This window comes from Trichosurus vulpecula, chromosome 5 (assembly GCF_011100635.1).
Source record: "Trichosurus vulpecula isolate mTriVul1 chromosome 5, mTriVul1.pri, whole genome shotgun sequence".
NCBI classification, from domain to species: domain Eukaryota; kingdom Metazoa; phylum Chordata; class Mammalia; order Diprotodontia; family Phalangeridae; genus Trichosurus; species Trichosurus vulpecula.
The window spans coordinates 297,799,357-297,870,615 of record NC_050577.1 but is presented as its reverse complement, the minus strand read 5'-3'; the positions used below and the strand labels follow the sequence as shown (position 1 = coordinate 297,870,615).

General features: G+C 47.6%; 1 protein-coding gene across 2 annotated transcripts; it reads right to left on the bottom strand.

Annotated features, from left to right (window-relative positions):
• Window positions 1-15,374: 15,374 nt before the first annotated feature.
• SYNGR1 (synaptogyrin 1) lies at window positions 15,375-46,433 on the bottom strand. 2 transcript variants are annotated; one of them, XM_036758994.1, is made up of 4 exons: window positions 46,063-46,433; window positions 26,321-26,558; window positions 25,185-25,330; window positions 15,375-20,128 (listed from the first exon to the last, which is right to left on the bottom strand). In XM_036758994.1, exons 1-4 carry the CDS (start codon window positions 46,159-46,161, stop codon window positions 19,913-19,915), a joined length of 699 nt encoding a protein of 232 aa, XP_036614889.1. In that variant the 5' UTR covers window positions 46,162-46,433; the 3' UTR covers window positions 15,375-19,912. The 2 variants fall into 2 exon arrangements, with proteins under 2 accessions (XP_036614889.1, XP_036614890.1); XM_036758995.1 differs by having other exon boundaries at window positions 20,040-22,894; window positions 46,063-46,318.
• Between the last annotated feature and the right edge of the window lie 24,826 nt (window positions 46,434-71,259).

Genomic DNA, 71,259 nt, shown 5'->3' with positions numbered 1-71,259 from the left:
CTCACCTGATAATAGCGTCCAGACTTTTGGACCCTGACGCCTCCTCCCTGGTCCTGGGATCATTTCTTTATGTGTCATAGCCCTCTTCCCGGATAAAGCAATGATTAGGCGCTTACTGTGTGCCAGGCACTTTCAGGTGTGCAGACTGCTTTACCGATGTCCCTTGTGGTCCCGTGACCCGGGTAGGTGGTGTTATTTTAATGGGGACATAGAGGCAGGTGGCATTTCAGTGGTGTGTCCAGGGTCTCACAGCTAGTAAGGGAAGGGGGACCAGCATTTATTGAGCACCTACTACATGCTGGACACTGTGCTAAGCTGTAGCCATAATGGCTTTTGTTTTCTTTGAATGGCTCAGCTTGCCTCATTGGGCCTCTGGACGCTGTGGCTTGCTCTTCCGGGGCAGGAGGCCCGGGGAGCATGCCGGGAAGCAGACAGCTTCCTGTGTGAGGAGTCATGGGGCTGGCTGAGGGGAGGTGTTGGCGGCTATGCTAGGGGGAGGGGCCAACTCAGGAACCAATCGGCCCTGGTCATTTGGGCGGAGCTTGATGATGTCAAAAACCCTATAAGAGGGGAGAGGACAGCTTGAAGATTCTCTCTTTCCTTTTCCGGTTGGAGCCAGCGACAGTTACGACAGTTAGGTCAGTTACAGCGACCGTTACATCGTCAATTTCAGTTGCAGCTTCAGTTTCAGAAACAGACACAGCTGAGGCAGGAGCTGCCAGCAGCAGAGCTGATCTACGGGAGGAAGCTGAACAAAGACTTCAGTCCAGTGGGTAATCTTATTACCATCAAGGGGGAAACATGATTTTGCTTTACGCAATCATGTTTCTCTGTAGCCTCCTGGTTACTCTTTCAAGGCGTACCTATTGGGCCTGGAAGATTATGACCAACATATCAAAATGGGGCTTCTGGTTCATGGGTTGGTTACTGTGGAGCCTAAATAAATGTTTTGATTCTTCTGCCTTCTACTTTGAGAGTTTCTTCTATCCGGCGATTCCGAACCTTTCAGACATGTTTATGATCTTCTTTGAGATTATAAACTCTGCCCTCCTGATACATTTGGCGTCACGAACAGGATCGCTAGGTATAAGATCTCTATTTAGAAGCAGAACAATTTCAGAGGAAGAGATAAATATCCCAGGATGGGAGGATCCATTTTATTCCTCCCTAGCAAAAGAATTGGCTAAAAAAGCTGGACCCTGTGAAAACTGGGAACCAAGGCTACGGAAAGGAGATCCTAGGGATTTAGAAAAGTGTTTACGAGAAGTTGGGATTCAGTCAGGGGCATCACTATCTAGGCAAAGCTGGATAGTGTTATCAGCCTACCGTCTAGTATACGAAAGATTGAGATTAAGTGAAAGACATAGGGGCACTCCTACCCCACAGGAAGAAGAGGAATCTCAGATAGCAGGAGACCAAACTGACTCAAATGAGAACTTTTCTATTAATGTGGCTAAGAGCAACAGGAGACCAAAAAAGCCCAGAGTGCATTTCAACCCAGCCCAGAAAGAGCCGGCTGAGGCACAAAACACTACTGGGGTTCAGGATGTGCCTCACATAGAGAATAGGAGATGGTTAAATGATCAGACAAGGGCTCGACCCATACAAAGGAGGAAGACAGAAACCCGAGGTGAAGATTCAGTTACAAGGGAAATTCAGGAAGATTTCTCACCGCAAGAGGTCACAGATATTTTGAGTAGATTCAGCCAAAGAATAGGAGAACCATTGATATCTTGGATGGTAAGACTCAGTGATCAAGGGGCCGGTGGAATATCAGTAGATGGGACAGACTGCATGAGATTCATAGGTATCAGCCATGATCCTCTAGTTCAACAAGCTTTTAGGGAACATCATCAGCAAGGAGATGGTGATAGCAGGACTACTCTGTTGGCATTAGCCGCTGTGGGATGCAATAAGAGATATGATACTGATTCTATGTGGCCCACTGAGCACAGACCCTGGTATTCACTTAGAGATTGTATCATGAGACTAAAGGAGGAGGTAATGAAGACTGCCATTATGATAGGAACTGCAGACAAATATTACAATGATCCAATGGGACTGTCTCATAGGAATTTAATAATTAGGACAGCTCCCCCTGCTTATAACAACTAATTTTGAATTTATTGCTTGGAGAAGTAGGGAGCCGTCTTACAACAGTGATAAATAAGATTTTACAGTTATATGACTTAGGTGACTGGGGAAGGGATAGATCTCCTCGAGAGAGAAGGGTGAATAACCAGCAAACTTGGCGCCAAAGGAGAGTAACAAGGAAAGAAATGTTTACTACTTTATTGAGAGCAGGGGTAGGTTTTGAAATGATAGATGGAATTCCAACCAATGAATTATACAGAATGTATAGAGGACTTGATAACACGAGAGATAGGGAAATCAGAACTGCTCCTGCAAATGCTACAGATGTTGAACCTTCAAACCCAAGTGAATCATATGAAAGGGAATACTAGGGAACAGGCCGAGCCCCAGTCCAAATTAAGGAAATACACAGGCTGGATTGTAGACCTCACATTAACTTGACCATATATTGGAAAAATGGGTCAAGTACGGTAACTGAGGCATTAATAGATACTGGGGCCGAGGCCACCCTTATTTATGGAAATCCAGACAAGTTCAGCCATGGAACTCCTATTACCATCACAGGACTAGGAGGGACTGAAATATCAGCCAGACAAGTTAAATTGATGATGAAAATTGGACAGTTGCCCAAGAAAGAATATAGTGTGGTTATTGTGCCTATTCCTGAATACATCATTGGAATAGACATTTTGAAGGGTATGACCTTAAATTTACCTGAAGGGAAATACCAATTTGCTGTGAGGAAAATAGGCATTAATGCAGTCTTAGTGGGGAAAATCAAGATGGATCCAATCACTTTGCCCGAACCTTCTGAAGTAATTACTTTGAGGCAATATCGTGTGCCAGGTGGGCAAGATGAAATTGCCAACACTATAAGAGAATGTGTTGAGGCAGGAGTGTTAGTCCCTACAACTACTCAATGGAACAACCCTGTCTGGCCAGTCCGAAAGTCAGATGGAACATGGAGGATGACAGTAGATTATAGACAGCTGAACAAAGTGACTCCTCCCTTGTATGCTGCTGTCCCAGACACAGTTACTTTAATAGAGAGAATACAAAAACGTGAAGGGACTTGGTATGCAGTTATTGATTTGGCCAATGCCTTCTTTACAATCCCAATAGACCCCAAGCAATGGAATCAGTTTGCTTTTACTTGGCAAGGCCGACAGTATACATTTACACGCCTGCCGCAAGGATATATTCATAGCCCAACTATTTGCCACAGGATTGTAGCTGAACATTTGGATGAATTAAAGTTACCTGGTGTACAGCTTACACATTACATAGATGACATCATGATACAGGGAAAGAATATAAAGGAGGTGGAGGAGAGTTTAGCATTATTAATTGACCATATGAAAAGCAAAGGATGGGAAATCAACCCCGCAAAGGTTCAAGGGCCAGCTCAAACTGTAAAATTCTTGGGGATACAGTGGAATAGAGGACTGCGAGAAATTCTCCCACAAGCTCGACAAAAAATCCAGGATTTTCCCACCCCTACCAATAAGAAAGAGGCCCAAAAGTTCATAGGGCTGTTTGGTTATTGGAGACACCACATCCCACATTTGGGACAGATTTTAAAACCCTTGTATAAAGTCACCAGAAAGAAATATGAATTTGACTGGGGACTTGAACAAAGTAGAGCTTTTGAGGAAGCAAAGGCTGCTATTCAATTAGCTTTAGACTTATGGCCTATGCAAAATGGGCCAGTGGAGTTACAAGTGACTGTACAAGATGACTACGCAAATTGGAGTCTGTGGCAAAAACAACAAAGCCGAAGTGTACCTTTAGGCTTTTGGTCAAGGAAACTGCCCTCATCTGGAGTGCAATATACACCTTTTGAGAAGCAGCTGTTAGCTGCATATTGGGCTTTAGTAGAAACTGAGCAACTAACTCTGGGTCATGAAGTGGTATTAAGGCCTGGAATTCCAATTATGACTTGGGTAATGAGTACCCCAGCTTCTCACAGAATTGGACATGCACAAGAGGCAAGCATAATCAAATGGAAGTGGTATATTCAGAATAGGTCCAGAGCAGGCAAAAATGGAGTTTCTGCTCTACATGAATCTGTGGCGAACATTGATACTGAGAGCAATGAAAAGCCCCTTGAATCTAAGCAACAGATGGTACCATCCTTAGTGAAATGGAATAATGGATATGACGGACTAAATGAAGAACAGAAGAAACATGCTTGGTTTACTGATGGGACAGCAAAATATTTAGGACAGAAGAGACATTGGAAAGCAGTAGCCTATAACCCCTGTACAAGGAGAACTCTGGAAAGTTCTGGGATAGGTGGAAGTAGCCAATATGCTGAACTGATGGCAGTGCATCAGGCCATCAGAGCAGAGAAAGGAGGACAGTGTCATATATTTACTGACTCGTGGGCGGTAGCTAATGGATTAGCTACGTGGATGCCTATATGGAGGAATCAGAATTGGGAGATTCATGGCAAACAAGTTTGGGGTAAAGAGTTATGGGAAAATATATGGGACATGTCTTTGGTTACAGATCTGTCAGTTTTTCATGTTGATGCTCATGCAACCCTGACCACACCAGAACGTGAGTACAATGCACATGCGGATCGACTAGCAAAGATTGCTACTGAATGTATTGTCCCTACTCCGACTCCAACTGATGACCCAGCCTTAGCAAGATGGGTCCACCAGACTGCTGGCCATTTAGGGGTCCAGGCCACCCATCGATGGGCACAGGATCGAGGTATCAGTATTTCTCATGCGTTGTTAAAACAAATAACAGAGGAGTGTTGTATATGCCAATTAGAAAAAGAACGAACTCTTCCTAGGATAGTTACTGGAGAAATAGCAAGGGGAAAAGTTCCAGCCCAAATTTGGCAGATAGATTATATTGGCCCACTACCCCAGGATAAAGGATGTAAATATGTATGTACGTGTGTTGACACCTATTCCGGTGTACTAGTGGCTTGTCCTTATAAAGACGCAACTCAGAAAAACACCTGTAAAACTCTAGATATTGTAAGTTTATATTATGGAACCCCAATGCAGATTCAAAGTGACAATGGGTCACATTTCAAGGGCAAAGAAGTGAAAAGATATTGTGTGTTGAATAATATAGAATGGATATATCATATTCCATATTACCCACAAGCATCTGGGCTAATTGAAAGAATGAATGGATTGTTGAAAGAACAGCTGAGAAAATTAAGCTCAAATAATTCATATCGACATTGGAAGGATAATTTGTCTATTGCCTTACGTAATTTGAATAATAGGCCCTTAGGGGGGAGTACACCTCTAGCCAGAATGATGACCCCAAATCTGCAGATCAGAGAACAGCAAACATGTGAGATCCAAAACATTGAATTTTGGACTGTGAGGGAAGATGTCCCACTACCAAGTCCAGGAACACCTGGTTCAGCAGGATATGATTTACATTGTATAGAGAATTTTAGGTTAAATAGGAAAGAGATAAGAAAAACCCCTACTGGAGTATGTATGAGAATCCCCAAGAATCATCTTGGACAGATATTACCTAAACCAGGATTAGCGGCTCAAGGAATACATGTATTGGCTGGAGTGATAGATTCTAATTATCAAAAAGAAATTGTTGTGACACTCCAGAATATGGGTAAAAAACCTGTACAATTTTGTAGAAATGATAGGATGGTTCAAGTCATTATTATCCCCTGTGAAAAATACCCTTTGTGAAAACTGACCCTCCTCCCAAAATAACTACTAGAGGGGCAAAAGGGTCTTGCTCCATTGATAGAATAAAGTCAGGAGCTAAGGTATGGGTAAAACGGAAGCCAGATGATATTCCAAAGGCTGCAGAAGTTATAGCCCATGGGAAGGACAACACTGTAACAGTTGTTTATTCAGGGGAAAATAATTACCAAATCGTACCCCTGAACCATATATTTTACCGTGAATAGGTTATAATAATAGATTCACAGACTATTCTTTTTGTCCTTTGTTTTGGCTAACCTTGTTGCTAGTTTTGTTTCCTTCAGGCTTAAGCACCCTGCACTTTCCGGTGACTGCCTAAGCATGTAGCATTCTTGGAATTCCTGCCAGCTTGTTAAAGAAATGACCTCTGGAATGGGACTTTTTGGGGGCAGGGCCATCTCTACATCCAATTTCAGCATGAAGAAGCTATGGAAAATGAGACCTTCACCCCTCACCCCAAGATTTTGAGCCCCAATCGTTCAAGGGGGGTGGAAATGATGATAGTGTTCTGTTTACTTATTTTGTGTTATCCTTGCTGTGTTGTTTTATTGTTATGATATTATTGATCCTATGTAATGGATACAAGGATTTAGGGGTGGACATTTGAATTGTTGATAATTATTTTGGGGATGATTGATTGAAGAGATTATTTTGCTGGGATCTAGGGGTGGATCGCATTTGAATCGTTAACCAATGTTTGGAAATGTTACTGAATAATATGTTTTGCTTTATAATGAATGATATGTTTTAGTTTCCTTTGTAATTGGATCACAATGTATGTTCTAGGATACATGGCTGATTAGATTATGTATCCTATAACAAGGGGTGGAGTGTAGCCATAATGGCTTTTGTTTTCTTTGAATGGCTCAGCTTGCCTCATTGGGCCTCTGGACGCTGTGGCTTGCTCTTCCGGGGCAGGAGGCCCGGGGAGCATGCCGGGAAGCAGACAGCTTCCTGTGTGAGGAGTCATGGGGCTGGCTGAGGGGAGGTGTTGGCGGCTATGCTAGGGGGAGGGGCCAACTCAGGAACCAATCGGCCCTGGTCATTTGGGCGGAGCTTGATGATGTCAAAAACCCTATAAGAGGGGAGAGGACAGCTTGAAGATTCTCTCTTTCCTTTTCCGGTTGGAGCCAGCGACAGTTACGACAGTTACGTCAGTTACAGCGACCGTTACATCGTCAATTTCAGTTGCAGCTTCAGTTTCAGAAACAGACACAGCTGAGGCAGGAGCTGCCAGCAGCAGAGCTGATCTACGGGAGGAAGCTGAACAAAGACTTCAGTCCAGTGGGTAATCTTATTACCATCAAGGGGGAAACATGATTTTGCTTTACGCAATCATGTTTCTCTGTAGCCTCCTGGTTACTCTTTCAAGGCGTACCTATTGGGCCTGGAAGATTATGACCAACATATCAAAATGGGGCTTCTGGTTCATGGGTTGGTTACTGTGGAGCCTAAATAAATGTTTTGATTCTTCTGCCTTCTACTTTGAGAGTTTCTTCTATCCGGCGATTCCGAACCTTTCAGACATGTTTATGATCTTCTTTGAGATTATAAACTCTGCCCTCCTGATACATAAGCGCAGCATCTCCTTTGGTCCTCACACCAACCTGGTGAGGCAGGGGTGATTTTACAGGATCGCGGCTAGTAAGTGCCTGGGGCAGGATTAGAACCCAGGGCTCTGCTTGTAAAACCATGTCCAGGTCAGAATCGGAGCAGGCTAAAGCAATCTGTAGTAGGATTGGGCCCTCGAGCTGTACTGCGGGGGGCTGGGGTACCCAGCCCCCAGCCCCCCCCCCAAAACTATTAAACCAACCAACCCATTTTGCAGATGGGAACACTGAGCCCCAAAGTAGGGCAATGACTTGCACAAAGTAAGCTGGAGCTAACCTGTGGCGGAGCTAGGGTTTCCGAGTCCGGCTCTGGTGTTCTGTCTCTGTTACATTGTTGTAGTCCTCTCCGTGGTTGCCGGCCAGCGCTTGGCTTCCATCGCTAGCTTGTCCCACATTGGCTCAGTGCCTGGCTCTGGACCCAGCAGATGTCTGGGAAATGGTCCGACTTCCTCCATCTGGGCTGGAAGGTTGTTTTCCTTGTGAGTCAAAGTCTAAGTTGGGGTGAGCTTCCCAAGACCCTCCAGGGCCAGGAGTCCTGGTTCTCCCTGGGGAGGGAGCGGCTAGAGGGAGTGAACAGCTAGTTCACTTAACAGGAGCTCAGAGGAACCCGCCTGCTTCTGCTCTCTCTCTTATAATAAGAACGGTTTCTAAGGAGTTTGCATCCAGGAAACGGTGTAGAAGCCTAGCATTGCCTTGGGAGATCGCCACCCTCTGAACAGCATCCCCTCTTTCGGTGGCCGAACCTCCACCGTCCCAGACCTTCCTTGTCCGCCTGGTCTTCCCGCTGCCCGGTGGTTCTGTTTCCTCCTGGGCTACTCCTTGCTCCCATCCTGGGCTCTGTCTTCAGGACCAACTCCTTGGGCCTTGCAAGGTAGCTGCTAGCTTGGTACAACAGAGAGAGTGAGAGAGCGCACATGATTGTGGGAATGTGGAATCCTTCCCTGGGGGTCGGGGAAGCTGCAATTAAGGAGAAATTCGGAATTTATCACGGTCAGTTCAACAGTCATATTTCAGCCATACGTACCACCTTGCCACAGTGAAAGTTGTCTACATCAGAAAGTTAAAAGGGAGAGTTTAAAAAACAAGCAGCGGCCTGGGGACACAAGAGGATCCCTCCCTGGCAAATTTTAGTAGGAGAAAAATGGTCAAATTGTTTAAACATTCTCCAGCAAGAAATTCCCTTTTGCAGCAGGAAATAATCAAGAGAGGAAAAAATGGAGCCACAAGCCCGTTTGGACCATAAAACGTGCTGGGACATATTAGAGACAATGAGGGAAAGGTTTTTAGAGATCCTGAGTCTGATAAACAGCTGAAATTCTGTGACTGATGGAAAGAGAAATATTATGAAATGGTGAGATATATTAAATTGTTTAAAGACCTTTCAACTGGCAGTTGATGCTTTAAGAAATCATGATGCAAATCTAACAAGGGGAGGTATTTTTAGGTTTCTTTTTTAGTAGTTTGGAAAAACTTTGAGCAGTATGCTTTTAAAGGAAATTAGAAATGAACTGATTAAATGTAGGAATAAAGATTTAGTATCCCTCATTTCATATTTAAACAATGATAATCGTTTATAACAGATAGAAAAGGACTGCTTTTTGGCTTTGGCAAACAAGAATGAAATATCCTTTTTTTGCACTTAGTAGTATTTTTTTTTCCAATTATATGTAAAGATAGTCTTCAACATTCATTTTTGTAAGATTTTGACTTCCTAATTTTTTTCCCTCCCTCTCTTCCCTACCCCGTGCCTAAGACAGCGAGCAATCTGATATAGGTGTATACAATCATGTCAAACATATTTCCACATTGGTCATGTTGTGGAAGAATAAGAACAAAAGGAAAAAGCAGAAGTGAAAATAGTCTGCTTCGCTCTGTATTCAGACTCCATCAGTTCTTTCTCTGGATGTGGATGGCTTTTTCTATCATGAGTCTTTTGGAATTAGATCATTGCATTGCTGAGAAGAGCTAAGTCAATCATAGTCGATCATTGCACAGTGTGACTGTTACTGTGTACACTGTTCTCCTGGTTCTGCTCCCTTCACTCAGCATCAGTCCATATAAGTCTTTCCAGGTTTTTTTCAAATCCACCTGCTCATCATTTCTTATAGCACAATCGCATTCCACTACATTCATATACCACAATTTGTTCAGCCATTCCAAGAGTGAAATACCTTGATTGGCAAAATCATTAATGAAAAGACTTTTTAAAGGAAGAAATGCAAAAGAGATGAATGGTGTAGGATACCCCAATGTGAAATCAGAAACCAATCTAAAATCATGCAAAAGCAATATTGATTTCAATGGCAAAACCAAAATTGAGCCAATCAGACAAAATATCTTCATTATTAAAGGAAATGAGCTTGTCTGGATAAAGCAATGTGTATGCTAATACCCAACTTGAAGGTGCTTTTGGATACACGTTTAAACATTTGGCCAATGTCAACACCAAATGAAAGAATTTTTTGTCTTTTTTTCCTGAGGAGTATTTGTCACAAAGCAAAGATCAAGGCTACCAGATAAGGCACTGAATGCTTTGTGTGTTTTAAAACTTCATCTTAAGAATGATAGCTTTTGAATATTAAATATTTCTGACATTTAATTTTAAAATTTATTTGTCATTTTGCATAATGTTCTCTTTTAAAATGTTTTCTATTATCAGATATCTATAATCTCATCATAATGTTGGTTCATAATAATAATGTCATGCATTTATTATTTTCTTTTACAGAAAACCTCCAAAACTTTTAGTGTAGCTATCACTGAAAATGATTCACTGTTTATTATTACAGTCATTCATTATTACTTAAGAACAAGCAAATAAAGTTACAAAAAATATAGAATAACTTACGGTTTGGGAGGTTCCCTAGAATTCCTGGGAAGTCTGATTTCTCATTCCTGCATCTGTATGTTAGGAATTTGTAAACACTAATCTGGAGTCAGAGCCTAGGTTCAAATCTCAAATCTGCTGTTTACCTAGTTGTGTAATTATGGGCAAGTCCCCTTCCCTCTCGACCTCAGTTTCTTCATCAGTAAAAGGTTGGAGGTGGACTAGATGGCTTCTGAGATCTGTATCCTTTGAATTAATCTGACAGAATACTCTCTCCCAATGGAAAAGGCTTGGGGCCTTCCCTCAACTACCAGATCACATGTGCTCACAGTTTCTTTTGTACTAATACAAGATAATGAATGTTCTTATCTTCTGGAGATAATGGCTTTGGGTCTAACCCCAAGGAGAAGCCTCAAGCCAGGAGGGTGGGAGTGGTGCAGTTGAGCTAGGCTGGGAGAAGTTCTGAGCCAGAAGGGGCCCTCCTATCATATTGTGCAGGGGTCTCCCCACTCTTGGGGGGCATAGGACTGCCCCCTGTCCACAAGATCTTCCGGGCTCTATAGACCAAACCACCTAGATGGTTGGGAGCCATTGTCCAATCTAATCAGCATAGCCCAGGGACAGGCCCCTGGGCATCTGTGATGGTCCACAGTCTGCTCATGTTTGGGACACATGGGACATGCGGGACATGCTTTCCATTAAGAAAAGAGCATCTCCCCAGAGCCTGCTGCTTTCCCTTCCTACTCAGAGCTGCCCCATAGGACTCTCCTCCAGGTTACTCACTATATTCCAGTTTGCGTTATTATCATAATAATTGTTCCTTAGGAGACAGCCTTGCATAGTGGCAGTCCCCAGTCAGTCTTCTCTTGAAGCCAGTTTGTATATAATACATTGGATCTCATCTCCATGTTGTAAACCCTGTGGAATGGAAACTCCTCGAGGGCATGGGGTTGACTTCCAATTTCTGTCAGATAATAGGAGTTTAATAAATGTTATATTGGATTTAATTGAACCTCTGTTTCTGTTCATTCACCCTTGGTTTCAGGTATCACCTTCATGCAGGTGACTGCATATGAAATGGGTTCCAAACACAGCACTACCACTTGTTAGCTGGGTGACTTTGGGAAAGTCACTTAATCCCTTTAGGTCTCAAGTCTTCTTCAGAGTGGAATGAGAGGATTAGGGGCAATGATTCCCGACCCCCCTTCAGATTTGACAGTACTATAAATCCTAAGATTCCCACACTTCTACATGCAGCCCAGCCTCTCTTGAGAGCCCTAAGCCCACATTTCCACAGGATATTTCAGCTTGAATGTCTTCCCTGCACCTCATCTGTGTCCTAAACTGAATTCAGAATCTTATCCTCTCCTCTGAGACTGTCTGACTTGTCTCTGTTGCTGGCCCTACCATCTTCCCAGCCCCCAGGAATGAGCCTTGTCATTTTAAATTCCTCTTCCTGGATATGTGTTTGGGGTTAGGTCTGACCCAGGCCAATCCAGAGGTTCAGGGTCAGAGTTGGAATAAGACACCATAGACTCCAATATTTAATAAGAAAATCCATTTAATAGCATGGAAAGGATATGCAGCAAAGATGCCAGGCTGTTCCCATCAGGCACTGCTCCTGGTCAGGATAATACGTTCACTTGTGCAACAGTAGGAAATCCATCAAGTCTGAAGAGTACTGACTAACCCTGGGCTGGATTTTTAAGCCCTAGGTCGGCAGATTGAACCTTAGTCCCCTAGAGTAAGTCTTAAAGATGGATTTATTGCCTTTTTAGGGAAAAGCTAGCCTTTGTGGCAGGGTCTCATCCAAATTAAGTGTCGTTCCTATTGCCGCATCCAAACCCCATTGGTTTATTTCTGCCATATCGCTTTTGTTCTTTCCTGTCTCTCCATTCCCCCCTCTACTATTCTAATGCAAGCCTTTATCACTTCTCTTTTGGGGCTATTTTAATAGCCTGCTAACTGCTCTTCCTGTCACTTGTCTGATCCATCATCCACAGAGCTACCAAAATAGTTTTCCTAATGCATGGGCCTGATCACTCCACTATCCCAATATCTTCAATGGCTCCCCATTGGTTACTGAATAAAAGTAAAAAGCCCTTAGCTTGCTATTCAAAGCCTCTATCATCTGGCCTCAACCTGCCTTTCCAGCTTTGTCTATTACTATTTTTCTTGACCTCTTCTCCAGTCTGTCTAAACTGAACAACTTGCTTTCTTTCTCCCCATTCTCATCCTCCCCTCTCCTGGCTTTGTGACCGGCTTCATGCTGCTGCCCCTTCCCTGCCCCCCATCCCAGAATGGACTCTGTGACTCCCTGCCAAGAGGTGATGCATAGGACTCGTAGTATGTCAGGGCTGAAAAGGAGACATCCACCTGGGATGCCTCTGTTTGGGCCCAGGAACTCAGACTGCAGAGATTACCCTTGCCCTTAGACCAGCTGATCTGAGGAATATGCAAAATCCATACTCTTTCTTCCTTTGACATCTTTGTCTGATAGCTTTAGAGTTTCTGTCCTTCCATCCCCTCCCTCTCAGTTTGGGTATGTACCCTGTGCTTCCAAAGATCAGTCACCACTCTTTCCCCACCCAATTGAGCCCCTCTCTTCTGTTCCTTCCCTATTCCCATCAGGCTTCAGTGAGGCCACTCACTTTCCCAGGAATGGGCCTGATGCCCCATAGGGTTTCCCCATCTGTCAGCAGATCTGTTCCTCCACCTGGCTGTCAGAGTCAATATTCCCCTCTAAAGAGTTGCAAAAAGTTGTGTTTTACTCCTGGCCTCCATGTTCACCTTGACGGGGTTGGGGATGGAGGGTATGTGTACGCGTGAGCTCATTTATAAGGACAATTGGCAGAAGCCAAGTCTCGGTACACAAACTGAGTCCCTCCTCTCATTTTTCTGATCCCCTAATACATTTTTCAAATTTCCCATTTTGGCTGGATTTCTCCAATGTTGTAATTCTTATTATATTTATCTTTGTATGTCAACATTCATTCAAAAAACACTTAAAAGCCTACTGGGCTGAGTGCTAGAAGAGATGAGGTATAGCTAAGACATGGTCCCCTAGCCTCCTAGAACCTAGAATCAAGAAGGGGAAAAACAAATACAGATACCTACACAAATTGTGTGTGAACTGCGCCAGAGAGTTCCAAAACAAGTGTTGTGTGAGGCCAGAGGGGAAAAACATGTCTTTTTTTTTTTTTTTTTTGGCAAGGCAGTCAGGTTTAAGTGACTTACCCAGGGCCACACAGCTAGTAAGTGTCAAGTATCTGAGACCACATTTGAACTCAGCTCTTTCTGACTCTGTGCTTTATCCACTATACCACCTAGCCATCCCCAAAAGACATTTATCAAGAAATACGTGGGAGATGAGGAAACACTTCCTGGAGAAGGTGGCATTTGAGGTGGGCTTTAAAGGATGGGTAGGAATTGGGCAGCTGAAGAAGGTGCAGTGGAATTAGAGCTGGGCCTGGAGTCAGGAAGACCTGAGTTCAAGTCTGGCCTCCAATACAACAAATTAGCTGTGAGACCCTGGGCAAGTCACTTTATCTCTGTCTACCTTGGTTTCCTCAACTGCAAAAATGGAGATAATGATACCTTTCAAGGTTATTGTTCTGATGGAATGAGATATCTGTAAAGTGCCACATGCGTGGAACATATTAGGCACTTAATAAATCCTTGTTTCCTTTCTTCCTTCTTTCTCAGATGGCAAGGACTGTCTTACTCACATTTGTATCATCAGCATTTGGCAGGGAGTTCTGGACACAGGCACTGGGTGGGCACAAAAAGAAAGACCTTTGCATAGGACAGGGCTGGGGAACCGGCAGCCTCGAGGCTACGTTTGGCCTTCTAGGTACTCAGGTATGGCCTTTTGACTGAGTCCAGGTTTTACAGAACAAATTCTTTTATGGAGGGGATTTGTTCTGTGAAGTCTGGATTTGGTCAGAGGGCTGCACTTGAGGACCTAGAGGGCCACATGTGGCCTCCAGGCTGCAGGTTTCCCATCCCTGGTATAGGACCTTTCTCTTGACATGAGTGGCTTAATTTCAGAAAAAGCAAGTCCAGTTCTTGGAACAGGAGCTCTCTCCCACCCCAAGCCTGGTCCGTGCTCCTGAGGCCAGCTGAAGGTAAGAACAAGCCCCTGGTCTCTCCTAAGGCCAATAGATTGCCCTGTTTCTCTTACGAGAGAAACAAATTACTCTGTTCTGCACTCAAATCCAGTTGCATAATTTCAAAAGCGACAAACTTATTTTCCCAGAGGAACCCAGAGGTACCAAAAATAACCCTGTTGTGTGCTGAGTTCAGGGAGATTGTTCCTTTGGAATTTTGAATTCTGTAACTTGTTCCTGAACAAAGCTTTCTCCTCTTCTCCTGTCCCCTATATTGTGAGCCAGAAGCTGCCTCTACTGCACCAGTCTTTGCCCTGCCCCCAAGGAGATATTGTAAAGGTCCCTTGTTGGTATTAAGAGTCTGTAAGCCAGGCCCATCTGGATAATTCCCACGAGGATGGGAGAACACCAAGAACCCAAATGTTATGTTCTCCAGCAAGCCTTTCCGGATATCCCCAGGCCTTCCAGAGCATTTTATTTTTGCCCCCTTCCAATGCAGTGTCATATAGTATTATTGAGCGCTTCTATCTCACCTCCCTGTTTACTGCAAGCTTGAAAACTCATCTAAGCCAAGCATCTTCCCACAGAACATAGGCATGTGTACACATGAGTGAATGAGGTAAGGTCTCAAAGAATCTTTTTGCTCTCCTCTAGCCTTTAGAGCTAGAAGGATCAGACCGAGATAGAAGGGTGCTTTGAAATCAGCTCACCAATCTCCTTTTACAGATGAAGAAAGAGCCCACTGGCACACAGGGAGAATCTGAACCCAGATCTCTCCAACTCCGAATCAAGTGTTCTTTCCTTTTTAGGATATAGAAGCCCTGGCATACAGGGGAACAAGGGCAGTCAGATGCTGGGTCCCTTCTAAAGTAGGTTTCTAGACACAAATTTCATTGCTGGCAAATGTGCCTTGGCCTGGGAAAATAGGACGGAGAAGTTATGGATATCTCCCACCCATCACTGCCCCCTCCCCCATAGCACCCTCCCCTCAGGCCCGGAAAGTCGAGAACACAGTGGCTCGTGGCCAGCCCTTGGGTTTGGAACACCACTTTATTGATACATCACCAGTAGTCACCACCTTCACTTGGACCAGCACAAATATAAAGGACAGAGCCAACATGGGTTCTGAGAGTCTCTCTCAGGCAACCAGATGGGGTAGCCAAGGGCTGGTGGGCAGGGGAGGGGTCTGGATACACTGGGGAGAGCCAGATGAACACCCTAATATGGGGTCCACCTGGAGCTGACCATCCTTTACCACTCTCTCACATTCACTCACACACACATACACATAGATTTGTATAGCCTTATATTTTACATCTTATATATATATAAAATATATATTTATACTATACACAGGCAGTAATGCTGCAGGGAGGGGGAGAGAGAAGTAGGGGACACCCAGTTAGGACTATAGACACCCCAAGGATGCAGTCAGAGGGAGCAGCATTGGGAGGCAGAGGGACAGGTGCCTATCCTCCCACGACTTAAAGTGGGGAGCATTGCCCCGAGTGGCCCTTGAGGCTGCCCTCTGTTTTCCGTGAAGGATTCATGGACCCAGATTTAGCCAGGACCAGGACAAGGGCAGAAAGGCAAGGTCTAAGGAAGGGAAAGGACTAGGGGCCCTTGGTGAGTTGAGGGTCTGGGGGGCAGCAAGGACCTAGAGATACTGTGAAAGTCGAGAAATAGAGGGGGGGACAGGCTAGGAGGTCAAAACCTTGGGCTCACATTGAAGAAAACAGATGCTTGATACAAAGACATCACAGTCCTATCAAACAGAGCTGGGACCTGCTAGAGATACCCCAGGAAACCTACAGGTCTGGAGGCCCTCAGGGATATCCTGGGAGCTAAGTGAGGGAAAAATCCAGAGTTAGAACAGAGAAGAGCCGTCAGTCAGTGGGGGCAATACACATAGGGTTAGTTATGATTGAATAGGGAGATCCTGACTGGAGTTGGGAGTGGCTGGGAGGATGAGGACTTGAAATCCAGCTAGGAGAGAAAATGATCACCCAGAAGCATCCCCTTCTTCCACCATGCTCCTCCCCCCACAAGCCCCCACCAGGTTGAGGGCAAATTTTAACTTAAAGACACCTTCCCTTTAGAGCTAGGAGGGGTACCCAGAGGTCATCTGGCCTAGCACCTTGCCTTCAGATAGGTAGGCAAGGTGGCACTCCTATTTAAAGGGCTTTGTCCCGGGTCTCCTGGACAGTAAGCAGTGTCAGGAGGATGAGAGCCCAGAATTCCACCCCTAAGTACAAGTTTCCAGTGTCCTCACTTGAGTGATGATGGGACAGGTGGTGTGAGGGGTGCTGGGGTAGGAGTACCCCCTTGAATCTCATTTCAAGATCACCATCATTTTGAGTGTTTGTCACACCTATTACCTCATTTGGACATCACAACATTCCATGAGGTAAGGCAGACAGAGACCAAAACCCTCATTTTGTGGATGGAAGAAACTGGACCTCAGAGAAGGGAACTGGCTTGTCTAGTGAAGCAGAACAAAGCCTGTTCTCCAACCTCCTCCCTGTCTCCATCAAAGCCTTTATAGCCAGCCACTGCTGGAAAGCTTTTAGTGACAGAAGGCTCACTACCTTTCTAAAACAGACCATTCTACTATTAAACAGCTCTGTCCCTTTTATGGAGCCCAAATGTGCTTCCCTGTAATTTCCACTCATTGCTGCTAGTTAGGTCATAAACCCACAAAATGTCAACATGAGAGAAACCTTAAAGGGCCCCAGTCACAAGATCATCGATTTGGAGGCTATGCAGTCCAGCCTTGTCATTGTATGGGTGAGGATGTGAAGGCTGAGATGGGGAAAGGGGTATCTCCAAGGTCACATGGTTAGCCAGTGTGGGATCTGAACCCAAGTCCTCTGACTCCAAATCCTGGTCTCTTTTCACTACCGTCTCTTCCTTATAATGCCCTTCAGACACTTGAAAAGCTTCATTTTGTCCTGTTCTCTTCTCTTCAGTTCCTTCACCTGATCCAAATAGGACACAATCTGCAGCCCTTTTCCCTCCTGGCCACCCTCCTGTCCAGCCTATTTCATGACCTCTCCAGCCTTGAGAGGTGGAGGGAGGCTACAGCTGGACTCTGCTTAGAAGGGCTTCCCCACCCATATATAGTGTTCCTTCCTGAGCAGCCTGGTTGCTAGAGGAAGTCCATCCTCCAGTGAAGCCTGTTGCTTCCCTGAGACAAGGGCCTATTTTTGGACATTGGGGCCAGAATGGTCTGGAAAGAACCAGCTAGCCCAGGCTTCCCTCCCCCTTCTTCTCTTTGTCATTTGCTGTGTGACATTGGGCACATTGTCCTGACTTCTCTGGGCCCCAGGTGCCTCACCTGGGATGAGAAGCAATGGGATAGTGTAAACAACACTAGATTTTGTGTTGGAGAAGCCAGGTTCCAATCTTGCCCATTAAAGACCTTCCTGACCTTGAGAAAGTCATTCCATTCTCTGGGCCTAAGGCTATTCCTCCAACCTCCAAAGATTGGGGAAGCATGAGGCAGACAGACACTGGACACTTCCGTGAAGTCCAGGAACTCTGTAATGCTGGGACAGGCCAGGCAAGTCTATAAGCTCCTTGTCCTTGGACAGCAGGTGAGGAAGGGCATGAAGCTGGCATTCAAGGCTCTCCAGCAGACCTCAACTTGTCTTTCCAAGCTTTTCTCCCCTTCCACCCCTCATTCCCTTTGCTCTAGCCAAAGGCCCCATGCTCTCCAGTGAGAGGCAAGGTAGCACAATGCATAGGGAGCCAGCCTCAGAGTCTAGAAGACCTGGGTAAATACTTAAGCTCTCAAGGCCCCAGGAGTGCTCTCTGACTAAGCTTCAGAGCCAGTATGTGTCCATATTTTCTCTTTTCCCCAATGTAGGGAGAGGGAAGTCTTCCTCACAGTCTCTTTACCAATGAAATCACCAGACCAACCCACTAACAACCCATGTTCTATGTACAGACATGCCTTCCCCACTCCTCCTCCACCCATGGGATCCAGAGCTCTGTGAGGACAAGGACCCTGTCTTCCTCAGCTTGGATCTCATCCTCGGTACCCAGTGCAAGGCTGAACCCAGGAAAACTGTTTCAGAAACGTCTGATGAATGATTGATTGGTTCAGGATCCAAATGCTCAACACACCCAGGCTGTTTATAGTCTGACCATATAAAAGCCAGCCTGACTTGCACAAAACGTGCAAGAAGGGCCTTTAGAAGGGCCTTTCCAACCCTAGGCCTCTGAGATGCAAAAATAAATTGCTGGGTTGGACTTTTTTTTTTGAGGGGGGGGAGGGAGGGAGATGGATGAGGTTGGGGATTGGTGGAAGCACAGAATGAAGGAGGCTGCTCTGGTTTTCCAGAGGGGAGGACTGTCCGGGCAGTGCTGGCTGTTCCCATGGGATGCTGGGATCCACAACTGGGTCACTGCAGTTTAACATAGGCTGAAGGAGCCAGGAATCTGCAAAGGAGGTGAACTCAGGACAAAAAGGGGAAGGAAGTTCTTTGAGGGGCACTTGGGCATCATGTGAACAACTTAGCTGAACTCTGATGGGAGGGAGGCGAGTCCTGTGGACATCATTGGGCAAGAAGCGTGATGTCCCTGTATCCTGGAGTTAGTGAGCCAGAGAAGGTGATGAGTGCCTTGGCTTTGATCTGGAAAGCGCCGGGGCCTAGAGGACATGCAGATAGCAGAGACCCCCTAGAGCTGGGACGGACCCTGGCACTGGCATGTACCTATCCTATCCCAGGCACAGAGAAACCTGTTAATCCTTCCCATCCGAGCCAAGTGGGACCCCAGAAAGGGTGATAATACTGAAAGGGGCCCGCAGCACCAGGACCCTGGAGAAGGAGCCCAGGGTCTGAGGGGAAAGGCTATGATGGGATTGGGAGTCAGACCTCAGCCAACATCTGAGCCAGAGGGACCTAAGAGGGCAGGCAAAGAGGCCAATGCCTTCATTCTACAGATGGGGAAGCTCTTTAACCAAAGACCCAGGTCTTCTCACTCTTGAATTCAGTGCTCTCCTCATTAAAGTGTCCTCCCCCAATACACCTGACTCTTCTGCCAATGGGACCCCTCCCTGCCACTCCCGCACCAACTTGAAACCCTTCTCTCCCACCCATCATATCCAAATATACTCACACTTTCTTAACTTCCTCAACCACTTATGCACATGTGCGCACACACGCACACACACACTCCCCCCAACCATACCCATTCACCCACCACTCATTCACTCCCTGGATGGTCAGTGCCCCCCAGAAGTTCTGCTGCTCTCTCCACCCCTAGGGCCCAGGTGGAACTCAGAGATATTTCTAGTGAAATTTGAGAAGGGCAGGATACACGTACCTCAGCATGATGGAAATTAACTCCATTCAATTAGAGGAGATGAGGGCAGGGATTGGGAGAGAGAAGTAAGTGTGGAGTCTGTGTGTGCATGAGTGTGTAATAGCTGGGGCTGGGGGCTTAGGAGTGAGAAGGCAATGGGGGTGTCTTTCTTTGCCTCTGGCCACTGACATGGAGAGGCCAAGGGGAAGTGGGTGTGGGGGCCAGAAGGGAATTGGGGAGGGGCCCATCATTGGCTTAATACCCCTGTGTCTGGTAGCCCTGTGTCTCAGCATCGAAGGCATTGGCAGGCTGCTGGTAGGAGCCGCCAATGTCAGGCCCAGCCTCCGGCTCACTGGCATAGGGGGCATAAGGCATGCTTGAATCCTGGCTTGGGTCCGTGTAGTCCTGGGAGAAGAGGGCTGAGTCGGCGCCGATCCGGTACCTCTGGAAGGCCAGCACCGCCTGGCCCACCTTGGGAGGGGGTAGACAGCCAAAGGCAGGAGGGTGGGAGAGGGAACACCAGGGAGGGGAGAAGACACACAGACAAAAGCCAGGTTAGTCAGTGTTAATGGTTAGTACATGCACCATGCTACTCCGCAGGGTTAGTGCTCAAAACGTAACCAGTTAGCACCTAATAGGGAGCGGAAATGACAGATAGGGAAGCCTGCCTTGCGGGAATGACCCACTGCAATCAGCCAGCTTCCCAGTCGAGGGCAGAGTAGTAAGATGCCAGAAGCAATAGGTCAAGGAAGAGTTGTAACCTCTCTTGACCATCATTTATGTCACTTTTTCTGCAGGATTGTTGTGAGGCAATCATTCTGTTAAACCTGACCATGCTCTACAAATGTGTCCTGTTATTACTGTTCATCACATCCTGAGAGAAGATTGAGAAGAGGCAGCTTCAGCTTGGCTTCCCTTTCATGCGGCCGGAGAGCAGAGGGGCCAAGGTCAGGAGATGCTCTTCCTGAGACAACATGAATTTGTGTCGATCATGGGAATTATCCCCCTAGGACAAGCTTATCTACCAGAAGAGTCACAGCTTTGCTGCTGCAATGGCTAAGAGGCATCATCACACTGAGCCTTGACCCTACAAGTTGGGGGCTGGAAAGAAATCAGACTGGCCTTAAAGAAAATGCCTAACAGGCTTTGTCATGGCAGGTTCCAGGCACTGAGGGGGCTGTCCCCAATAGCCCTGGGAAAGGTGGCGAGTTCTGGGGAAATACGTAAAGCCCCACTTCAATGCAGCTGACCAGACAGCCAGGCTCAGAATGGTTTCTGTACCCATGGGGCAAGCTGCCTGATGCCAGAGATGGTTAAGGAAAACAGGTGGCCTCTTCCTTGCCCAACCCAACTGGGAGGATTCTAGGAAGACCCAAAGAGATGCTGCTGGCGTTGGTAGGCCCAGGTATCATGAGCAACCTCCCTCCTTCCCATCTAGGAGGTTCAGCCAGAGCCTGCCGGTTGACAGGAAGTCTGGGGCAGGGAGGAGAGATGCTACAGGGATTCTCAAAGCTCACAAAAACATGGAAGAAGAGCAGGATGTGGAGCAGTGGCCATGGCCGGGGGTGGGGCTGGGAGAGAGTGCATGAATGGGAGAAGTAGAGTCATGCTCCTGAGAGATGGTCACCATGCCCCAGAAAGGCAGAGGCTATGTTACAGATACAGAAGAGGATTCCCTCACCAGCCAACGAGAAAGTTACCATCAGATCGCCTGATGGGACCAAGATTGTTTGGCCTAGAGAAGAGAAAACCCAAAGGGCACATGAGAAGAGCATCTGGAAATCTATCCTATGGAAAAGACCCAGGTGCTAGAATGAGAAGCAGAGTGTGTAGAGGGAAATCTGCCTAAGCCTTAGAGCTGGCCTGAAAAAGAATGGGCTGCTTCAGGAGGTGGTGAGCTCCCTGTTACCCGCAATTCCCAAGGAAGTTCTGGGTAACCACTTGTCTGTGATGTTGCAGAAGGAATTCCTTCAAGATGACCTGTGAGGAGGCTCAGAATGGCCTGGCCTGGCCATGATTCATCTTCCCTTAGATCCCCTTTCCTTCATCCAGAGGGCAGTGAATGTGTGTTGGCATCCTCTCTATTTCTGTGTCTTAGCCCCCTCCCAGATGTAAGCTTCCTAAAGGCCCAAAGAGATCACATCCCGCCTCTCCCCCTGCACCCATCCTTTGCACAGGGCAGTCTGTGTGGGCAGGGATGGTACAGCAATGCTATTGATTAGTGATGAAAGCCCCCACTATGCACTGAGTGCATGACAACTGCCGCTGTCATTTTGAGGGGTTCAGATGACTGAACCAAAGAGGGGCCTGGAAGAGGAGAAAGGGGCTTCCCTTAGATCCTGGCAGGGGACACCAATCTCAGTGTAACACCCATCAAGTAACCAACATAGGAGCAATCATGGAGATTCTGGTGAGGGGTGAATGCACCCAGGAGGGTGGAAGGGTGTGCACAGGGTCCAGGCAAAGAAGAAGAGGTAGAGAAGAAGAAGGTATCAAATGTTTATCCAATGCTGTCCAGGTTAGAAAGGGCTCTGGCACAGCCATACGGGGATGGCTGCCAGGCATGAACAGATGGCTCACAGTGCCTTGGGCCACTGTGGCTGAGGAAGACCCATGCATGGTATCTAACTCTCCTCCTCTGACTCTCTCCGACCTCACCGAGTGGCTCTCTGATCTGAATTGCACCTCCCAAGTAGATTTTCCTATTGGGAAGGGAATGTGATGACCAGCTGTCGCACATATTTTAACCTGCTCAGTCCTTCTGTTGATCTACAAAAATGGACAGATTGGTCCTCTGGTCCTTCTGGGAATTAGTCCCTGTGAATCCACTCTCCAGAGCTTGATCATCCCTTGGTGAATTGAGGAAAATGAACCTCTCAATTAGCAAGGATGAGTGCTAGACCCTTGACCCCACCAAGGTGCAGGTATGAACACCCTGTAAGTCAGACTCGGGGTGAAAGGAGCAAGTCGACTTCTCCCTGACCCATCTTGGTTATGACTACTGCCCCTGCCCTTCCCCTGCACATGCCAACACTTTCTCCCCTCCAACCCCAAGCCAGGGACACAGAGGTCTGTGTAGTAAGAGCCACAGTGTCTGTCCCAGGGCCTGGGGAGGTCAGGCAGCTGTGAGGAGGGGGATTATGGCTGGTGTGGAAGAGGTGTGGGGAAGAGCGTGCTGTACTCCTCCTGAAAGGTGATATCCTTGAGTCTCCGGGAGGCCAGGAACGCAAGCATGCTCTGTAAGGAGAGAGCGAGGTTGAGTGGGTGGGCAAAGAGCTGAGAGCAAGCTCTAATTCAAGGCCCCATTTCTACAGATGGTGAAATGAAGGCTCAACAGAGGGCAAATGAACTGTCCAAGGTCTCTCAGGGGATAAATGGTAGTGTCAGGATTCAAATGCAGGTCCTCTGCCTTCAAATGTGGGACTTTCCACCATCCCACAACACCTGCCTGCTTAGCCAGAGGACAGAATGTCCTTATCCCAGAGAAGGGAAAGGACTTGCCTCAAGTCCAAACCAGGAGAAGGAACAGGGTCTTCTTCCCTGGATGCCATATCCTTTCTGCCACCGCAGGGATGGACGCCCACACTAACCCTTCTGGAGGAAGAGGCTTGAATACAAATCCATAAAACATAGGTCTGACCAGGGGCTTCTGGGAGCTGTCTCCCTCATCTCTCTTCTTCCTACCCAGGCCCCCAATCCCCACTGAGGTTATGGTAACTGTGCCTTTGGTCACTGCTAACCCAAGGCTTCTTGGAAAAGAGGACCCTCTGGTTTCAGTGGAGATGTATGAGAACAACCATGAAGGGCTGGAGTCAGGACCAGGAGCAGACAAGGCAGGCAGCTGCCTGGGCCACAACAAGGGACACTTTTTGTTCTGACTTATTTGTATGTTTCATCTTCTCTATTAGGCTGTAAACTCCCTGAAGGCAAGGACTGGGGTGCTCTTCATCTTTGCAGCCCCAGCACCAAGGACAGTACCTTGCACATTTGGAAAATGATGCACTGGGGGTACAAAATGAATGTAGTTGTCTTTGGATCAGGAAAATCTAGAGATCAACAGTAATGCCTTGTTGTTTCTCAACTTAGTGGCCAAAGGCAGAAGCTTAATGACCTTGGACTGTGAGTGACAACCGTTTTTCTGTAGGACACCAAGCTTTCCTTTTGAAACAGGTCACTTGGTCCCTGTCCAAAAACTCTGGCATTCTTCTCATACCTGTGCTTCTTCTCTCTGCTCCCCCTCCTTCTCTCTCTCTTCTCTCTCTCTCCCTCCCTCCCTCTTTCTCTCTATTCTCTCTCCCTCCCCCCTCTCTCTCTCTCTTCCTCTCTCCCTCCTTCTTTCTCTCTCTTCTCTCTCTCCCTCTCCCTCTCTCCATCTCTCTCTCTCTCCCTCTCTCCCTCCCCCCCCCCCTCTCTCTCTTTCTCTCTCTCTCTGCCTTATGGTAACAGTGACCAGCTTGTTCATCCCTATCACCCCACCCAGCTAGAGCAAGATATATCCAGAACCTTAACTGTGGCTCCTGCTAGTAAGGACAATAAGGGGCTGGTGATCACTTGGACATCTGAGTTTGGAAGGCTGGCCACAATTTTAGGCCTTCTGTTAGACCTTCATATGCTTAGTGCCTTCATGGCCCATAGCCCCTACCATTAATGCAAAGACATGCTCTGGCCAAATGCTGGTGGATGGGGAGGGGGGGTGGTGACAGGTGTGGCATGGCAACAAACATTAACTTGACATGGCATCAGAAGACTGATGCCAAGACTGGGGGTGAATCTCAGCTCTGCTCACTGGGTGATCTTTGGCAAATGCTTTCATCTAAGTCTCAGTTTCTTCCTCTGTAAAATGTGGAGAGAAATCTTTGCATTGCCTCCCTCATAGGGAGGAGAGCACTTAGTAAAGCCCTAGGGAAACACAAATTAGTATTATTATTATTAATTTCTCCTGCAGAGCAGTGTGAAGGGGACCTTTGGCTCACAAAGGCTTTGCTGCCAAACTGGTGCGTCTCACCAAGCTGGAGAGGCTTTGTGGGCAGGGCTAGTGATGGACTGTCTGCCAACCAAAGACCAGCCTACTTAATGGCAAGGGGGTTAAGAACAGATGGGCCCTCAGCTGATGTATTATTTCAGTCACAGCAACTCATAATACCATCTACCAACTCACACATAGGATTGTATCCATGAAGCACTGTTACAATTGTGTGCTCATTGGGTTTTATGGCTGCTCATTCATTAACCTTGGAATGGGATGTTCTCTCTCCATTTTACAGAGGGGTAAAATGAGGCACTGAGTAAGAGGAAATGATCTCTCTCACTAGAGGGTCAGCAGTGTGGAATGGCAGCCAAGCTAAGAACCAAGGATAGGTCTTGGTCCAAATCCTGGGCCCCTTTCCTCCCTCTAGATGTACAAGACTTCCTGGCAGTTAGTGGTTCAAGTACCACCTGCAAATAGTTGGGTCCTACTGAAACCAGCCTAGAGGAAGGAAAACATGATTTCTCATAGCTGGACCAGAAGTAAAGGGTCTAAACGTACCCAGGTAAAGATGGAGAAGAAGGAGAAGGTGATGGCAGCTCGAGCTGCATCTGTCCCCTCGTTCATAGGGTTGTCCTCGGGTTTGGAGACCTGCCATTGGTTGGCCAAGAAACAGAAACCGACGAACCAGAGGAATGCCCAGAAGGCTGTAGGAGGCCAGGAGAGACAGCAGCAAGGAATGGGAAGAGGAGAGGAGGCATCAGAGTGGGGGGAAAGAAGTGTACACGCGTGCGTGTGCGCGCGCACACACACACACACATATATGAAACACACACAGAAAAGCAGACAGAAGAGAGAAACACAGTCATACAAAGGGAGAGAGACAGAAGATAAAAGAAGAGAAGTGAGGGAAATCATTAAAGCACAGGGCAGGAGATAAAGGCATGGGTGTAGACATAAGTCATGGTGGGGAGACAGAGATGACAGAAATGAGACAGAGAGAGATGAGAGACAGAAAGAGAGAGAGAAAAGAAAAACAGAGAGAGAGAGAGAGAGAATCAGTCATATTTCTTACTTTTCTCTTAACCTCCTCTTGAGTTCTGAAGATAACCCAGCCAAAGTCTCTCAACACTCCCTCCTCCCACCCCATGCACAAGCTGTAACTAGGGCCCAAGAGGAAAGTGAGGGGGAAAACCCAACCCATAGAGGAAAGCAGTTCTGTCCTTGCAGAGCTCATCATCCTCCTTAGGGTGCCTCAGAATGAGAAATGCTCTTCCTATGGCCCTGTCTCTCCCAGATGACCACAGAGACACAGGAGGAAGCCTTACCCCTCCTCTGAGGTCTTCTTCCATCACCATGTCACCCTAAAACACTGCATGCTGGGACTAGACCCTCAGAGTTGAAAGGGACCTCAAAGGGCATCTATCTAGCCCAGGCTGACTGAGAAGGGAAGTAAGACTAGGGAATGAGAGGTGACTTGCCGATTTCAGAGAAAGAACCAGGGCTAGACCCCAAGTCTCCACCCCCAAGACCAAGGTTCTTTCCCCACTTTGCCTCCAGAGGCGGGAGGCTGTCTACCAAGGCCTTTCCCTGGAGGGGCCCATTGAGCATTAGCTCCACAAAGCTAAAGATTGTGGGGAATGTGGAGGGGGAGGAAGCGGGAAGGGCCAGCCCCACCCAGTCCTTCTGGGACTCACCTGAGACTCCAATGTCAGAGATCACAGCCTTCTTCCGGTCTTTGACGCTGCTGATCTGAGGGAAGTGGACATCCAAGGCCAGGTAGAGGATGCAGGTGAGGAAGGCCAGGACACCAACGGTGACTCCATAGTTGCAGGCATTGTGGTTCCGGTTGTAGATGCAGAATTTCTCACTTTCTTTTGAGTCGTTCAGATAGCCCTCATTCACAATAGAGCCAAAGACAACGATGGCAAACACCTGGCCGGGACAGAAGGTGCAGGGAAACTGAGAACCTGGTGCTGGCCCCTTGGCATCCAGAAGCCGCCCCCCTTACACTGGTTTGAGAAAACTGGTCAAATACTATTGGGGGGGCTAGGGGGGCACAGCAAAGAGGCCAAAGACAGTCTCTGCCCTCAAGGAGCTTACAGTCTAGTGGATTGACATTGCCTTCATCAAGTAGCATGTTCTTTGGACTCAGTCTATGACCTTACCACCTTCCAGTTCTTTATATAGGGGTCATATTATTCTCCTAAACTTGGAGCTCTGTGAAGGCAGCAACCATGAAAGCTGCATGACCCTTAGTGCCGAGTCATAGTAACAACCACAACAACAGCTTACAGTGAGGTGGCACTTTGTAGCTTACAGCATGCTTTCCTCATCCTGTCCTGGGAGGTGGAGTACAGTATCATTATTTTTGATGTTTTCTAAAGAGTTTTAATTCATCTATGCATCAATAGGCATTTCGTAAGCATGAACCATACATATCAAGCTCTGTGCTAGACACTGAGGGTACACAGTCAAAGCCGGAAACAACCTGGACTCTCCCAGAGCTTATATTCTAATGGAAGAGCAAGCTCAGACACATCTAAGCATGTTCAGAATATACACGGAATAAGTCAAGCGGCTTGAGGAGGGGGCGCTCTGGCAGCTAGGGGAGACGGAGAAGCCTTCATGTGCGGAAGGAGGCCCAGGAACTGGAAGGAATCTAGGGATTCCAATAGCTGGAGATGAGGAAGGAGAACATTCCCATCATGGGTAACAGCCAGGTCAGAGGCACGGAGACTGAGATGTTGGGGAGGGAGGGAGAAGGCAAATAAGCCAGGAGAAGCAGCATGTGTAGAAGGGAGGCTGGTGCATGAAGATGGGAAAGGTAGGAAGGGCCCAGGTTGTGGATCCTTTAAATACCAAGCAAACGAATTTACATTTGATCCTAGGCAATAAGGAGCCATTGGGGTGTGTGTGTTTGTGTGTGTGTGTGTGTGGCAGCTAGGCGGTACAGTGGATAGAATGCAGGGCCTAGAGAGAGGAAGACTTTATCTTCCTGAGTTCAAATCCAGCCTCCAATACTAACTAGCTGTGTGACCCTGGGCAAGTCACTTAACCTTTCTTGCCTCAGTTTCCTCATCTGTAAAACGAGCTGGAGAAGGACATGGCCAACCACATGAGTATCTTTGCCAAGAAAACCCCAGATGGGGCCATGAAGAGTTGGGCATGCCTGAGAAATGACTCAATGACAACAGAAACTGTGTGTGTGTGTGTGTGTGTGTGTGTGTATTCACACACAGGATAATTAGATGACTACAAGACAGTGTGCCGGGAGGGCACTAGCAGTTGGGGTGGCTCAGGAAAGGTCTCGTGCACTACATGGTGCCTGAGTTGTATCTTAAAGGAAGAAAGAGGCTCCCTGAGGTAGAGATAAGGAAGGAGTGCCTTCCAGGAAGGAAGGACAACCAGTGCAGAGGGGGTATCCAGAAGGAGAGATGGTTAGTAGTATCCAATAGAGCAAAGAAGCCAAGGAGGATAAGGACTGAGAAAGGGCTGTTTGATTGGGTGGTCAGGAAATCGATGGTAGCTAGAGAGAGGGGTAGCAATCGAGTGATGAGGTCAGAAGCTAGACTGCAGGCAATTAAGATCAGGAGAGAGGAGGAGGCTGAGTGTCAGCTGATAAAGGATGGCAGCTAGTGGGGATGGGGGCATCTTACAAAGGCCTTTTGGGGATGGGGAAGGCATGGGTGTGTTTGCAGGCAGATGGGAAAGAGCCAGTAGATGGAGAGACTGAAGATTGGAGAGATCTGATCGCTGAAGAAAAGAAGGGATGGGATTGAGGTGCACAAAGAGACGTTGGTCTTGGTGAGGAGGAAGAGGAGGAGTTCTCTTCACCAAAGATTAGACTGAAGGAAGAAATGGTGGGGATGATGTCAGGGAGCTGAAATGTGGAAGAGCAGAGGAGAGATCTGTCTATGCTTTCACATTTCTCTTTATTCTCTCTGTCTCTGTCTCTCTGTCTCTAGGCTCTCTCCTCCCTCCTCTCTCTGTCTCTCTCTCCTTTCTCTCTGTCTCTAGTCTCTCTCCTCTCTCCGTCTCTGTCTTCCCCCCGCCCCCATCGGATTGCAGGGATGAGGGGCAGGCAAGGACAGACAGATCAGGACAGTTTTCCTGCAGAAAGTGGAGCTTGAGCTAAGTCTTGAAGGAACAAGAGATTCCAGGCTGTAGAAGTGAGGAGACAGAACATTCTGGGCATGGGGAAGATTGCTAAGGGAGATGGAAGGCTGTGTGTGAGGAAGATCTGGGAGGCCAGGGGAGCTGGGCCTTAGAGAGTACAGAGGGCATGAGTGTATGAAGAGACAGGGAAGGTAGGAAGGGACCAGACTGTGAAACCCTTTGAATCTGAGAGGTTAGATTTGATCCTGGAGATGACAGAGAGCTGCTGGAACTTCCTGAGAAAGAGGGTAGCATGGTCAGAGCTGTGCTCTGGGGGCTGCATGGGGGATGGAGTGGAGAGAAGAGACACTTGACTTGAGGAGATGAGCCAGGAGCCCACTAGAACAGTCCAGGTGAGAGCTGATGAGAGCCTGGTCCAAGGTGGCGGCTCTGAGTGGAGGGAAGGGGACATGTCTAAGAGATGCTCAGGAGCCAGAGAACGGCCGAGCCAGGAGGGGCCTCGCCACATGCAGCGTCAGGGCTGGGAGGGTTCGGTGATCCTCATTAGACTTCAGTCAGATTTCATGGAAGCATATTGCCTGTTTTTAAAATATTCCCATCCAGAATAACAGAAACAAAGAAAAAAAAGGCAAACATATTTTGGATATTTCAAGGGATCAACTTGTGTTATCTTGAAAGATCACTGATGTGAGGTGGGAATGGCTGGGGCTCCATGTGGCATTACTATGTGGGACTGACATGTGGAATGAGTGACCCAGATAAGCCTAGGGCAGGGGTGGGGAACCTGTGGCCTGGAGGCCCTTTGACTGAATGCAGAGTTCACAGAACAAATGTTCTGCGGCCTGGAGGCCTAAGGCTCCCACCCCTGGCCTGGGGAGATCCAGGTAGGCAAAGAAGGCTTTATGATCTGAGTCAGCAGCAGAGGCAGAGACTTTCAGGGTTTCAGTCCTGGTTTTGATGCCCTCCTAGGCATGTGAACTTGGGCAGGTCAGTTCTGTCTGAGCTGTACTTTTCTTACCTGTAAAATGGGGATAATAATCCTTGTATTACCTACCCTGACCAGGCTGTTTTAAGGAAAGCACTGTGTGAACCTTCAAAGTCCCAGAGTAGTGGGGCTTTGATTATGATGGAGCGGGTGGGGTTGACTAGAGGATGGGTGGGATTGGGGTGGGGGGGACATGTGTGAAGAGGAGGAGTCTTCAGAATAGCTCCCCTTGCACTTTCCTCACAACCACCCTATAGGATCATTGGCGCAAGTGTCATTATCCCATTTTAAAGATGAATAAACTGAGGCTGAGAAGGGCCAGGTAACTGGACCAAGTTACAGAAGAATCGAAGAATCCTCAAGTTGGAAAGGCCCTCCTAGTGTCCCTCCCTGACCTGGGTGCGCCCAGTCTTAGCTTACTGACAGTTTGCCTGCCTGCTGCACTCTAGTGATAAGGGGAGCCACTGCCTCCTGAGGTAGCCCCCCCACCACCTGGACAGCCCATATTGTTAGAGGAGTTGGCTTTATACATCTCCTCTTCTGCCACTCTGCCCCCACTGGCCAAGCAGACTAAGTCAGAGCCCCTCTACATGCCAGTCCTTTATATGCTGGAAGGCAGTGTGATCTCATCTCCCCTAAGACCTCCCCAGGTTAAATGTCCCCAGGGCCTTCCAATGATCCTTGCACGGCCTGCTCTGTTTTGGGGAACTGAAACACCACCAGGATCCCAGACCAGGCAGGCAGTGGAATCAGCATCCTCAGCCATTACAACTCTGGTTTGAACAATCCCATTCCTTGGAACCTCGCCATGGCCTGGGGAGGAAACAGTTCAGATCTAATGACCTCCATTTGACACAAGAGGAACACAATGGATTTTAAGACACCAGAGAGGTGAGGTGACTTGTGCAACAACACACAGCGAGTTAGTGCATTATAAAGATAGCTGAAGGGGTTTCTTTAAATCAGATGTAGGAGACGAAGGTCACTCATTGGGACTCTTAAGTTACTATATTGGAAAGTAGGTCAAAGGCTAGCTTTCTGATGCTCTGTTCTCAAAGACAAATAGACATGCCCCAAAGACTGTCAGATCCAGTTGGATTCCAGAACAACAGATAAAAAAGGAGCAGGGAAGTGGCCAGGGACTTGAAAGGAAACCAAACTAAGAATTAAGGTCGGGATCAGATTTTGGATTTCGCTGGTCTAGGGAACTCTCCCTACCAATGTAGGTTGGCACCTTTCCCTCAACTAATAGCCTGGGGCACTGACTTGCTCAGGAGGGCACAGACAAGATGGGAACCCAGGTCTTCTGGGCTCTGAGACCAGCTTTCTATCCAGAGCTCAAAACCGGCCGTGATAATTATTCCATGGAGGGCAAATACTCAGGTCTATGAAAGGGAATACTTTGTATCATAGAAAGAGATGATTTTGTAACTTCTGAATAGCTATCAGAGCTAAAGGATGTGTTAGAGACATGGTTAGAATCGAAGCTCCTTATGTGCTTTTCATCTCTAGTCCCTAGCACACAGTGGGCGCTTTACAAATGCTTACTGAAGTCTGACACCTACTAGCTGTGTGGCCTTAGACAAGTCACGTTCTCTGAGTCTCAGTTTCTTCATCTGTGAAATGAGGAGTGGATTAGAGAGCCTCAAAGGAGAATATTCAGAGTCAGGCAACCGGGATTCAAATGCCAATTTTGCCACCGAATGCAGAGAGACCTTGGGCAAGTCCCTTCCCTTTCCTAGGTCTCAGTTTCCTTATCTGATAGGGGTTGGACTAGGTAGCTTCTGAGGTCCCCTCCAGCTTGTGGTTTATTATCTAATGGTGCTAAATGAACCACTGTGGTACTCATTCTCCAGCTTGAGCTGGAGTCCCAGATCAGAGGCTGCTTTTTGTCCCAGGGCAATTCTTCGGAACAATCTTCACCAAGCGTCCCATCCATCCACACTCATGCCAGGAGTTAGAGGTGGGGGAAGGAGAAGGGATCCAAGCAGTCACGTGGCTGAAACCCCTGGTGCAGAGCACGGAGGGAGGTGGCCATACCCAAACCCAAGCGCATGGCAGCTGCCACTCTTGCCATCCACCAATTTGATAACTCCAGGCTTAAAATAAGCGGTGATGTCTGCCTGGCCTGAATCCTTACCCAGTTGTGCTGGGCACATGAGTGGGTCTGTGTGTAGCAAGAGGCAGTGGCAGAAGCTGGATGGAAAGAGGCCTGGGTTCTGGTTAGGCCTCTTCTACTTTGCTGGCTCAGTTACCTCTCTGAGCCTTGGCTTCCCGGTTTGTAAAATAAGAATGATTACATGCCAGGGCTGTTAGGTGAATCAACCATGGTAATTAATGTGTGCCACGGTATGTGGAAACGACAAATGCACTTGTCACTGTGGGGGCTGGCTCACCTACGTTACTGCACCTTAGGCCTTCCCAAGCCTTTAGGCTCACTTCCTCACTCGATCCTCACAACAGACCTTCAGCACTAATGTTACAGGTGTTATTACCACCACCGGAGGAGGCAGCAGAGCCGGATGAGAAGAACACTGGCCCTGAAGTCAGAAGACCTGGATTCAAATCCTACCCTCTGACGCTTATTCCAATGTGACCTTGGACAAATCTCTTTTTCCTCTCAGTTTCTTTCTCTGTAAAGTGAGAGGGTTGAACTAGATGGTCTCTGTGGCTCCTTCTAGCCCTAGATCTATGGTCCATTTCTACCATGAAAAAACTGAGGGTCAGAAAAGAGAAATGACTTATCCAAGGTCACAAACTAGTGAAGACCAGATTTTCAGCCCAGTCTCCTGATATGTCTTGTCCTCTGAGGGGACATCGCCTGATAACATTATCATTACTACTCGTAAACATTCCTCTTACTCTAGGGCATGGGTGGGCATGAATGGTCACAATCAGTGCCTACAGAATGCCCATTGAGAATTGGGCTCATGGAGGGGCTCAGAGGCTGTCCCCCTGTAGCAACAACCGCTAGCAGCATGTTCCTGTAACTTCTCCCCCTTGATCCATCTCTTCCTTGTGCTAGCCCTGCAAATACATCTTCTCTCCAGGTCACACATGCCCAGAAATTCCTACTGATCTTAATATGGCCGGTCTCTAGCCCCCTCTCACCTTGGCAGCCTACCTCGACTTTCTCCAGCCTTGACTTCTCTCCTTGGGGTCTCTATTTAAGCCCCTGGGAAGGTATTTTCATGTTCTACCCTCCCCAAGGTCATTGAGGCTCCTTTGCTTTCCTGAGAGCATCTCTGAGGCTCTGGTAGCCGTTGCCCCCCATGAGAATGGTGAAGGGTCCTCCTCAGCTGGTCCCAAGATGACCAATCAGCCTTCCATCATCCCTCCCCATCATGGTTTCCGTAACTCTTGAGCACTGGAACAACCACATTTCCCCACAAGACCAAGGCCTAGTCAGGCAGCTCTCGGCCAGTCATAGGTCATCCCAGCTGGAAGGGATCTGAGATCTCACACAGGCCTGCATTTTCCCCAAGAGGAGGCTAAGTGACCCTCCCAGGCCATAGATAGTAAGGGATATGGCTGGAATTTGAACCCAGGCCTTTGTCTCTGACCTAGTGCTCTTTCCATTACATTGCTTCTCCTAATTAGGGACGTCTCTTGGTCCCAATCAGTTCCTCTCTGCTGGAAAGCCAGTCCTCCAGGGCAGCCCCCCCCCCCCCCCCCGATGCTGACTTCCTATTCTTGCTTCACCAAGTTCCTCTCTCCCTAATTAGAAGCATCCCTCATCATGCCTCTGCGGCTGTAGTTATGATTCCGTTAACTCCCCAAGCAGCTTAGATACTCCCAAAAGTTGTGAATATGACACTTTCTTCACCAGGAATCTTTCCAGCTCCCACCCACCACCTGCAGCTACTAATTCCCATCATCCCCATCACACCCAGATGGTAACTAATCTTTTCAGAAGGCCCTGCCAGGCCCACAAGGCCTCGTCCAGAGAATTGTTGCACAAAGAGAAGGTGTTGGCAGCGTTAGAACATGCTGACCTCGGGCCTGGTCATCTTCCCCTATCTATCCAACAATGCTCCTCTACCTACTGGACACTCTAGGCCAGCCTCCTTCATCCTTAAGCTCTGGTTTAGCTAAGATTTGCAAAGCCTTTTACAGACATTGCATCACTGGAGTTCACAACCACCCTGAAAAGTAGGCGCTTCATCAGCCCCATTTCAAAGATGAGCAAAGGGAGGCCCAGTCACACAGCTAGGAAGAAGCAGAAGTTGGATTTGTACTCAGGTGTCTAGGGCTGTGCACATGCCACCCTTGAAACCTTAGAAGGCCGCTTCCCTCCGCTGCATCCTGCCCATCTCTTCAAGATTCTAGTCAAATGGTATCTCTTTTGTGAAGTCTTTCCTGACCCTGCTTCCTACTGCCTCATCTCTACCCCTCATCTCCAGCCAGACTTGATGTCACTGCCTTCTGAACTCTCCTGAGACTTTGCTTGTACATTCATTCGTTCATTCATTCACTCATTGATTCATTTATTTGTTCATTCGTTCATCCATTTGTTCATTCATTCATTCATTTGTTCATTCACTCACTCACTGAACCAACATTTACACCTACTATGTGCTGGATGTTGGGGAAGAGATAAATAAGACACAGTCCCTGCCCTCTTGGAGCTTACAATCCAGAAGGGCATGATGAAACAAACACACAGAAAAGCAGTCACAGTAATATGATAACAGTGTGAGGAAGGGGAGGAAAATGTGCTTTGAGATCAGGTGAGGGAAGCAACTGTAATGGAATGGAAAAAACACTGACTCTGGAGTCAGAGGCATTGGGTTCATGTCTAGTTCTGGGAGACTCTGAGCCAGGAGACTTTCAGCACCTCCTCCCTCCGGTAAGATGGAGATAATAGGATTTCGCTCACACCAAACATGGATTAAAGCACCAGCTGTATGCAAGGGTGTTCCTTTTAAAGAAGCTGGTTGGTAAGCCCCACATCAATCCATAAACATTTGTTAAGCATCTACTGTGTGCCAGACTCTTCGGGAGTGCTGCTTAGCTACATAAATCCCTCCAGCAAATGAACAATCATTGTTCTGGGGAAGAGGGTGTTTCAGGTGGGAGCCTCAGCGAAGGCTTCTGGGAGGAGGTGGTGTCTTATCTTTGCCCACCACACTGTAAGTTCCCCACCTTCTTTATCTCTTTATCTCTCCCAGCAAAGGGCTAAACACACAAGGAGTTAGGAGGCCTAGACCAGCTCAGTTCCAAGGGGTTCTTCCTCAATTGGTGGTCTGTCCATGGCAAGCCACGAGTGTCCACTGAAGGCTGGAGGGGTCAGGACCTACACTGAAGGCAGTGGGATCCACATCAATGACAACCTAGATATTCTGAAGCCCCAAACTATTCTCCTCTCTCCTGGGACCCATCCCCATGCTGCCTGTCTCAGTTTCGAACTGGAGAATATCAGAGCCCAAAGGGCCTTAGACATCATAGAATCCAAGCTTGCCACGCAGGCTCTTGGTGGGGGGCGGGGGGGGACCACTAACAAGACTCCCTGGGGGTCCCAGCTGCACCCAGATTTCCCTGCTCATCTGCCCACCCCCAAGCTTTGTCTGTATTATTGGTCGATCAATCAGCAAGCCTTATCTTCCCTCCCCAAGACTTCTCTTCTTCCTAATTTTCCCATGACTGTCAAGGGCATCATCAACCCCCCCCCCCCCATCACCCAGGCTCCTCACTCTCTCTCCCCACAGATCCAACTTGTAGCCAAGGCCTGTCCATTCTGTCTTTGTAACATCTCTCAAATGTGTCCCCTCCTCTCCTCTGATACTGCCACCCCCTGGTGAGGGCCCTAATCCCCTCATGCCTGGATTACTGAAATAACCAGTGGGTGGGTCTGCCTACCTCATCCACACCCCCATCAGCTGACAAAAAAAGATTTCCCATATCCACCCCACTCCACATTCAAAAAACTCCAGTGGCTTCCTATCACCTCCAGAATCAAATGGACAATGCTCCATTTGGCTTTTGAAGCCCTCCTTCACCTGGTCCCCTCCTAACTTCCCAGGCTTCTTATACCTTACTCCCCAACACAGGCTATTTGACCCAGTAACACTGGCCTCCTGGATCTTCCTTGAACAAGACCCTCCACCTCCAACCTCCAGGCATTTGCCCTGGCTGTCCCCCATGCCTAGAATTCCCTCCTTCCTCAGCTCTGCCTTCTGGCTTACTTGGCCAGAAATCATCCCCTCTACAAAAGCCTTTTCTGATCCCCTTTTCTGATCCCACAAAGTCCTTCCTCTCCTAGACAGAGGTGATTTATCCAGTCAAAATTTGTTTGACAGAGTTCTTTGCATCTTGTCTCTCCCATCAGAACGTGACCTCCTTCAAAGCAAAGCCAACTTTTGCCTTTCTGTATATCCGTAGCACTTGGCACACAGTAGGTACTTAATAAATGCTTGTCGACTGAATGTATTAAGTGCCAGACAAAAGTGGACAGGTTCCTCAAGGAACTTACATTTCTGCAGAGGAAGAGAAACGTGTATGTATAGATATATTCATTCATACAGATATGGACGAAAACATATAGAAGGATATATATGTGTGTATACACACACATACACTTCAGTAATTCATTTCTGAGCCACTAGAATCAGTGAAAGCTGGCTGGAGTCTTAGAAGTCACACATCCAATCTTCTGTCTGCACAGGTAAAGACAGTTTGTCCCAGAGGGACAATGACACATTCAGGGTCACACGGAGCATTTACGGATGAGCAGGCATTACAACCAAGGCCTCTGGGAGCCAGTAGGTCTTCTCATCATGCGAGGCTGATCTCACACTGTCGTCTAACATTTCTGCATTTATATTCTGTCTCCCCAGATGGACTATAGACCCTCTGACAGCAGGGACCGTGTCTAGATGCCTCTGTCTCCTCCCACGGCCAGGGCTGGGCGTGGGGTAGGGGCTTAGGGAACACACACTGACTCTGCTGGATCCCTTCTGGCCAGATGGGATTGGGGAGGGGGAGGGAGATGAGAGGGCAGGGTAGGGCAGGGCAGGAAATGAAAGGAACGAGCTGGATAGGAGTTGACAGGCAGAGCAGCCCATGGCTCCATGAGGAAATCAATGACATTCAAGGCTTGCATATAGAAGGTGGGGGCTGGCAGGCTGGCACATCCCCAAAGGGGCAGAGAGTGGACAGAAAGCGAGAGGAGCAGATTGGGGTGGGGAGGCCCCGCATAAGGCCCTGTGATCTCACCACCAGATCAGGGATCTCATTGCCAGGGTAGGATCGTCAGCTTCCTTCGCCTGGCCTGAAGAGCTTCCTAGAGCCCCTGAGCAGTTCTGGTGCCTGTCACAGGACCACTGCACAGACACAAGAAGCCAAGCCTCTCCTTCTCCCCTTTCACACACAACAGTTCACAGATCACTTCTTCCCTCTTCTAAGAATGAAAAACAAGCTATGTGGCATCATTTTAAAATTAACTCTGTCTGACACCTGGAGCTCAGAAAAACACAGGAAACTGAAGACTCAGAATCCAGAGCTGGGAGAGACCTCAAAGGCAGAGAGCCAGGAAGCAGAGAGGACCTGGGGTTGGGAGGCAGAATGACCTAGGGCCAATCAGGCCTCAGATGGCCTCCCCTTCCTCCTCTCCAAGGCTCCTCCCAGCTCTGACATCCCGTTCTCAGCTCCCTCCCAGCTCCGACATTCCCTGTTCTCAGCTCCCTCCCAGCTCCGACATTCCCTGTTCTAAGCTCCCTCCCAGCTCTGACATTCCCTGTTCTCAACTCCCTCCCAGCTCTGACATTCCCTGTTCTCAGCTCCCTCCCAGCTCTGACATTCCCTGTTCTCAGCTCCCTCCCAGCTCTGACATTCCTAATCTTAAATCCCATTCCCTAACCCAATCCCCCACTTAAAACAAGAATTCTCTCTATAGCTGCTCAGCCTCCATTTGAAGCTCCCTCCAAACACTCCTGCCCCCTCAGCCAACAACGTATAGAAATGCTCTTGGTCTGGCACATTTGGCCTATTTGGGCACTGGGGGTGCAATGCTGAGAGCCCAGCCCTGGATTCAAGAGGATTTGAACTCAAACAACTGAACAAGGTCCCTTTCTAGCTTTAGATCTGAGGTCACATTACCCTATAGGTCTTCCTGTTACCTCCAGGATCAAATATAAAATCCTCTTTGGTCTTCACAAATCATCATCAATCTGATGCGACACTGAATAGTACTGATGAGGGCACAGTCTCTGGGAACCCCTTGAACCCTTGAACTCTCCTTGAATCTTGCCACTTGACCTGGCCTTGGCCTGAGGCTATAACCATTAAGCCCAAATGCCTACCTTGCCCAGTCCTCTATTGTCCAGCTGTTTCCCACCCTTAATCCTGTTTCCCATCCTTAATCCTGATCAAAATATCTATACCCTAGCTCTGTTACCCTAGCCCTTTATTGTCTGTCATGTCCATCACCCCAGACCACCCCTCAATCCCTCCCACAACCTTTGTGTATATAATCTCCATCTTGCCTCCATGAGGTTGGTCAGAACCAATCTAGCTCAGATGGGTCTGGCCCTTTTTCCTTACAGGCGTCGCAAGGGGTGGGATCTCTCGGGGCAGGCTTATTTGGCTAGCTCTTAATAAACTTTATCCTTTCCCTTGGCTGAGAAAGCTTGAGTCGAATTCTTTCGGCAGGACCCGGCCTGTCGCTACTTTGGGGTGTCGAGCACCTCTCACCCCAAACCCTCATCAGTACCATAGGGAATGAAGGCTGGATTCGGAGTCAGGAGGCCCGAATTCGAATTCTGACACTGCCACTTGTTCCTTGTGTAACCTTGGATAAGTCACTCAGCTCTCTGAGCCTCAGCTTCTCCACGGGTAAAACAGGGAGGGCTGTGCGTGAGTCGATGCCCTCTAAGGTCCTTTCCAGCTCCCAATCCATACTCTGTGAACATGGTCACCAGATGCTTCCCCTGCTTGGGCCAGTTTTGTTACCAGTTAGTGGCACATGCCCAGGTCTTGGTCTTAGAAACAGGAGGTCAAGTCCCAGCTCTAATGCTGTTGATGACTGTGGGCAAGCTGCTTAACTGCTCTGTGCCTCAGTCTCCATATCTGAAAATGGGAATGGTAACATTTGCTCTGCCTACTTTATAGGATTGCGGTGAATAAAAAGGTTTGTAGAGTTTAAACTTGAGCTGATATCATTATATTGAGCTTTACTGTAAATCCCCCCCAATCGACCTAGCTCTGTGCTTTGGGGTCAAGCAGAACCGGTGTGAGGGCAGAGATGGTGGAGAGAGGCAGAGAGTGATAGAAGGAGCCCTGGCTTGGGTGTCAGAAGACCAGAGTTGGACCCCAGCCAATGCTCAGGGAGTTCACTGCTCTGGGTCTCAGTTTCCCTATTTATTAAATGGGGTGGGGGTGGGGCGCTGGTTCTTTGCCTTGTTTGTGTCCTGGACCCCTCGGGCTGGCAGTCTGGTGAACTTGATGAACCCCTTCTCAGAACCACGTTTTTTAAAATAATTGAAGGAAATGCTCAGTTTCACTAAAACAGGAGTGGACTCCCTGAAATCTATATACAGTCCCCTGAGAGCTCTGGGGACCAGCGATTACGAGGGGGGACCCCTGATTTCTAAGGTCCCCTTTCAGCTCTAAATCTGATCTGAGGTGCATTCTGGGCCTCTTCCCTTATCAGTAAAACAAGAGGGTTTCACTAGATTACTTTCCAGGGCTCCAGCAGCTCTGAAATCCCATGATCCTTCCTTGGCTGCCGGAGCTAGGTTTCCCCTCCCCCACCCCCAGCCAGGGTACTGGTCTCCTGGGGGTCATGTGAGACAAGACTTCTTCAGCCAACACTCATTGGCCCCCGGGGGCCTCTTGAGGACCACATGATGAACCCCTAGAGCTAGGCTCTTGGCAATTTCTTGCTTCCCAGGGGAGGAAAAATAGCCTTGGCAGGAAATCTGTTTCCTTAGGCCTCCTGTTTCTCTAAAGCCCCCTTCTCCTGCCTTCTAGGCCAGGCTCAGACCCATCTCCAGCCCCCAGGAGCAGAGAATGCTCTCTGCTCCCACTGACACTCGGATCTGATCTCCTGGCCCATCCAGAAGCACGTTGCACAAGACTCTCAGAGGCAAGCTCCTCCCCCTGATCAGTTAGCCCCTTGGGTAGGGTTTCTCCATCTTTGGGGGCAGCTCAGTAAGACCAACAAGGAGGAGAACCCATCCTCCCAGCATCTGAAGCTTACAAAGTGCTTTACACACATCATCTTTAACCATCACAACAATCCTAAGGGTGAGATATCACCCCCACTTTACAGACAAAAAAACCAAGACTCAGAGAGAAGGGGCGCTTTGCCCAAGGTCTCCCAAGGGGCTGAGAGAGTACCAGGAGCAAGAACCAGACCTAAGGAGGTGTACTGAATTTGGTATCAAGGACCTGGGTTCAAATCCCTTGTGCGATTTCCCTTCTCCTTCCTCAGTGCTTCTTTCTTGATAATAATAGCTGGCATTTCTGCGGCCCCCTAAGACTGCAGCAGACTTATCGATATCCTAGTCTTGGATCCTCATAACCCTAGGAGGGAGGCGCTATTATCAGAAGGAAGCTGAGGCCAAGAGGCTTTAATTGAGTTGGCCAGCTAGGAAGCAGCTGGAGTCATCTCTAAAATGAGGGTATTGAGAGAGGCTGCCAACCCAGGGTCCTCTCCAGCCCTGAGCCTGTGATCCTATAACCCCAAGGTCAATGGTCTTTGCCATATGCCACAGTACCCCAGGTAAACTTAACCATGGAAGGGGGAATGTTCCTCCTGCTTTATCTTCAAACTGGCAGCATTGGAACACTTCCTATGGCAACTTTGGGGATATCACTGCTCCTCACCAGGCCTGTTTCTTCTGTAAAATGAGGGGATTGCCTGATCTGTAAGTCCATTTCAGCTCCAATTGCTATGACGTGAACATCATGGGGGCAGTTTTTTGCCTCCTCCTGACAGGACAGGGAAGGAGAGATGTGGGTTGCCCAATGGTCACACCCCAGAGTGATTGTCAGGAGGTTTTTATTTGTCACCTAGGGAGCGAGGGGTTGCATTTGGGGCCAGGACACAGCATAGCTGAGCAGGCAGGCTGCAGAATTGGCTGGGGCTTGGGGAGGGAAGGGATCGGGATGGAGCAGGGAGAGGATGGACTGGTAGGGGAAACAGAGGCTTGAAGCCACTTGTCACAGGTCTGGTAGAGGGGATTTCTGCTCAGGCAAAGGCTAGGCTAGATGCTCAAACCACATTTACTTGGCATGTATTTTGTATATTTGGATTTTACATAAACGTGTATGAGGATATATTGTGTCCTCAGATAGAATGTAACCTCCATGAGAGCAGAAGCTAGTTTGCTTTTGATCAATAAAATGCTTGTTGGTGAATTGAGGCCCCAAGGTCCTTTCTAGCTCAGAAATTCTGTGATTTGACCATTTTGAGACCATGTAAGAGCCATATAGCCCAGATTAGAGACCAAGAAGGGAGCTCAGAGGCATCAGGCCAACCTCCTCATTTTACGGAGGAGGATGGGGGCCCAGAAAGAGGAGCAGGCATGTCCCTGATCTCACAAGGAAGAAGCAGAACAAGGTTCAAACCCAGGCCTCGATAGCCACATCTGGGGCTCCGTGCATCAAACCTCGGCCCTTCTGGGTCTGGCACGGTCAGGACCATGTGAGGAGAGTAGAAGCCCTTTTCTACAAGGGATAGGTTTAGATAGCAGCCAGATGAGGACCCCCAGCAGCTGAAGCTGGCTCCAGATACTTGGGACATTTCCCCAAAGGTTCCACCTTCCACCAAGGCCAGGAACGTTGGTGGCCAACAGAAAACCAGCGGGCATCCCTGAGCCTCAGAGCTAGTAGGCTCTTCAGGTCAGCCACCTCCTGACAAACCGTCCTGCTTCTCCTGAAAGCCTGGGGCCAAGAGAAGTCCCCATTGTGAGACACCTCACTTTCACTTTGCAGGGGAAGAAGGTTGGGAGGTTTTTCTTGACATCAGGCTGAAATCTGCCACTCTTCAACCCCACCCTTCCCCCACTGCTCCTACCCACTTCTGCCCAATGGGGGTCAAACAGAATGAGACTAATCCCTCTTCCACTTGACAGCCCTTCAGAGATTTAGGAACCTTGGAAAGTGGCTCCTCCAAGCCTCTCGTTTTGCAAAGGAGGAAACACCTCTCTCTCTCTCTCCCGCTCTCTGTCTCTCTCTTCTCTTTCTCTGTCTCTCTGTATGTTTCTCTCTCTCTTCTGTCTCTCTGTCTCCCTCTTCTCTTCCCTTCTCTCCCTCTCCTTCCATCTCTTCCTCTGTCTCTGTCTGTCTGTCTCTCTCTCTGTGTCTCTCTTCTCTTCCCTTTCCTTCCTCTGTCTCTCTGTATGTTTGTCTGCATCACTACTCTCTCACTCCTCTCTGTCTGTCTATTCTCTTCCTTTCTCTTCCCACTCTCCCCCCTGCCCCCCACCCCCACCAGCACCTAGCACACTGCCTGGCACATAACAAGCTTTAATAAATGCTTGTTGATTAATTGCTTAAATTACACAGTAACTCCAGGCCCGCCGAGCACTAAGTTGGGGGGAAGTTCCTGTAGCAGGTAGCACTTGAGCGAATATGCCAGTGAGGAGGGAGGGCATTCCAGGCATGGAGACTGGCATTGCAAAAACACCAGGAGGGAGAGAAAGCAGTGGCCAGTTTGGCAGGAATTTAGAGCAAACGAGGGGGAGTTATGTGAAACCAATCTGGAAAGAGAGTCATAGCCAGACACTGTGAAGGGCGGCAAAAAACAAAGAGGAATTTGGGTTTTATCCTGGAGGCAATAGTGAGCCACTCAGATTTCTTGAGCAGGGTCAGGCCTCCATTTCAGGCCCTCTGCAAATGTTTGTTTAATGTATTGAATGAATGACTAGGAATACCACTTTTTCTATGAACCATCTGAGGCCCAGGAAGGAGGTTGAGGAATTCCTGCTGGAGAAAGTTGACTCTGGCTGTGATGGCTGGGGGCTTGTGGTTCTGAATGATCTGGCTCTACCTCCCTGGGGTGTGCAGCCAAATGGCCGTGATGTCTCCCTAGAATGAAAGGAAATCCCAGATCTCCTGGGTCCTTGCCTGTTCTCCCAACCTGAAGATGCCACCATCCCTGGAAGGAGCATCTGACGGCCAAAATGGAAAACACTGAACCAGGAGCAGCATTGTCTGACTGACGCTTTTATTATTTATAGAGTCGATGCCGCATTAGAAGTTGGCAGCTTTGAGATAAACCTGGCTAGTCACGGACTGAACTAAGGCTCACATAGAAAAAGCCATAGGAATGGGAGCTAGCATTATTATCACCTCTGATCCTAGACTGTAAGGGCTTTGAGGACTAGTTCCAACTGATGCTCTCCTTTGGATCTCCCACAGTGCCTAGGATTAGGGCCTGCAGAGTAGGTGCTCAATAAGTGAATAGATCTTCATTATTGTCCTGGTGCTTAATAAATTCTTGGGGACTGTTGATGGATGGATTCGATGCCAGCCTCCAGGGGCAACAAGCTTGCTTCAGGGACTCGGTCAGGGCTTGGTCCCCTTTCTGCTGGGGGTCCTGATGTCCTAGAAGGGATGCTGACCACCAATTCCAATGCTTTTATGAAGCCCCGGATGCAAGAGTTGACTTGTCCCAGGTCACTCAGGGAATATTAGAGGTGGAATTCAAAGCCTGGGCCCCTGTCTCCAAAGCCAGTATTTCACTCCCTTCTGCCACAGCCAGAACATATCCACAACTTTCATTTGTATTTTTTTTTCTTTTTAAGTTGATGCCTTTTCTTTTACCATGACATTCACTTCAGCCCCATCCTTAGATCAAACCCGGCTTGCCACACTCTGCTTTCTATATTGGTTCTTTATGGCCATGATTAATATCTTCTTCTAGATTTTAATTAGGGTAGAGACTGTCTCCTTTTTATCACTCTCAGGCATCTCGCATAGGACTTCTAACATAGTAGATGCTTAATACTTGTTCCATGAATTGTGCTGAATTGGGGCAGCTAGGTGGCACAGTGGATAGACTGCAGGACTGAAGTTAGAAGGACCAGAGTTCATATCCCATTTCAGACACTTACTAAGCTGTGTGACCCTGGGCAAGTCACTTAACACCCTATTTGCCTCAGTTTTCCCATCTGTAAAATGACCTGGAAGAAGAAATGGCAAACCACTCCAGTATCTCTGCCAGAGAAAACCTCAAATGGGAGCATGGAGAGTTGCACACAACTGAACAAAGTTAGAGTGGCTGGAAACAAGAATGTGTTCCTAATGGAACAGAGATTGCACAGATCACTTACATTCACAGAAGATCCCCAAATCTCATCAAAGCAAAAGTTTCAATCTCCTCTCTCCAGTAAACCCTTTAAGGGAGCCTTTGGGCCCTATCAAGATTGTATTTCCTCATCTTTAAAATGGGGGAAGGGGGTGGAGTAGCTGCCCTTTGCTGACTCACCTGGCTCTGACATTCTATGTTGCTAAGAGTCTCGTGGAGGTAGCTCACCATGCCTCCTTCTGGGCTCTAGATTTAGGCTCCCCCTTCTTTCCCTCCAGGGGCTTCAGCATGGAGCTTTGCTAAGAGAAGGGGCCAGAAAGCCTCCTTCATCTCTGCTCTCCACTCCCTCACCTTCTACCCAGCAGGTCAACTTGCAGGGAGGCTTCCCAGGGTTAGAATGACCCGATGCGCCAGGACCACAGTGCTTCATCAGACTTAGAAAAGAGTCACTTTATTGCCACAAAGACAGGCTTTTAATGCCCCCAAGAGGAACAGGGAAGGGGGAAGCTGCTGCCTGTTCAGCAGCCAGAGCCAAATGTGAGCATCCTTTTAGCCTGTTCACAACGGCCCAGTGATTGGCAAAACAGTAAACTCCAAACCGGGCAAAATGCAACAGAAAGGAGAGTGGGGACCTGTCTTTTCCTCCTCTTCTTGCCCCCCCCCCCCCCTTCCAGGGCCTGAGTGAGTGAGGCATAATAAAGGTCTGCTGAGTGTAAATGCCAATCCTGTCCACTGAAACCCTGCTTGGTCAGTGAGGCATGATGGCTCCCGCACAAACCTCAGGCCCAGCCACTGGTAGGGGTCTTAAGAGTGGGAAGGAAGGGCAGGGGAGGGGGGTCAGAACCTCCTTCACTTCCCAGCCAACCACGGAGCCTGCTCGCTATCCGAGCCCGGCAGCTCCCCAGCAGGTACGGCAGCGCAGTACAGCTCAGTTCAGTTCAGCATTGCGGCCAAGCCTGCCTCGGCTTAACCCAACCTAGCCCTAGCCCCACACCCCAGCTCCCCACCCAGGCCCGCAGGCGGGCTCAAAGGTTTCTGCTTACGTCTGCCTAGAGCCCTGGGTTCTCTCCTCCCTCCCTTACCAGGAATGAGGCCCATTTAGGTCCAAGAAGCCCTTTGGGCTTCTCAGCTGTCCAAGCAACAGGCTGACCAATCCAGTTGGATCCATCCACTCTTCATTCCCTCTGATTTTTGCCCAGAAGACCCTGCTGGGAGGCCAGGGGAGGAGGGGTGCCTCGGTAAGGGCTTCTGGTACACCTCCTCCCGAGCTGGGCTCTCCCTTCCGCCAAGCTGGTCCTCTCTTGGTCCCGCTCCGGGCTGCAACCTCAATCTCTCCGTGCACCTGCAGGGCGCTCACGTTCCCTTAATGCCGGTGACCTTCTGGTACAAACACAACCTCACACAGCTCAGCCTATGGCTGGTGCGGTCTTGCCCTCCACCAGCCTCTGTGCCACTCTGTCTTTAGCACTGGGAGGAGGGAGGTCCCCCCTCCCCAATCGCTCCAGCTACAGAGGGCCCTCGTCTTCTTCCAAATCTCCCCACTTTGGTTTCTCCTCAATTAACCATTTCCCCCTCACACTTCGTTCTCCTCCACTCTCCCTACAGGAACCAGACCCTTCCCAGTGCCAGCCCGAAGTTGTTTACTCCCAGCTACCATCATCGCCACCACTGGGGAAAGCGAAGGCGCCACCCGAGCGCCAGGCTCCGGGGCACTCTGTTTTGAGTGCCTGATACTTGAGGTCAAGGTGGGGAGACCGCCTCTGGCCTGCCTCCTCCTCGGCCGCTGTCCAGCCTTGGTTGCACTCTCAAGACCTCAGATCCTCAGGCCCGGGAAATGGAGAAGGGGTCCACTAAGGGGCGCGCTGAGCACAGAGGAAGCGAAGCCCACCCCACTCCTTGCTCCCCGGGGCTTTGGACCACGCTCCTGGCACCCCGGGAGTTCCCTCCCCCACTTCGGCCCCTGCGCACCCACCCTTCGAGCCTGGGGGGCGTGCTGGCGCATCTCAAGCCCCCTGTAGCACCTACCACCGCTGCCACTTCCCAGCCCCGCCCAGCCCTGGCCCCGTGCTCCCAGGCCTTACCCAGGACACCAGGCGCAGCACCGTGTGGGGCTGCCGGATGAAGGTCTGGAGGTCGAAGGCGCCTCCAGCCTTGCCAGCTCCGTACGCACCTCCTTCCATCCTCGCTGTCCCCGGCCCGGCCGGCCCAGTCCGGCCCCGAGCGCTGCGCCGAGGTGCGCAGCGCGCGGGCACACTCACACACACTCTCTCTCTCTTTCTCACACACACACACTCCTCACACACACTCACACTCACACTCACACACCCGCCCGCGTGCGAGCCGGGGAAGGGGCGCGCGCCGCGCGCGTTCGTGTAGGTGCCGGGGTCAATGTGCCCGCGCGTGCGTGCCTGCGCCTATGCCTCTGGGGCTCCGCCGGCCGGGATGGGAGGAAGGAAGAAGAGGAGGAGGAGGAGAAGGGGAGGAGGAGTAGGAGAAGTCGAAGGGGGAGGAGGAAGGATATCCGACCCGGACGTGGAGGCCCCCAGGTCTGGTCACCTCTGTGCCACGCTGCGGCCGAGGGTAGGGGGGGGGAGCTGGGGACAGCAGGGGGCTCTCGCTGCTGCCCCCGCCCCAGGCTCGGTCCAAGCGCCCAAAGGAGGGCGCGTGCCCGCAGTGGGCAGGAGGCTGGGCAGCAGGTGACGTCAGCTCCTCGCTTCATCGCCCCCCCCCCCCCCCGGCTGCCCCAAACCCCGGGGTTTAATCTACTTGTGGGGGGGGGGGGGGTGGGGGAAGGAGGAACACCATCCTTTGGGGGAATGGAGGTTCGGTTTGATCATATACTAGGGCTGGGCCCTATCCTGAAACTGTAGCCCATTCAACAAACACGCAGCACCTAAGCAAAAACACAGCTGAACAGGGAGTCTCCTGAATCTTCGCTCTGCCATCTAGTACCCATGCGACCTTGAACAAGATACTTCCGGGCCTCAGTTTCCTCCTCTGTAAAATGAGGGGATGCTAATCTAGGTGATCTAGGCCCCTTCCAGTTCCTAAACCTGAAAGTGTGGAACACGCTGGACCAGGGGGTAGAGGCGTGAGGTGCCCAAAGGTGACTGAGTTGATCTTTGCCCTCAAGTTCCCAGATGCTTGGAAGCCTCTGTGATCTCACCCCTGTGCAGTAGGCTCCCCAAGAGGCAGAATCCAAGCCTGTGTTATGCCCTGTCATCCTGTAGAACTGAACCAATTGTCTGAATTCCTCCAGAGAGGATCCAGCCAATGCTGGGACCTCTGGCACTTCTCAAAGTTATTAGTCTCAGGGCTCCTTTAAACTCTGAAAAAGTTGGAAGACTCCAAAGAGCTTTTTAAAAAATGGATATTTATCAATTGATATTTACTGTTTAGAAATGGAAACCTTAATATTATGATGACAATAGTTCTGACCTTGAGGACCTAAGGGTCCTCTGGACCACATTTTGAGAGCAGCTGCTCCTGACATTTTGGTTATCCTTGTGGCACACACTCGCCGTCCATTGGTTATCACTCTCTCTGAGAGTCATGGGTCCATCTTCTTTTTTAGTTCCACATTTCCCTGCCTACATTCTTTAATGCAGATTCTCTTGCCCGTCTTCATTGGTGAAGTATTGCGGCCTCCTCATACACACCTCAGAATGGAAAGAGCACTGGAGACCTAGATTATATGCCAGCAGTGTGACCTTGGGCAAGTCACTTACCTGCCTGGGCCTCGAGTTCTTCCTCTGTAAAATGAGCAGCCAGACTGGATGGCCCCTTGAAGTCCTTCTAGCTCTAGACCTATGATTCTAAATCATTCAGCTATTTCTGCCTTGTTTTCTGTATCTCTAAAATGGGAGGGTTTGGACTAGATGGACCCCCAAGGTTTCTTGATTCTGACATTCAGTGATTCCTCTTTCCTATCCGGAGTCCAATCATAATACTGCCAGTACTCTCACCTCATAATACTGCGAATATCCTCACCTCAGTTCAATCCAGCAAGCATTTATTAAGTGTCTACTGTGTGCCAGGTACTCGGTGCTAGGGATGCAAAGGCAGAACTAAAAAGTCTGTGCCCTCAAAGAGCTTACGTTCTATTTGGCCGGTAGTCCAACCAGTAGACTTGGTGGGGTGGGGGTGGGGGGGCGGAGATAAACGTTTCTAAGCACTTTACAAATATTATCTCATTTAAGCCTCGAAGCAATCCTGATTGTTGTAATTTTACACATGGAGAAATTGAGTCAGAGGGAGGTTGTGACTTGCCCAGGGTCCATTTGAAGTTAGATTTTTCTAACTCCAGTAACTCAGCCACTGAGTTACCACTGAGCCACCAACTGCCTCTGCAATATACATAATAGTCTAATCTTAAGCAAGAGAAATCTCATCTTCCTGAGTTCAAATCCATGCTCAGACACTTACTAGTAATGTGACCCTGAGCAAATGACTTCACCCTGTTTGCCTCAGTTTCCTCGTCTGGATAATGAGCTGGAGAAGGAAATGGGCAAACCATTCCAGTATCTCTGCCAAGAAAATCCCAAATGGGGTCAGGGAGAGTCAGACAGGACTGAAATGATTGAATAACGACTACACCATTTAACAGTTCTAGATGGGGAATTTCCCCTCTGCAAGACAGGTCAGCACCTGCTCTTCGATTTACAGTCAGAGAGGTGCCCAAGGCACCAAGGGGTGAAGAGACTTGCCCGGCGTCTGGAAGCCAAGATGAGTCAGAAGCATGACTTGAATCCAGTTCTTTGTCACATCAGCATCAGCCCCCTTTGCACTGACTAAGGCCTTTGGTTGGCACCTAGTGGCTCATTAGAAATGCTGCTTGAATGGCCTGGAAGCAGGAGAAGGTTCTTTAGCCAGAAAATAGACTGGGTGGCAAGAGGTAGCAGAGCTGTGCTTTGGAGAGAGCCAGAGATTCCACTGCAGCCTAGGAAGGAACCGCTCCCACTTCCCATTTCTCTTCCCTAGAAACTTAGAGGAAATGTTGACTGAGGGAAAAGCAAACTGAAAGAAGCCAAAAGATCAACTTCCTCAGCTAGGCTTAGCCTTTAATAACCACAAAAAGAGGGGCCATACTAAGTCCTTGCCCTGAATAGAGTGGCCATTCCCCATAATGCTCCTTCCAGACAATCATCAGAGCAGATTTGAAGAGCTTCTCAGAGCTAACCTGGGCAGCAGCCCAGGACTCTTCCCTCCAGGTGTGGAGGGAGCACTTGTAAGATTAGCTCTTCTCCCGAAGTGCTTTCTTTGTCTCCAACTCTGAGGAATTTTTCTGTGAAAATCCCTTTCCTGAGATTTCCAAGTACTTCATATGCGTTTTACAGCTCTGTGTTTATAGCCACGCAGGCACCTTATTCAGTGCCACCCCAATGATGGGATTTAGATTGTGGGAGCCCACTTGAACTCCCCTTGAATCGTCCCACTAGATGAGGCATTTGCCTGAGGCCATAAGCCTTTCGTTATTGCTAGGCCCAAATCTCTAGGCTAGGTTACTCTTAGCCTAGCCTAGCCCTCCATTGTCAGGCTAGCTTCCACCCTTGATCCTATCAAAGTGTCTATGCCCAAATCTGTTACCCTTAAACTAGCCTGTTATCTCCAGGTAGCCTTCAGCTACTTCCCACCGTTGATTCCATTCCTGAAGTCTGACTTCTAGTTACCACAGTCCCATCAAGCTCCTCCTTAGACTCCTCCTCAAGACCCTCCCTAACCCCTCCTCCCATCACCCTAGGACCACCCTAGATCCCTCCCACAGTCTTTGTGTATCTAAGTTTCATCTTGCCTCCATGAAGGTGCTGGGATTCCATGGTCCTCAGCTTATGAAAAAAAGGAGCCTCACGAAGGGTGAGATTTCTTAACACAACCCATCATGGTGAATCTGTAATAAACTTTGTTTTTCTCTCTGGCTGTGAGAAGGCTTGAGTCAAATTCATTTGAGTAGGACCCAGTGTGTTGGTATTTTGGGGTCCAGCGCAACCCTAAAAACATAGTTCCCTAAGCTCAACACCTTCCGGGAGTGGAAAAAAATGGTAGGGGGCATATCGACGTCTGCCATATACCAGTTTCTTAATTAATGCTTGTTGATTGGGATTTTAGAGACCTGAGAGGGCATTTTGTCCAATCTTCTCATTTTACAGATAAGGAAACTGAGGCCCCAAGAGGTTACATGACCCGCCTAAGAACACGCAGCCAGTCAATATTGACACCGAGTCAGTTCTAGCCCTCCTTCTGCAGGATCATTCAGAAAACTAAGGCTGGAGTCTCGATTCTACTCTATTGAATTTAAATGAACTAGAACTTAACAGTGATGGGAAAAAAACTTTGGAAAAAAAAAAACTTGGCTTTGGGAGTTGACCTGGGTTCTAGTGCTGACCTGCCACTAACACAGAGTATGACCCTGGACAAGTCACTTGACTGAACTTAGTTTTAAAGTCTTTCCTCTGCTGATTATCTCCAGTTTATTGTCTATAGATTGTTTGTGCGGAGTTGTTTGCATGTTGTCTCTCATTAGATTGTGAACTCCTTGCTAGCAGGGACTATCTTTGTGTTTCCTTTATTTACCCAGTACTTAGCACAGTGTCTGGCAAATAGTAGGTACTTAATAGATGTTTATTGATCGACTGGCTAATTGACTGAACTTGGTGAAAGCATATGCTTTATATCACCACTTTGTTTGAATCCACTCTCCCAAGGGACTGAGGTGGTTTGGGGAAAGGGTGCCCTCCAGGCTTGAGGGAAGGGAAATACCTGTGCCATTCTTATTCTCTCTTCTCAGTTAATATCCCTTTTAAAAAGATAAGTCACTTAATCTCCCTTTCCTCAGTTTCCTCATATGTAAAATGAGGGAATTGAATTTTGATGTCCTCAGGGTTTTCTTCTACCTCTAAATCTCTGAACCCGTGTTTCTAGATCCTGGAGGATTTAAGCTAAAAGTTTGACTTGTGTGTTGGTCACCTTCTCAACTAAATAGAAGGAAGGCCCCTTCTTCTGTCTGGCCCAAACAGCCCAGCACAGCCTTGTGTCAAACATACACTTAACTGTAAATAGCTGACGATTAGAAATAATTGGGTGGAGCAGCTATAGGAAGTTAGCGGCATGCATAATCTCAGATCTTGGCAGAGTTTTCTTTAAACACTCTTCCCCTGGGCAGAGGTGCTAATGAACTGTGAAATGGCCTGGACGTGAAGAAAGAAGCTAACTCTACCAACTGACCTGAGTTCAAATTCACACTTACTAGCTGTGTGACCCTGGGCAAGTCACTTAGCCCCAGTTGCCTCCAAAAAGAGAGAGGATCAAGACCTTCTTACTAAAATGTAGTAGAAGGCCAGGTTTGTTTGTTTAGCAGGACTTATGAGGATACTCATTTCTTCTCTTCATTTTCCTCTGCCTCCTTAGATGCAGCTTGGGAGAAAACAGCAAAGAAGCAACCCTGAATTCTAGTCCTGACTTGACTGAGGAGCTCCCTCTCTCTCTTGGGCTCAGTTTTTCAATCTGTAAAATGGACTAGATTAAATTCACCTACTTCAGAAGTGTGGATTCTAAAGTTTTCTACATACAAAGGCACTAGGAATACAAACAGGAAAAATGACATTCCCTGCTCTGCAGGAAGAACTGAGATACACCCGAATAAGTGTGATGTGATGTGAGAGATCCAGGAATAACCCTGTAAGTTAGGATAAGAATTTGGGTCCAATAATGGACCCTGGAGCACAGGAAGAGGAGCCATGTCTAAGAGGTAGATTTTGGCCAGGTGGAAAGCCTTTGAAGAGAAGGATTTGATAAGCAGAGATGAGGAAGGTATGCCTGAAGGAGCAATAATACCCCTTATAGTTCTGACCTTGTGAGCTGTATTAGTCACCCATTTCTTTGGATTTCTCCAACTGTGGCATTCTAGATTCTAACATTTCCAGTTCTCAGGTGCCTCCCAGCTCTGCCATTCCTTGTTCCAAGCCCCTCCCAGCTCTAATATCTGCTTGTTCTCAGGCCCCTCCCAGCTCCCACCTTCCCTGTTCTGAGGCCCTCCTAGGACTGATATTCCTCGTTCTTAGGTCCCTCCCAGCTCCAACACTGTGTATCTAAGATCCCTAACACTTTGTGTTGAAGGCTCTTTAACAGCTGTGAACTTTTATGATTTTTACCCATCAGGACCCAGTGTTTTGGTTTTTTTTATGCAGATTCTTTAGATTGACTAATTGGGTAAAAAGTTGATAAATATGACCATCAGCCACCCATACATGGAAGGCACCGTTTCTTCTGGTATTTTCAAAAATCCTATGCTCTAGTCAGCCTGGGGTGACACTGCCATAAATACTCTCTTCGATTTGGGGCAGGACAGGAGGGTAGCTTCTCAGGATGAGAATGAGTCAGTCTCCTCCGCAGACCAACCAGACTTTCAACTGCAGTGGAAATACAGCTGTGCAACAAGACCCGTCATTAATAATTGGTTTGGAGCAGTTCCTGATAAGGAATACAGGATTCTTTGTTGTTGAAGAAAAGGAACAGTTGCCTTTCAAAACCTTATCTAATTTCTCAACCAAGAACAGTCCAAGCAGGAAACCTTTGGAGTATTGTACACATATAGTACTCAAATAAAAACCATATATTGACTTAGAAAACAATAAATCCACATTATCTATGTTGCATTGTGTTTTTATTTATTTTGTTTAACATTTCCCAATTCATTTTAATGTGGTTCTGGTTGTACTTGGAAGGCTTGAAACACAAGTGGAGAAACTGTGAAGAAGTAGGGAGACCTCTGATGTAAGAGATTATTCATGTTACTGCTAAGCAAATTATCTTTCTGTTTGGGAAAAGTGTTAAATCATATAATATAGAACCTGAAGGGACCTGGGAGAGCGTCTCGCCCACCTTTCTCATTTTATAGATAGTCAGTCAATCAGTCAATAAACATTTATTAATGTGTCAAATTCTGTGCCAATGCAAAGATAAAAGATAGGTAAGGGTTACTGAGTAATGGGGGAACACCATGCAAACAATTATGTACAAACAAACTACAGGATAAATTGGGATAATCAATAAAGGGGAGATGCTAAAATTAAAGGGGATTGGGAATGGCTGCCTGCAGAAGGTGGGGCTAGGTGGGATTTGAAGGAAGCCAGGAGAGCCTAGAGGCAAAATAGGAAGGGAGACCATTCCAGGCATGGGGGACAGCCAGTGAAAAGGCTTAGTCAGGACCTGCAGTGCCTCACTGGAGCAAGGAGGCCAGTGACGTGCCTGATTCACACAAAGAGAAGAACGGAAATTGGAATCCAGGTTTTCCGATTTCAGACCTAATGCTCTTCTTGTTACATTCTGTTGACTGACTTAATGGATGGAGGAATGGATACATTAGATTCAATGACTATTCCTGAGGCACTTGAGTTAAAAAAAGGTATTTGTGTTTAAAAACAAAATAAAAAACAAAACCCCAGCCATGTAAGTACAGGATGCAGAAGATGAAAAGGATATGTAACTCAAGCCTGAAAGGACCCAAGGGGTCACTGAGTTCCTTTTACAGATAAAAAAAACTAAGACCAGTGAGCTCAAGTGATTTGTTCAAGGTCATGAAGGCAGTAAGTGGGAGACCTAGGATTCGAACTCAGCTCCTTTCTACTCCAAAGCCTCTTTACTACACTCTAAGGATTTTCCTGGATTGTAAACTTATTATGATTCGGTATGAAAAGCCACTTTGACTTTTCATCATCTTAATGGAAGCCTAGTGCCCCAAGCAAAAGAGGCCATCATCTTGCCGTCCTCTGTCCTCATAAGACCAACTGGAGTCACCGACAAACCGAAGTGGGTCCTCAGGAGGACAACCAGGGTGATGAGAGGACTGAAAACCATTCCATAGAAGGAATTGGGAATATTTGTCCTGAAAAAACTGTCTCTGTACACAAGGTTCCCAGATTGATCTGTCTAATCTTAGACTCCTCTGAGGTCCAACTTTCTCTTGGACATTTCAGACTGGCTGGACTGGAAAGACTTCTCCAACTCAGGAGGTTTCCAACAGAACTCATTACCATACCACCTTCCTCCAGCCTAGCTCTTTCCTGTGCTTTTCTATTTCCGTCAAGGGGACCTTCCAGTCACCTATATTCATAACCTTGGTGTTATTTTGGACTCCTCACTCTCCTTAACCCCATATGTCCATTCAATTTTTTTTGAGGCATTTGGGGTGAAGTGACTTGCTCAGGGTCACACAGCTAGCAAGTGTCTGAGGCCAGATTTGAACTCAGCTCTTCCTCACTCTAAGAGCCAGTGCTCTATCTACTGTGCCACCTAGATGCCCCTTATCCATCCAATTTTTGTATTTATTTCTACTCACATGCAACCCCTTCTCTGTACTCACAAAGCCACCACCCCAGTTTGGACACTCATCACCTCTCTCCTGGAGTAGTGCAATGGCTGCTTCAATTTTCTCCCCTCTCTAATAATAGCAATAAGAATGGCTAACATTTATGCAGTGCCTACTGTATGCCAGGCACTGTGCTAAGTCCTTTACAAATATTATTTCAATTGATCCTCACAACAACACTGAGAGGTAGATGCTATCATTATCCCCATTTTACAGAGAAAGAAACTGAGGCAAATGGAGATTAAATGATTGAACAGGATTGAACAGCTGGTAAGCATCAGAAGTCAGATCTGAACTCAGGTCTTCCTGATTCCAGGTCCAGTGCCCCATCCACTTCACTACCTAGCTAATTTTCTAGTCCATCCACACTGGCTTTCCTAAAGCACAGATCAGTCCTCTACTCACTACATTCCAGTGGTCATCTCTGGGATGGAATATAAAACTCCTCTGTTTGGCATTTAAAGCCCATCACAACTTGGCAGAAACCTTCCCTTCCCCCTAATATATTTGTCTTCTGCTATGCCAGCTGAACAGCTAAACAACTCTCCTGTTTGTGACATGCGATACTCTATCTCCCATCTCCGGGCTTTTGCCTGGCTGTGCCTCATGCCTAGAATGCCCTTCTTCTTCACTCCTGCTGGTGAGATTTGATTTTTCCTCTTAAAGATTCATCTTTAAGTGCCACTTTTGACACGAAGCACCTCCTAGTGCTACTAGCTAGTGCCAGCTAGTAACTCCCAGCTGCTCCCAAAATTACCCTGTGTCTATTTTGTATGTAAATATCTGTGTGCCCAGAATCTTGGCTCTAAAGCTAGAAATCATTGAGTCCAACCCCCTCATTTAGCTGTAGAGGCCCAGAGAGGGCAAGTGATTTGCCCAGGGTCACACAGTTTAAGCCTCTGAGACAAGGGTTTGAACTCAGATCTTCCTGACTCCATTTCCCAAGTTCTATCCACTGCACCTATCTTCTCTCCCCCAATAGTAGGCTATTGATCAATTCACCAATTGATTGGGGGCCATTTTCACATATTGGAAGGCCCACGCATGGGATTAGATTTGTTCTGCTTGGCCCAGAATGCAGATCTAATGACTAGAAGTTACAAAAAATAGATTTTAGCTCAGACCCATCAATCTGAGCTATCCCAAAGTGGAATCAGTATACCTGTGGAGATAAGGAACTCATTTCCAGGGACAGAGGCCTTCTAGTGAGGGCAGGAGGATTGAGGATTCCTTACATGACCTCTGAGATCTCTGACTCTGAGATATTGGGATAAAGAGGTTCTTAGCAATTCTTAGTAACAGCATCCTCCATGCCTGGGCCTCCCCCAGGCTGCCCTCGGCCCTGACTCATACCCCTTCCCTTGGGGTACTCTATGTTCCAGTCAGATTACAGGTCAACCTTGTGTCTCCCACCTCATTCTGTGCCCCCTACTCAACTTCTGGGGAAAAACCCCAAACTGCTTGCCCCATCTTCCTCCCCTTAAGTGTCTCCCTTCCCTCAAGCTGCCTCTTCCAAGAAATTTTCCCTAATGACAATGCCCCGCCCCCACCTTTTTCCCCAGAGGATCTTCAAAGCACATCATTTGGATGGCTCGATGATGCTGCCTCAGTCTCCCTTTCATCCCTTACTTGTACCCATGACTGACTCCCTTTATATTAAGGTGCTGGAGAATAGCAGTTGGGCAGCCTCTCCCTCCACATCCTCAGCAATGACCACCAGGCCCCGCAGGACTATCTGTTCCATCGGTGCCTGGCACGTAGGGGGGATTTAATAAGGGATTGTTGATTGGATGAAATAAAACTGGGGAACATTGGCCTCTTTTCAGTACAAAGAGAACGCAGACTGTGGTAGGACTTTACTGAAATCCAAATTGCTGTCCTCACTACAGCACTGCTAGAGAGCTTCAAGCTTTACAAAGTACTTTGTTTAGATTATTAATATCATTTACCCAACAATAATAACCACTTGATATCATCAATATTATTTACTTGACATTACTATTATCCACTTAATATTTTAATATTACTTATTATTAACTAAGTAGTATTATTAATATTAATTACTCAATATTGTTTACTAAATATTATTAACAGCTTAATATTGTTAATATCACTCAACATTATCAACTACTTAATATTATTAATTACTTAATACCATCTCATTTGATCCTCACGACACCCCTGGGTGGTAGGTGCTATTATAATCCAAATTTTACAGATGAGGAAACAAAAGCAAACAGGGTGCAGTGACTTGCCCAGGGTCACACAGCCAGTAACTCATGTCTTCTGGACTTCCTGTGGTTGCCGCCGCAGCAGCTTTGTGAGGTTGATAAGCACAAGTATTATCACCCCCATTTTATAGAGGAGGAGCCTGTGGCTCAGAGGAGGTCACTCAAGGCCAAGCCGGCCAGATGGAGGCCCTGTTCTCCGGCCTCTTTGCGTGACCCCAGGTGGCCTGACCAGTGAGCCTGGATTTGGACGCAGGTTGTTATCGTGCTGTGGGGCTTCCCAGCTGGGGTTTATCTCCATCTGAACCCAGCCTGCTCCTTCCCCCAGGCCTGTGTCCCTCCCTTGGGCTCTCTTCGGGGCTTGGGCTGTCTTCGGGGCTTGGGCTCAGGAATCTGTTCTGACCCGACCCAGGCCAACGAGAGGCCTTCTGACCCTCAGGCCCAAGTTGGGGCTTCCCAACACTTCGAAAGCAGTGGAGGATTTTTTTTTTCTCCCTTTAAATTCTATTTTCAGAAGTTGCTCCTCCTGGGCCTGGAGTCTAGTCCTGCCAGCTGTCTTACTCAAGCTTCCGCCCCATGAGTTTTGCCCCTTTGGTTTCTCTTTCCCTCAGGGAACAAGGTGGACTGTGAAAGAAAATGCTGGATCTGGGGTCAAAGGACTCAGAAGGCCTGGGACTAAGCTTCGGCCTATGTGACCTCAAGCAAGTCGCTTCACCTTGATTTCCTCACCCATAAAACGAGCGAGCTGGAGCAGATGGGCTCTCCACCTTCAAGCACTAGATCTAGGATTCTATGATGCTCTGAACCTCCCTGAGCCTTAGTTTACTCGTCTATGAAATGAGGGTGGATTCCTTGTGCCCGAGTCTATATTATGATAGAGGATTCAGGATAGAAGATGGTCTAGGAGATTTTCTACTCTCTCTTAACTCATAGCCCCCACCCAGGGAATTGGAGGGAATGTGCGTACGGAACACGGCAGCTCTTTACTCGTAAGCACCCTTGGTGAATCGCAATGATATAAGGTTAACAACCGAACCCATCATTTTTGGTATTTCTGAAGGAGGAAACTCCATCTACCAATGCAGGTCAGTACCCCCTCTGTAACTTATAGCTTTAATGTGAATAGAGCACTGAGGGGTTGTGACTTGCCCAGGGTCACCCAGGGAACCACCTCCCAGCTCCCAGTTAGGTCCTAGAGTCAGGAAAACCTGAGTTCAAATCCACCTCATATAATTACAAGCTGTGTGACCCAGGGCAAATCACACAACTCTGTTTGCCTCAGTTCCCCTATCTGTAAAATGAGCTGGAGAAAGAAATGGTGAGGCAGCTAAGGGGTGCAGTGGATAGAACCCTGGCCCTGGAGTCAGAAGGACCCAAGTTCAAATTCAGCCTCAGACGCTGACTAGCTGGGCAAGTCACTTAGTCCTAATTGGCCCCAAAAAAAGGCGGGGGAGGAGGGGATGAGACTATCTTTGCCAAGAAAACCCCAAATGGGGCCAAGGAGAGGCGGGCAGGACTAAACGGCTTTCTGACTCTGGACCCTGGACTCTGAGCACTCTGATGCCACCTAGTGGTGTTTAGCACAGCTGCTGAGTCCCCAGCTTCTTTGCTTAGACGCCGTTTATTTGTTCATTCTTCCAGCCTTCTTCCTGACTTGATGTCAGGCCTGGGCCGTGCACGCTTCTGGAGGGAAGGTCTGGGCTTGTCCCATTGTGGCTTTCTTGGGGGTACTGAGGGTTGCGTTATTCCAGAGTCTCGAGGACAGCTCAGGCTGGGGACCCGCAAGCTTTCAGCTGTTTCAGAATTGTCTGACCCAGGACAAAGTCTGATTTTTGCCCCTCTGCTCTGAGTTCTGCAAGTTCCTAATGTGGCTTTGGGTCTGAGCGAAAGTGGACGCTACTGGATTTAATTTTTATCAGCCAAGCTCCATGGGCTCAGAGAGGCAGAATTGTAGGCTCCCCTTTGGTTTGGGATTCCCTATCCTGGTAATCCCTCTGCAGCCTGGACCAGACATTGAAAGTAAGGCTTGCTTTGCACCCAAGGTCTGCCACCATGGAGCTTCGTCCTTTCTCCATACGCTTCTAGATGCCTTCCTATCTTCGATTCCAGGTCTCACCTGACGGTAGGTTCCTCAAAGTCACCAGCATAGCAAACTGGGGAGAGGAACAGGGGACACACCGTAAGCTCCTTTCATGTCTTCCCAAAGTCTTTTCCTTCAGCAGCCTGAAGTGGGCTTGGTCTTTTCCATCTTCTCTCTCAAAGCTGGAAGCCAGAAGTGCCAGAAGTACCTGCAGAGCTCAGAGTGACCCAAGGCTTCAGGAGCTCTCTCTGACCCCTGCCAACTCTGGCTTGCCCTTCACATAGGCTCAGGACGTTCATCTCCACCCATAACAAAAGAGGCCCATGACAACAGGCTTTGGGACTGGAGTTACACTGATGGAGATCTTTCCTTTCTGCCTTCTGTTCTCTGGTCTGTAAATCTTGCTTTATTACTTTTTGAAATTCCCTTGTACCCATTCTGCCTTTGTAACCCAGGACCTATATGAGGTTGCTGAAATTTATATTTTGGGCTCATTGATTTCTGTATATGGTGGTGCCTATCCTCTGAAAAGAATAGAATGGGTTTTTTCCATATCGCTGTGTCATTGATTGTATAATCAGCAATGGTACTTACAGGAGAATCCTAGGACAATCTCTTTGTCACAAATGTAGGGAGCCTTGTGGAGCTGAGGACTCAGAAGTACAAAGCAGAGACACCCTCCCCTACTCCAAGAAAAGGGGCCAGGACTCTGGGTTGCTTGGGCTGACTGGAACAGAAACTTTATTGCTGAACCATCCCCTCCACTTGGCCCCACGGAGGCGCCAAGCCTTCATTTCTGTGCACGGCTGCTTGAGCCCGTTGAGCTCCTTCTTGGGAGCCTGAAGGCTTTTTCTTTGGGCATAGGGGTAGACAGGTGAGAGGTCTGGTGAGGAATAACATCTCCCTTTCCTTACACTAGATAAACTCTATCTATAAGACTCATCCCAGGCTAATATTGTCATCCAAAAAGCAAGCTCTCAGGATAGTCAGGTATGAACTGTTCTAGCTGAAACCCTTATGGTGTCTCACCCTGCAGAACACGATCTCTCTTGAGGCCAGGGACAGTTTCTCTTTTTTTTCTTCTTGTCTTTTTTTGCCCTAAGGTTTAGGATAGAGACAGGCCAGAAAACACTGAGTGGATTGGGATTAATTCCATTGTGTCTTTATCAGCATTCCATCCCTCCCTGAGCAAGTGGTACAATCACTTTTTCCTACCTTCTTTCTTCCAGTAACTTTTTCCAACTTTTAAAAAGTTGATTAATTATCTTTAGTTTTCAACATTCACTTCCACAAGATTTTGAGTTTCAGATTTTCTCCCCTGTCCCTTCCCTCCCCCATCCCAAGACAACATGCAATCTGATACAGGCTCTACATATACATTCGTGTTAAACATTTTCATGTTAGTCATGTTGTAATCTCCAGTATAGTTTTAAAAATGATTTTGTTGCCTTTAACTTTTATTGCCTGTCTAAATTCATTCTCAACTTCACGTTATCATGCTGCCTACCCCAAGGGAATCTACTCAGGAAAGACCCGCCATAACCAGGATCTGTGAGTCTCATTGGAATACTGAATCAGGTGATACGCAGAGGCTGAAGGAAGAATTGCAGTAGTAGCCTCAGGACTCTTGGAGGAGGTGGCAGTAAGACTTTTCTGAAGAGCTCCTCGTTTCCCCTCCCTTGAAAGGGGCAGCTGGTTAACCACAGGTTTCACTCTTATGTTGTTGTTCAGTTATGTCTCATTCTATGTGACCCAGTGGACTTTGGCCCGTGGGGTTTTCTTGGCAAAGATACTGGAGTGGTTTGCCATTTCCTTCTCCATTGCACTCCCACTTTACAAATGAAGAACTGAGGCAAATAGGGATTAAGTGACACTAGTAAGTGTCAGAGGCCAGGTTTGAACTTGGACCTTCAGGACTGTGTTCTATCCACTGTACCACCCACCTGCTCACTATTACACTCCTTGATAACGTGAAGAAACATTGCATGTGTTAATAATTGCAGAACATTTTTTTTACCCAAGATCAAAAGAAACTTGGGCCAGGACAAATACAGTCATCCTGTAATTTGAAGTCCAGACAAATGTGTGGTACACAATCTATTATAGAAAGAGTTCCTTCCTCTTCCCCTATCCCACACTATTAGGCTGATAAGGCTAAGGAAATCTCTAAAAGTAATCTAGAAAGGCTTTTTGTGTGACTTTCTAGACCAATTGTGTTGATAGAAATAAAACAAATGTTTACAAGGCCAGATAGCTGAAGAAATAAATACTAGAACAAAGAAGAGTGCTATTATATTTCCTACTTATGGGAAAGGCACCAGACCTGGAGTCAAGGCCTGAGTTCAAATCCAGCCTCAGTCACTTACTAGCTATGTGACCCTGGGCAAGTCACTCAACCCTGTTCACCTTAGTTTCCTCATCTGTAAAATGAGCTGGAGAAGGAAATGACAAACTACTCCAGTGTCTTTGCCAACAAAACCCCAAATGGGGCCTCAAAGAATCAGACACAACTGAACAAGAAACTCATGGGAAAGGTAGGGGTGATAACCCAGTCACATAACAGGCATGTGCTAGAGATGGCTCATACCGGCTCCAGAGACCCGGAGTGTTCAGTTTTCAGCAGGAGCATTTCCACTTCGGAAATCAGGGATACGAATCAGGGATTGATTTATTGTTTTGCTGATCGTTAAGTGATGGAGGAAAATGTAATAATGCTGATTAAACATGAAAGTGTCTCTAGCACTTTGGGGATGGGGGAAGGTGGTTGCTGACTATTTACTAACACATCCCTGGAGATATACGCATATTTACATATGTGTATACACATACATAGACATACATATATTTAAATATATATATATATATACATATATATATATACACATATACATAAACTGTTTGAAAAATAGATCTATGCCAAAGAATAGTGGCAGCATTTTTCCAATCCCACACACAGCCCTTTCTTCTCTCCCTTTTTCTCTCTTGCTTTTGCTTCTTTTGAAATGAGTGATTTTATGTTGAGTTTTTTTCCTTTCTTCTTCTCTCTGGCCTGGAGAGACACTCAGACAATGGTCCTTCTCTGAGGACTCTGGCAGGTTCAACTCTTGCTTTTTTCTTTTAAATAACTAAGAGCCTAGCAAAAAAAAAAAATGGTCCAGTGAAGTCCTGGAAAGCTTTCTTATTGCCTGGTTCTATCTTCCCTGGGGTGATTTTCCTTTCAAGTTTCTAGCCTCCACTCTATCCCAATATTCCATCTTGCTCTGTATTATCTTCCCGTACTCTGGAATCTTTAAGTTCATTAGCCAACTGTTCGTCTGGATCCCTTCTGTGTTTGTGGCCTGGCACAAGCTTGTTGACAAAATGGTTTTAGATTGAGATTGATTTTACCATTAGAAGTTATTTAAGCTAGTTATCTGACTGAGCTAATGCTCCCTTTGAGGAATGATAGACCTAAATTTATCTGTCTGTGAGCTAAAATTTCCCCAATGTCTATGTGTAAATGTGTGTATATTATAAAGATAATTGTGTGTGTATGTATGTATATACACCGTTATCCTTTGGTTTTTATAAATCATTTCTGGATCACTCCCAAGAATTGAACACACTCCCTTATAACAAAGAAAAAAAACCCAACAAACTGATTCAATAGATCTCTCTTGTCTGCATGGAAGTAAGTGATGTTTATTCTGTCTATGCAGCCAGGACTCTCTCCTGAGAGGTGGGGAGGCTGTTCCATCCTCCAACCAAAACCACTAATAGGGGCCAAGGAGGATTGTAAGCAGGATCCAGAACTGGGTGAGCTAGACCAGAATTCAGAGCTGACCCTCAAAGGAGCTGTGGCACTGTGTGTGGGGGGCAGAGAGGAGCAATGACACCCACAACAATGACAACATTATTAAAAGTACATGTTAATCTCATTTTAGTCTCACTGACGACCACTTGGCTGAGCTACTGCTATCTCACCCCATTTTATGGATGAGGAAACTGAGAATGAGAGAGAATGCTCTTTGCCTACAGTTAACAACTGTTGCATTTGAACTCCTAGCTGCATGTTTGATCACATGGTATCCACTAGAGGAGGGGGAGAATACAGTCTATCCTATCACCCTCAGGACCTGACGAGGAGCACAGTAGCTAGGGTGGGGTGGGAGGGAATGGGGCTGCTGGAATACAATACTCTACTGTATTGGTGCTGGGGGTGAAGGGGACAGGAAACACACCCCAGATTTCTGCTTTGGGTCCAGTTTCCAGCAGCTGCCAGGGCTTTAAAGCAAAGAGGTCTGAGTTTTGAGCTTAGCCAGTGTGGGGCGGGGTGGCGGGGGAGGATTTGCACTGCCACAGACTGAGTGACAGCATTAAAGGGGATTTATTGCTCCGGCTCTCTTCACCATCTGGGTTACGCAGTGCACAGAAGCTGGGGCAGGCATCAGTTAAGTGGGCTCATATGGGTCATGAGAATTCATGAGACGGCATCATTCTGGGCAGGATGCCCCATTCTGGTGGGGCTGATGAAGGGGGAGGGTATATTCATCAGGACTGATGGAGGTGGGGAAGCAGGAGAGTATATTTGTCATCAAAGATGGCTCATCTACTTTTCCTTTTTTTACAGGCAACTAGGTGGTACAGCAGATCGAGTTCTGGCCTGAAGTCAGAAGGAAGATCTGAGTTCGAATCCATTTACTAGATGTGTGACCTTGGGCAAGTCATTTAACTGAGGCAGATGCGTCAGCTTCCTCATCTGTAAAAAGTGGGGATAATAATAGCACCTATTTCTCAGGGTTATTGCGAGAATCAACTGAGATAATAAGTATAAAGCACCCGGCACAAAGTAAGCACCATATAAATATTAGGTATTATTATTATTTCAAGGCAACACCACATATCTCTTCTCAACCACATCATACATGGTCTCTAAGAGTTCTGTTTTTCCAGTTCCCAAGGATTCTGGTGACTGGTTAGATGGCATATGGCCAGAGTAGGCTACAAGTGCCCTTGGGACTCAGAAATTTGTTCCCTGGGATCTTCCCAGCAGTTTAGGAAGTTGTAAAACAGTGATGGTGCAGGAGACTCATCTTCCTGAGTTTGAATCTGGCCTCAGATGATTACTAGCTGTGTGACCCTGGGCAAGTCATTTAACCCTGTTTGCCTCAGTTTCCTCATCTGTAAAATGAGCTGGAGAAGGAAATGGCAAATCACTCCAGTATTTTTTGCCAAGAAAACTCCAAATGGGGTGATGAAGAGTCAGACAAAACTGAACAGCAACAAAGCTATAATATAGTAGTCTAACTGGTCAGGGGGAAACCAAGTATCTTAAGGGAGTCCTTTATGCCTAATGGTTTTCCTTTGCCCTAGGGAATCAGCTTCTTGGCAAGGATGAGAGAGCCTGGGGGTGGAGGCTGGGAACTGTGGGCAACACATTCTATGGTTAGGCAGCTAGGTGGCTCAGTGGATAGCACTAGATCTGAGTTCAAATCCTGCCTTCAACACTAAACACTTCTGTTACCTGACTTACTTCGCTTATCTGTGAAATGGGCACTGAATAGCCTCTATTTTCCCAGGGGTCTCAAGAGGATAAGATATTTGTAAAGCATTCAGCAAACTGAAAGCACTATTGTTATAATGCTAATCGGTTTGGATCTAGGGATTAAGGAAAAGAGGGGTAAAAGTTTCCTGGTCAATGGATCAAAGGCTGGTTCATATGATGAAGTACATTGAGATGGGCAAGGAAAGCACTCTGCTGAGATCTGTGGGCAAAGAGAAGGCCTGGATATCCTGCTAGGGCATATCAGGGAAGGCTTAAGAAGTGCCATTTGAGCTGGACTTTAATGGGAGGGTAGGAGAAATTAAAGGAGTTACCTTTATCACCTTGGGAAGGCACAGAGTTCCTATGACTTTCATTTTCACCCTCAGCTGTTTTAATTTTGGACCTTAATCAAAGAGCTTTGAGCCAAAGATGGAGAGTAGCACAAAGAGAAAGTAGGCAGCCTTGACTTTTGGAGTTAGAAACTACCACAACAATGGCGACAGAACCTGACAGAGCTCAGGGGTCCCTCTGCGGCCTCATGACAGCAGTACCTGGTTCCCTTTACTACACTGAGATGCACCACCAAGGAGCAGAGCATCCCTGAGTTGGGACAGTTATGCCAACTCAAAGTGGCTTGATCCAGTCCTGGGACCACTGGCTTAGGGGAATGCTCCTGCTGTTGCTGCTGTCGCTACTTTGGAGGATGGCCTTGGCATTGGCAGACCATCTTTCTGGACCTGATCAGGCAGCACAGGAAGAAATTCAAGAGCAGATACTGTAAAATGGTGCCAAGGGCAAGCTTAATGGGGCCTTTCTCCTGGATGTGGACATGGTCCAGCCTCAACCTGGAGTAAACCCACTGGGTGTGAGAGAGCAGGGCTATGTCCCTACACAGTGACTCAGGTGCCCCAGTAGCTGTAGCAAGAAGTCAAAGGCATTCCAGACCCAGGTGAGCAGGGCACAAAGGAAGCCCAGAGGGCTTGAACTTGCCTCTAGGAAGGGTTGCCACAGGGTGTGGTGCATGGGGATGAGAACCTCCACATAGAACCTCCTGGCCAGGGTGAAGGCCTTTCCTTCAACTGCTGCTCCATAGGATGTAACTGTGAATAACAGAGATGGAGAACAAGTGGAAAGCCACACCTCCAAGGCTGCAGAAAAGGCTAGCAATAGTGGCATGTAGATTTTTCACCCAATGGGCCCGGGACAAATAAACAGGAGGCACTGAGAAGCAAAGCAGTTGTCAGTTCCAGGGCTCAGGTTGCATGGAGAATCTGATCCCCTTGGCTGGTACAAGAGGAACTGAACACCCAGGCCATGATCTCCAGCAGGCCCAAGGCCCTGGCTCTGAACACAAGTTCATGCCCCTCAGTTTATCTGGGCATCTGTCCAAAGAAGGGCAGTCTCACAATCACTTGCGGCAGAGAGAGAGGTGCATCCCATGGCGTGAGGTATTGTTGGCTCACAACAGGAAGACCACCCATGGAAAATTGATAAGTCTGCTTCTGTGGGGACCAAACCTGCCCCTCTGCCACTTAAGCACCATGGGCAACCAATGGAACTGCCCTTCTTGGGACTGTGGCTTCCTCATCCGAAACGAGGCACATGGATTCATACGATCTCTAAAAGTCTCTTCCGGTTCAAAATCCTGTAATCATCTATGGTCAGGTCCAGGGAGATGGAGGAGATGGCCTCCCAGGTCTCTGACCCTCATGAATTTTATACCTAGTGAACTCGGAACTTAAAAACCCACACACATGCACACATACACATACACACGTACACACACACACACACACACACACACCACACATACACACACACACCGCACACACACACACACACACACACACCACACCACACACATACCCTTGGCAAAGGAGACTTATTATTACTGCTTCTCCTGCCCAATATCATGGGCAAGGAATGGTCTAATCTACTATCTCACTGCAACCCACTTGGCTCATAAGATGGTTCATAAACAGCGTTCTCAGCCCTCCCAAAATGCCGCTTCTCTTTTCAGGCAGCTCTAGCACCCTGGACAGCGCTCCTAGGGCCTCTGATACTACGACAGCCAGAGGGTCCTCTATTAGGGCGGGTGAGCTGCACCCAACAGTCTGACCTTTTCTCATGGGGTACCCTGCACCTAGTAGTCTACAGTCCATCTTGGTGGTCTCCTGTGGCTCTAGCATGAATCTGCTCCTGCCACGCAGTCCAAATTGAGACCTGTGAAAGAGCCCAGTGTAGATAGCAGTCAACTTCTAACATTACTGTCAATTTCTGGTTAGGAAACTTCGCTTTCAGCCCCCACTCTTTAGTCTCTGCAGTGCACATGTGCCTTCATTAAAGCGGGATGTGATAATGACCCACCTCCGTCGTGGCTCAGACCCCATTCCACTGAGATTCTGATCTCTTTTTCAGTGGCACAAAACCTGAAAGGAATATTTATTCATGGATAGCTGAGAGTGCATTTTAGGAGAGCAGATGCAAATTGAACAAAGCGGAGCCATTTGAAGAGAGAAAGCTCAACTCCTACTAAAAACCAAAAATAACAGTGTTGAGTGCAGTGACCCATCGCTGTTAGCAAGGTCTGAGAATTCCCTCCTAACTGGCATTTGCCAGGGACACTTCACTGCCCTTCAGGGGAAGTATGTACACTCTCCAGTGAACTGTGTTCAAAATCTAGGGAAAGTAGGAAAAAACCATCTCATGATAGTCCTGCTTCTACCAAGAAGGCCCGTCCAAAATTCCCTACGTGAAGCAACGACAGCCGGCTGATTGCCAGGTTTCTGGGTCAGGGACATCTTCCAAGCATCTTCTCCGGAGCATTTTTCCAGCATCTCAACCAAACCGGTGTCACCTCTAAGCCTAGAGGTGGCTCCACACTCCTTCCCTCCCCACCCATGATCTGCCCATTTCTACTTCTGGCTTTTTTTTCTGTAAAGATTTGGGAACTCTTTTCAAATATAGAACGTGTGAAATATTGTTATGAGAAATACTTCATCTGTACATTTTTTCTGCAATTCTCTAGTTCCCAGAGATGACAGAAAAAGTCCAAAGAAAAAGAAAAACCTGGACAAGAAAAGATTACAAGTGGGTGTTTGGAGTAAATGATCTCCACGGTCATTTTAGGTCCAAATTGATGATACTATGACTTGCACTTCAAAGTCATATATCTAGACAGTGTCACAACCAGATTCAGAATCCAGGTCTCCTTGCTCTCAGTCAGGAGGCTCTTACCTCTGCTCCCCCAGTACAAAAAAGATGTAGTCTGCCCTTTGTAAGCCTGTAGCAAAAAGAGGAATGGGACTCAAACAGAGCAGCCAGAGGAAAGCGTGACGGAGGTGAGGTCTAAGGGCAATGATCATTCCTGACCAGAAATGACATAAGGATTCCAACTGATGTATCATTAAGAGTTGGGTTTAAAAGAATGAGATTTTTAAAAGATTTCTGTCTGCATGTCTATGTCAGGTCCCAAAAAAAAGAGAGATATCCTTTGAATCATTTCACACTTGGTCACTTTATTTTCTGACCCGACCATGGAGTATCTCCAGGTCATAGAGAAAGAGCAGCAGCAGCAGGAGACAGGCTCTCTTGATGTGGTTAGCCAGGGCCTCCTTCCAGGGAGGGGTGATTCTGGTCCTCTTGTTCTGGCACCTGAAGGTGGGAAGCACCCCTGGAGACTCAAAGCTGCAGGTCCTGGTTTGCTCTCCTATGTTCCTCTGCACCACAAGGGAAGTGAGGCTGACTGAGCCTGAGGAGCGCCAGCTGAGGGTGGAGGGGTCTGGCCCTGGGAAGCGCTGGCTCAGGGGGATGCTGCTGCTGGAGAGGCTGGCAGGGCAGGCTTCCAGGGAGTCATAGGCAGACAGGGGAGCCCACCATGTCCTGGAATCATGCAGAAGCCAGAAGCCTTGAGCACACATGGCCTGGATCCCTTGGATGACCATCTCCCTGCACACATGCAGGCAGCCCCAGAGGCAGGTGAAGAAGAGATGCTGAAGAATGATTTGCCGGATGACATCGGTGCCCTTGGTCTTCTGGTGGAAGTTGACCAGACCATAATAAGCCCATTGGGCCCAAGACAGCAGTGGCAGCCTCACCCCCTTCCTCAGATGTTTCAACAGCCTCAGGGTGCTGTCTTGGGTCCAGTGGAACATGGCACAGAGCATGCCTAGAGAGCAGGTGCTGACAGTGACTATGGGGCTCCACAGGGCCTGAAACATGGGGGTCAGCACGTCCTCACACAGCTTCCTAGACACGTTCATGGTCAGTATTTCAGCTGCCTGCTGCAGACGCCACAGGATATACAGACAGACCACACAGATACAGATATAGTGGGAAGCCAGACCCATCATGGCTGCAGAGAGGGCCAGAAACAACATGGAGATTTCCCCCCACAGGGACCGGGTTGTATAAGGTAAGTACTTGAGTAATCAGGACCTTAACTAAGAAGGGAGAAGGCCGTCAGTCCCTGGGGTCCAGGCTCCCTGGGGCATCACTCCTTTGGCTGGTGAAGAGGGTAGCTGAGCACCCAAGCCGTGGTCTCCAGCAGCCACAGGGCTGGGCTCTGGCTACCAGATCATACCCTCCAATTATCTGGACAACCAATCAGAGGAGGGCCATTTTGATAGTTAGTGACAGCACAAAGGCCTAGAGAATGACGCCATACTGGGGAAAGAGAGACATTGAGTCACATCAAACCTGAGTGAGAGGACTGGCTTTCAAAATGGCAGCATATTTGTTTCCCTATGAATCCAGTAGTACTCAGATCATTTCCTTATGGACTAGTTGTCATCTATGGTGCCTTCCAACTCTAGCTAGGGTCCTTATCAGGCAGAGAGTGGGGTCAGATGGCATTTCAAGTCTCTTTCATCTACCATATTCTATGGCTTGGGATTTTCACTTCCCAACAAACTCATGCCAAGCATGTAAATATGTGGATCCCTTATAGAATGTAGGTTCTTATCTACCCTCTATTTTGCACTGATGAGTCAGGTCAGCAGAGTTGACCCACTACTCCAGAGGGATTGGGAGTGATTCTTCTCTAACGCTATTTGATTAAGCCCCCATTCCACCGCATGATTCCCAATGTAGTTAGTATCTCCCCTGTGTCATCAATGCTACAATCATTTAACCAATTGGTATCAGCTAACTTTTATAAAGGGATGTTTACTGAGAAGCTATAGATAGGACAGAAGTGCAAATCATTCCCCCCAACACCCAGAACCACACTCTGCTCTAGCACCCATTCTTTGGTCTCTAGAATGACTGAGCTCTAACTTACAGCAGTTTCTACAAAGCATCTACTCTTCCAAGTTCACTTCAGAATGTAGCATAGCAGTGATCAGGGCCCCTCTCTTTTCTAGGACCAGTAATCTTGGATATGGGCAATTCACTTGGGCATGGCCTTTTGACTGAGTCCAAGTTTCACAGAACAAATCCTATTATTAAGGGGATTTGTTCTGTGAAGTCTGGATTCAGTCAAAGGGCCACACTTGAGGACCTAGAGGGCCACGTGTGGCCTCGAGGCTGAAGGTTCCCCACTCCTGGTCAGAACTGCTCCATGGAAGCCTTTTGATTTTGTTTGTTCATTTTTGAGACTGTGTCTCACTATTTTAACCCCACTGGAAGTACAGGAGCTACTATTCCCAAGCCAAGCCCAGTACTGATTGGCTTGGGAGATTTCACCAGCTCTCTTTTCCAACCTAGGCCGTTTCACCTCCTTAGGCAGCCTGGTGGCCCTTTCCTCCATGGGGATCATCATATTAGAGTTTAGTGTGGACATCTGGTTGATAAAACTGTAGCTTAGAACTCTGGGGTTCAACAGATCGACGGTATCAGCTGCCAAAATGTATTTACCACCAGTCAGCAAAAGGAGTCTTGTATGCTCCCAATTCCAGTTCACCACCACCCCCCCAATCAAAAAAAGCAAACATTAAGTCAACTCGAAATTATCTCAATATTCCTGCACATGTTCTGAAGGGGAAAATCAGGCTTCATCATTCTTCAGGCTCACCAATTGTTCATGTTCCCAAGCTCGCCACCCCCCCCCAACTCCTATTATATAAATATTGCTGAGTGTCTACACTGTGTATGCTTTTCATGTAGGGCATTAGACAACATTCAGATAAAATAATTTTACTGCCCTTGGTGACCTGGGTGCAGTTTAATGAGGTGGGGAGCTGGGGTAGGAAAAGAATAAGACACTAACACATATTCTGCATCTATGCTATGGTGTGCTCTAAGTTAGAAAGTAAATGACATGAAATAAAGAAATGAAAGGGCTCAGAGAATCCTTGTATTTTTACTTGTAGGTGAGACAGTAAGAAGCCTATTGGATCTGCCTTTGACAGCTTGCTAGATACATGACCCTGGGCAAGTCCCAGAACCAGAGATTTAGAGTAGAAAATGACCTCAGAAAATTTTCATCTCCTTCAAATGGTCAGTCCCACTACTGGGCATGTTATATACTCCTGGGGAATACAAGACGGAGAGAAAAATAAATACGGTAGGGCATTCTGGGAAAAAGATGGGGTAGGTCAGAAATTTCCATGCTCTCCAGATTTCCTCCACAAACAGGCAGAAAATCGCGAGAAATGAAGGCAGAGCAGCAAAAATAAAAGAGTAAAGCAGTTGTCCTCTTAAGATAACTTGAGAGGATCTCAGAAAAGACAGGGCCTCCGGGGCTGAGGTTTGGCCTGAATGAAGTGTAGACACCATTGAATCAACAAACAACAGGTGCTGGAGCAGCTCTGGACTAGGCCTCAAGAAATTTCACTTCACCAACTTTCACCTCACAGCCTCAGGGACTTTCACCTCTCTAACTTGAACAACAGACCGCTGAGTAGGGGAAGATTGATGGCTACTTTTTTTTGTGTGAAAAAAGATCTGGGTTCATGAGGAAGATAGTGAGGTCAAAAAAAGCCACTTCTACCCCAAAGAGTAGCATCAAATGACCAGAAGCCCAAAAAGAATTCTTGGTAGAACTTAAAAAGAGAATTACAAAATCAAATAAGAGAGATCAAGGAAAAATTAGAGAAAAAATAAAAGCTACCTGAGAAAATTATGAGAAGAAAATTAACCAAT

Bases quoted from the DNA above. Each gene is read 5' to 3' on its own strand.
- SYNGR1 (XM_036758994.1), bottom strand. From the start codon at position 46,161: ATGGAAGGAGGTGCGTACGGAGCTGGCAAGGCTGGAGGCGCCTTCGAC. The intron at 26,559-46,062 runs GTAAGGCCTGGG...TGTCCCGGCCAG, and splicing joins TGCTGCGCCTGGTGTCCTGG to GTGTTTGCCATCGTTGTCTT. The intron at 20,129-25,184 runs GTACGTTTAGAC...CCCCCTCCCAAG, and splicing joins TCTTCTCCATCTTTACCTGG to GTGGGCCAGGCGGTGCTGGC.